Source organism: Stegostoma tigrinum, chromosome 2 (assembly GCF_030684315.1).
Source record: "Stegostoma tigrinum isolate sSteTig4 chromosome 2, sSteTig4.hap1, whole genome shotgun sequence".
Classification (NCBI taxonomy): Eukaryota; Metazoa; Chordata; class Chondrichthyes; order Orectolobiformes; family Stegostomatidae; genus Stegostoma; species Stegostoma tigrinum.
The window spans coordinates 141478869-141550957 of record NC_081355.1 but is presented as its reverse complement, the minus strand read 5'-3'; the positions used below and the strand labels follow the sequence as shown (position 1 = coordinate 141550957).

At 42.8% G+C, this 72089-nt stretch overlaps 1 protein-coding gene across 1 annotated transcript; it reads right to left on the bottom strand.

Moving 5' to 3' along the window:
- Positions 1–25157: 25157 nt before the first annotated feature.
- On the bottom strand, positions 25158–42683 carry shha (sonic hedgehog signaling molecule a). The gene is made up of 3 exons (XM_048523829.2): positions 41937–42683; positions 37197–37458; positions 25158–27206 (listed from the first exon to the last, which is right to left on the bottom strand). The coding sequence occupies exons 1-3, from the start codon at positions 42231–42233 to the stop codon at positions 26509–26511; spliced, it is 1257 nt and encodes a 418-aa protein (XP_048379786.1). The 5' UTR covers positions 42234–42683; the 3' UTR covers positions 25158–26508.
- Between the last annotated feature and the right edge of the window lie 29406 nt (positions 42684–72089).

Below are 72089 nucleotides of genomic sequence, written 5' to 3'. Positions count from 1 at the left end.
AACTGAAAGCCTCACGATAACAAAGTGTGGAGCTGGATGAACACAGCAGGACAAGCAGCATCTCAGGAGCACAAAAGCTGATGTTTCGGGCCTAGACCCTTCATCAGAGAGGGGGATGGGGAGAGGGCTCTGGAATAAATAGGGAGAGAGGGGGAGGCGGACCGAAGATGGAGAGAAAAGAAGATAGGTGGAGAGGAGAGTATAGGTGGGGAGGTAGGGAGAGGATAGGTCAGTCCAGGGAAGATGGACAGCTCATGGAGGCAGGATGAGGTGGTAGGTAGGAAATGGAGGTGCGGCTTGAGGTGGGAGGAAGGTACGGGTGAAAGGAAGAACCGGTTAGGGAAGTAGAGACAGGCTGGGCTGGTTTTGGGATGCAGTGGGGGGAGGGGACGAGCTGGGCTGGTTAAGTGATGCGCTGGGGGGAGGGGACGAACTGGGCTGGTTTTGGGATGCGGTGGGGGAAGGGGAGATTTTGAAGCTTGTGATGTCCACATTGATACCATTGGGCTGCAGGGTTCCCAAGCGGAATATGAGTTGCTGTTCCTGCAACCTTTGGGTGGCATCATTGTGGCACTGCAGGAGGCCCATGATGGACATGTCATCTAACGAATGGGAGGGGGAGTGGAAATGGTTTGCGACTGGGAGGTGCAGTTGTTTGTTGTGAACTGAGCGGAGGTGTTCTGCAAAGTGGTCCCCAAGCCTCCGCTTGGTTTCCCCAATGTAGAGGAAGCCACACCGGGTACAGTGGATACAGTATACTACATTAGCATATGTGCAGGTGAACATCTGCTTGATATGGAAGGTCATTTTTGGTCCTGGGAAAGGGGTGAGGGAGGAGGTGTGGGGGCAAGCGTAGCACTTACTGCGGTTGCAGGGGAAGGTGCCAGGTGTGGTGGGGTTGGAGGGGAGTATGGAGCGGATAAGGGAGTCATGGAGAGAGTGGTCTCTCCGGAAGGCAGACAAGGGTGGGGATGGAAAAATGTCTTGGGTGGTGGGGTCGGATTGTAGATGGCGGAAGTATCGGAGGATGATACGTTGTATCCGGAGGTTGGTGGGGTGGTATGTGAGAACGAGGGGGATCCTCTTTGGGTGCTTGTGGCGGGGGCGGGGTGTGAGGGATGTGTTGCGGGAAATGCGGGAGACACGGTCAAGGGCGTTCTCGACCACTGTGGGGGGAAAGTTGCAGTCCTTGAAGAACATGGACATCTGGGATGTGTGGGAGTGGAATGCCTCATCCTGGGAGCAGATGCGGCAGAGGCGGAGGAATTGGGAATAGGGGATGGGATTTTTGCAGGAGGGTGGGTGGGAGGAGGTGTATTCTAGGTAGCTGTGGGAGTCAGTGGGCTTGAAATGGACATCAGTTTCTAGCTGGTTACCTGAGATGGAGACTGAGAGGTCCAGGAAGGTGAAGGAAGTGTTGGCGATGGCCCAGGTGAACTTGAGGCTGGAGTGGAAGGTGTTGGTGAAGTGGATGAACTGTTCGAGCTCCTCTGGGGAGCAAGAGGCGGCGCCGATACAGTCATCAATGTACAAGCTGCTTACTTAATGGACTTGGAACAGACTGTTCAGCACCTCCATCTCAAACATTTCACATGAAAAGGGACAAAATATACCCATAAAGCCAGAGCATTGTCAATCTGTTTCCTCCTTTTTTTCGATGTGGATGCTGATGCAGCTCTGGAATACTGATGGTAGAGACGGTGGATAGCTGGGCTACTGAAAAATGTCCTGTTCACATAGTTTGCATTGCCCTGGTTGGTGTCGAGCTTCTTAAATGGTACTGTTGTACTCATTCAGACAAGAGAAAAACTATCATAATCCTGACAGAAATCATAGAATCAATCACAGAATCCCTAGAGTGTGAAAACAGGTGCTTCAGCCAACAAGTCCCCACCGATCCTCAGAACCTCCCACCCAGACCCAGACCCATCCCCCTAATCTACACACCCCTGAACACTATGGGCAAGTTAACATGACTAATCCACCTAGCCTACAGATCTTTCGACTTTGGGAGGTAAGCCATGCAGACATGGGGAGAATGTGCAAACTCCACACATACAGTCACGTGAGGGTCGAATTGAACCAGGTCCCTGGTGCTGTGAGGCAGCACTGCTAACCACTTAGCCACTGCGCTGCCCTGGAATACCCAGCTTCTGACCTGTTCCAGGAAGTACAGCATTAATGCAACTGAATCAACTGAGTTCCTGATCAATAGTAACCCACAATGTTGATGATGGGAGCTTGGTCTTTATAATGCCATTGAATGGCAAAGGAGGGTGTTTTGACATTCTTATCAAAGATGATCATTGTCTAGCACTTGTTACTTCCATCTAGCAACCCAAATCTGGATGTTATCCAGCATTTAAGAGGGTGGACACTTCCTCATTATTTTAGGAGCTTGAATGGACATGAACACTTTGCAGCCATCAGTGACAGATGCACCTCTGACCTATGTTGGAGGAAAGGTGACTTGGAAATATAGTGCCAATCCTTCAATGATGCTTTGTTAAAATCCAGCATTGTGTGTCTATTATGGCACATGGACTGCAGTGGTCCAAGAAGGCAGCCCACTGCCACCTTCTCAAAGGCAACTAAGGATGGGCAATAAATTCTGGCCCAGCTAGCAACGTCCATGTCCTGTGATTGAATTTAAAAGAAAGGTCATTAAAACAGCAGCTAAATAGTTGCATCTGGGACACTACCCTTCAGAACTCCTACAGCCATCAATGAAACCAAACCTGAGAGGTAGTTTCTCAGCCCACTGCATTTGTACCAATTCATCCAAAAGCTATCACACTTTTTAGCCATAGGCAGACCAAAGTCCTTTTCATTCCTTGTTGGAAATTTTGACTCAATCTGTTTCCATTACTCTTTCAGCTATAATGTAATGCAGATGCTGGAGATCTAAAATATAAGGGGAAAGTGCTGAAGGAACACAACAGGTCAGGCAGCATCTGTGGAGACAAGCCAATCTGATTCTTTTTCAGAAAACTCACTGCAAAAAATAGGTCTCATTTCTTCACATTGTTATTTATTTGCCAATGATCTTCACAGAATCACAGAAATGTTACTGCATAGAAAGAGGTTTCTCAGTCGATTGGATTTCTAACAGATTTGTGAATGGGCATCATGACTATAATGCCATTCTGGTTTATCCCTTACCCTTGCATATTGTTTTATTAACACAATCATCTAATTCCCACTTGAGTGCCTCTATTGAGCCTGGCTTTAGCACACTTCCAGACAATTCATTCCAGACTGAAACTTTTTGTGAAAAAGTTTTTCTCACGTCACATTTGCTACATTTATGAATCACTTTAAATCTGTGCCCTCTTGTCCCTGATCATTCTACAAGTGGGAGCAGCTTCTTCCTATCTAGTTGAACCAGACCCCTTGAGTTTTTGGAAACTTCTATCAGATCTCCTCTGAGCTTTTTCTCCAAGGAGATTGGCCCCAACGCTGCCAAACTATCCTCATGACTGAAGTTTTTCATCCCTGGAACTCTTGTTGTGAATGTCTACTGCAGACACTCCAAAGTGTTCACATACTCCCGACAATGTGGCACACAGCACTGTGCACAATTCTGTAGCTGACAAGTTTCCTGTATAATTGTCTCTTTCAATAAAGCCTAGGATAACATATGCTTTATTAATTGCTGTCTCAACCTGTTTTCCCACCTTCAGCAATCTGTGCACATGTACACCAGGTTCCTCTGTGCTTGCATGCCCTTCAGTGTTTTATTCCTATTTTATACTGTTCATCTATGTTCTTCCTTCCAAAGTGCATCCCCTCACACTTCTCTACACTGAACTCCATCTGCCAACTTTATCTGACCACTCCTCTAGGTTTTCTAAGTCATTTTGGATTTCTGCACTATGCTCTTCACAATTTACAATGCTCCCAAATTTCATATCATCCGTGACATTGAAACTTTCCTCTCCACACCAATGTCTAGATAGATATATAGCAAAATATATGCATATATAAGACACATACATACATATAGCTACACATATGAAGAGGCAATGGACTAGTAGTATTAACCCTAAGCTATTAATCCAGACATTCAGCGAATGTTCTAGGGATCTAAATTCAAATTCTGCCACGGCAGATAGTAGAATTCAAACTCAATAAAGAGTCAGGAATTAAAGGTCTACTGACAACCACAAAATCATTGCCAATTGTAGGAAAACCCCATCTAGTTCACTAATGTCCTTTTGGAAGGAAATCTGTCATCCTTAGTTGGTCTAGCCTATATATGAATCCAGACACACAGTAATGTGATTGACTGTAAGGAATTAGGGATGGGCAATAAATGCTGGCCTAGACAGAGATACCCACATCCTGTGACTCAATAAAAAAAATGTGTATCAAGGAAAGCAAGGGACCCAGTATTGACCACTGGGGAAATCTACTGCCAACATTCCTTCAGTCCAAAAATTATCGGTTCACCACCACTCTCTGTTTTCTGTTAGCTAGCCAGTTGTGTATTCAACACTATCCTTTCTATACCATGAGCTATAACTTTATTTGCAAATCTGTCACATGGCACTATACTGAATGCCTTTTTAAGATCCATATACAACACATTAATGGCACTACCCTCATCAGCCCTTTCTGTTCCTTCTTCGAATAACATCAGCAAGTTAGTTAAACATGATTTCCTCTTTAGAAACCCATGATATATCTTCCTAAACCACCCACCTTTTTCCATGTGACTATTAATCCTATCCTGAAATGGAGTTTCCCCCACCACAGAAGTTAAATTGAAAGGTATCAAATTACCAGGCTTATCCTTTATTAAACAAGAGAGTGAAGTTTGTAATCTCCATTATTATGGCACCCTAAACCTCAGAAAGACTGAGAGACTATGTTTAGTGGCTTTTATAATTTCCACTCTCACTTCCTTCAATATCCTTGGCTGCATCTCCTCTTGTCCTGGTTTGTTGTCAACTTGAAGTATCAGCACTTCCTCCTTATCAATGTTGAGTCCCTCTGATAACAGAGTTTCCCCTGTCATCCTGGCCTGAGTAGAATCTTCCTCCTTGGTAAAGACAAATTTATTTAACAGCTCAGCCATGCCTCTTGTCTCCATGTATAATCTACCCTATCCTTCCTTTCACCACCCTTTTTGTAGTAATGTACCTACAGAAGACTTCAGGGTGCCCTCTATGATGGCCATTAGTCTTGTCTCTGAATTTTTCTTTGTTTCTATAATCTGCTTTTTGATTTTGCCCCTGAGCCTTTTGAATTCCTCTTGGTTCTCTGTCACATTTTCCACTTGATATGGGTCACATTCTTTCTTTTTCTTCATTTTCATCTCCTTTCCCCCTTCAAAGAGCTCTGGGTTTCTTTTATTGCCCCCCCTTTGTCTTTTGAGAGAAGGTACATTGACTGTACCTGAACTGTCTCCTCTTTAAATGGAGCCGATTGCTCAATGGCAGTGTTTCCTGCCAAATTTTTGTTGCAGTCTATCTGGCCCAGTTCTGTTCTTGTCCCATGGAAGTAGGCTGTCCCCACCTCTCCTCCCTAGTTACTCATTCTGATGCCAGATTGCCAGATTCTTTTCAACCTCATTTTTACAGTACAATGATCACTGTCTCCTAAATGTTCTCCCACTGGGACTTTAACTACTGCAGTGTGGTGCCCTGGACTCATCAATACAACTTTATTCTTGACAACTTTTGCTTTTGAAATTCATTCACAGGATGGGGCTGCCTAATATGACTCTTCTTCGGAAACCTCCCCAGCTGGTGTATTCCAGATAATGAGAACTCACAGCTTAAAAAAAAACTTACTTTTCCCCTGATTTCTTTCTTGCCAATCATCTTATCAGAATCACATGCTTCATTCTGCTATTTCTGAGCTCACTTATGTTCTTCGCTAGGAGTAAACAAAAGATTGTTATGTTTGAGGTCTTGCTGGCTAATTTAGTTCTTAGCTCCATAACTTCTGATACAAACACAAAAATCACTGGAAAATCTCAGCAGATTTGGCAGCATCTGTGGACAGAAATCAGAATTAATGTTTCAGGTCCAGTGACCCTTCTTCAATAACCTCTGATTGCAGGACCACATCCCTCTTCCAATCTAAACGGACCACAACCTCAGACTGTTCACCCTAGCCCAGAAGAATATCCTCTAGTGACTCTGTGGATCTGGTAATGGCAGGACAAGTTAAGAAGTACAGTAGAAATGATTCACCACTATCAGAAGCGATGGACATGGGTGCTTTGTGGCAAAATCACAGGAACAATCCCAGAGGTCATATGTCACATGGAAGCTAGAACTATCTCTACAGGCAGGATACCTTATGGGGAATAAGGATAATCATTTCACTACAGCTAAGGAAATGTGTGTTAAAATATCTGCTTAAAGGTAACTTGTGTTGTCAGAATTATTGCCTTAGCCAGAACTATTTTCGGTTTGATTCTGAAATTGAGAAAGAATATGTGCAGTTTGTGCAGGAGTTTGCAACCTACTTCCATTAACATCATTACACCCCAGGAAGTGGTCAGAAAGACCAAAAACACCAGTTGACTACACTGGACCTTTTGAAGGGCAGATGTTCTTGGGCATACTAAATGGCCTAAAATTTCCATCAAAAAAAATTCCAAAAAAACTATTGAACGACTAGGGGAGATCTTTGTGAGGTTTGGTTATTCAGGACAACTCATTAGTGTTAGTGGTCCCTGATTGATGCAGTAATTCAACATATCTGATCAGCTCTTTATCACCCTGGCACAAATAGAGTCATAGAGTAATACAGCATGGAAACAGGCTCTTTGGCCCAAACCTGTCCACGTTGACCATGGTGCCCACTCAGCTTAGTTCCAATTGCCCGCATTTGGTCCATATCCCTCTGAACCCTTCCAATCCATGTACCTATCCAAATGCTTTTTTATATGTTGCTATTGTACCTGCCTCAACCACTTTCTAACGCAGCCCATTCCACATACGCACCACTCTCTGCATGAAGTTGCCTCTCAGGTCCTTCTTAAATCTGTCCCTTCTCACCTTAAACCTATGTCCTCTAGTTTTCAATTCCCCATCCCTGGGAAAAAAGACTCTATGCATTCATCCTACCGATGCTCCTCATGACTTCATACACCTCAATATGGTAACTCCTCATTCTCCTACATTCCAAGGGCTAAAGATCTGTCCTCCCTGTAATGGCAGAAAGGGTTGGTCAAACAATGCAACTTTCCTTAACAGTAACTTGAGAACAAGGATCCCTATCCTAATAATTGAGCCAATTTTTGTTAGCTCACCGGAACACAACCCACTCAATGGCTCGAAGTTCTCCATTATTGCTCATGGTAAATGTGTCATTTGTACAGACATTTGATTTGCTGAAACTACCCCTGACAAAAGACATCAATTTCAGGAAACAACAGAATCAGGTCTTCCAACAAGAGAGCCAAGTCACATGTCATGTTTTTCAAAAAGGTCAAGATGTGTTGGCGAGTAATTACGCCACTGGGGCAAAGTGGGTAGGAGCTATCATTGTAGCATGGACTGGATTGGTCTGGTACACCATACAGGTGATAGTTGATGTAATAGAGAGAAGATATACAGATCAACTCTTGGCAACTAGAACAGGAGTGCCAGGGACAACACGAATTAAAGTTGCACAAATAACTGTGTCAAACACAGACCTGAATCTACCTGAGGGCAAAACAGTAGCTGAAGCATTTGAAGGAGCCAGTACCTCAGTGGACAATGCCACGAACTTGTGTGAAGCTCTGAACATTCAGCCTTCTCAGGAAAAGACGATGACTTGTTGTTTCTAGTACACCTAAAAGACCAGAGGTTAGAGCCGACAAGCGAACTAAACAGGCACATGAGGTGCACATACAAGAATTGATGTCCTCTGGAAACTCTGATCTTCTGGCTGGTGCACACATGATTGTAAATATTGTGAAATTTTTCACTGCAGGAATCATTGATGTAAAGGGGATGGATGTTGTGTATTTATGTGAGTATGGTGGACTGTCACTTTAACGGTTGTAATGTGGTGTCAATGGTCATTTTGGGTGGGAAACAGCTCGGTCTAATTTGGGGCCTGTTGAGTGAACACCGCCTTAATAGAGATCCTGCTATTTAAACCTTCATCCACACACGCCACCCCCTCACATCACCCACGCCCAAAACCAGGTCCCTTTGCCCCCAAGCTATTTGTACTCTTCAACGCCAGTCTCTCCTTTCACCCACAGATACCCTGCACCCCTCACCCCCAGTCTACCTGCTTCATTCACCCACAGATATCCTGCACCCCTCACCCGCAGTCTACCTGCCTCATTCACCCACAGATACCCTGCACCCCTCACCCCCAGTCTACCTGCCTCCTCCACCCACAGATACCCTGCACCCCTCACCCGCAGTCTACCTGCCTCCTCCACCCACAGATACCCTGCACCCCTCACCCCCAGTCTACCTGCCTCATTCACCCACAGATACCCTGCACCCCTCACCCCCAGTCTACCTGCCTCATTCACCCACAGATACCCTGCACCCCTCACCCCCAGTCTACCTGCCTCATTCACCCACAGATACCCTGCACCCCTCACCCCCAGTCTACCTGCCTCATTCACCCACAGATACCCTGCACTCCTCACCCCCAGTCTACCTGCCTCCTCCACCCACAGATACCCCACACCCTCCACATCCAGTCTGCCTGCCTCCTTTATCCCCAGATTCTCCACAGCCAGCACTCCATACGCTCCTTGCCCCCAGCCTCTCCTCAACCCTAGATTCCCTACACCCCTCGCCCCTGTTATGCCATCCCCAGTTTCCTTGAATCCTTCCCCCTCAATCTCTACCACAAGTCCTCCTCCTGCAGCGGCAACAGTGGGTATCAAATGCACAGTTGCTGATGTCTTTACACGCGCGGTGCAGTGACATCAGTGACACCCACTTCCTGTAGCCTGTTGAGTTTGGTTTCTCTGCATTTGCAGATGGCCATTTTGGTGTTCAGATTAACCATTCTGTTTGACATAAAGCTCTGAACTACATTTATCCCTCCATCTACATCACAAAATAAAACAGTTGACCTGATAATTATCACATTGCAACTTGGAGGAGTTTGCTATGCTTGTTTTAGGTGCTGCATTTCCTACATTGTAATGAGTGACTACATTCAAAAACAATGCTCTACTGATTCTATAACATTTTGAAATGCCCAGTCACAGAAAAAAGAGCTGGAGAGATGCAAGTCTTCCTTTTTGTTTAAACATGTACGCTTCAGTTTCCTATCACAGAACAAAGATGTTCAGGTTGGGTGGATTGGCCATGGGAAATGCAGGATTATGGGCTAGGGTCGGGGGTGGGGGGGGGGTGGTTGGGTGGGGTGGTGATGGGGTTTCTGGGTGGACGCTCTTTGGAGAGTCAGTGTGGACTCATTGGGCTGAATGTTCTGCTTCCACACTGTAGGGATTCTATAATTCTACGCACCTATAGAACAAGTAAATGTAAAAGCCGTAGAAATAATACTCAAACTCTGCCTAGAAGCAATTTGCTGCTGACAGCAAGTGGTTATATCCTACCTTATTATATGACAACAACTATTCATTTGGAAGCCATCTGCTGTGTTTGCTTATGTAACTAATACATTAATAAAAATTGGATGTGAAGCTAGCTCTTTGGCTCTCCTGCAGATGCAATGAAGTACGGAATGTATATAAATTCTGTATAACTTTCAAACTGAGGTGAATTTAGTTATCCCACCCAAACCCCTATTAAAGGTTGAAACCCATCATATTAAGAAAATATGAACCAGGAGCAGAAGTAGACCATCAGGCCCTTCGAGCCTGCTCCGCCCTTCAATAAGATTATGGCTGATCTTTGGATGGCCTCAGTTCCACTTACCCACCCTCTCACCATAACCTATTATTCAAAAAATTATCTGTCATAGCTTTAAAAACATCTAATGAGGAAGCCTCAACTACTTCACTGGGTGAGGAATTCCACAGACTCATAACCCTTTGGGTTCTTCCTTTAGGTTCTTCCTCAATTCAGCCCTAAATCTTGTCCCCCTAATTTTGAGGCTATGCCTTCTTGTTCTAGTTTCACCTGGCTGTGGAAACAACCTTTCTGCTTCTATCTTATCTGTTCCCTTCATCATTTTGTACTTTTCTATAAGACTTTACTCATTTCTTCTAAATTCCAATGAATATCATCCCAGTCTATGCAGCCTCTCCTCACAAAGCCAACCCGCTCAACTCTGGAATCAACCTAGCCAATCTCCTCTGTACCCCCTCCAGTGCCAGTACATCCTTTCTCAAGAAAGGACACCAAAACTGCACAGAGTACTCCAGGTGTGGCCTCACCAACACCCAATACAGCTGCGACATAACCTCTCTGCTTTTAAACTCAAGCCCTATAGCAACGAAGGACAAAATTCAATTTACTTTCTAAATTATCTGCAAACCAATCTTCTGTGATTCATGCACAAGGGTACCCAGGTCCTTCTGCACAGCAGCATGCTGCAATTATTTTACCATTCAAGTAATAGTTCCTTTTACAGTTATTCTTACCAAAATGGATGACTTTACATTTATCAACATGGAATTCCATGTGCTAGACCTTCACCCACTCACTGAAACTATCTGCAATTTTCAGAGTACTCTGCACGCTTTGCAGACTCTGAAAGGAACGAAAAGTTATTGGGGTAGGCAGGAATGTGGATTTTTAGTTACAATTGGATTAGTCTTGATCTTACTAAATGCCAAAGCTGGTTTGAAAGGCTGAGTGACTTACTCCTGCTCCTTGTTTGTATGTATGGTGCTCATATATCAGTAAGCCTTGCTTGATGCTTGGGTGTAGCGCTCTAATCTTCAATGGTCCGATAATAATGCGAATAGCCCAATCCAATAAGTATTGGATAACCACACTAGACAACAATGGGTTCTTGGTTATGACATCCGGGATCTTTAAAACTATGAATGCCTTGGAAATGTTGGGGTTAAAACTTTCGCAAAAGGAGTGAGCTGCAACTCCTACCTTGATCCCATTAGAATAATAACAGAAAATGGTGGAAAAACCCAACAGGTCTCACACATCTGGGGGCGAGAGAAGCAAAGTTACTGTTTTCAGTGTGTTATGATTCTTCATCAGAAGAGTCATATATTTACAAATGCTGACAGACATTCTGAGGTTCTTCAGCAACTTTCTGTTTTAATTTCAGATTACCAGCAATATTTTGCTTTTTTGTGATTCAATGAGGCTGTGCACTAGATGGCGCTGAGAGACTACTAAACTTTTTGGTTCAGTTACAACGGTGTCATTACATCCAAATTCATCTAAAACCCTCAACAAATGTGATTATTTGCCACAGCGTGTAATTCAAAGGTTAACAAAAACATGTAAAAACATATTTTTGTAGTTACCAGACAAAAGCCTTAAAAAGTGATGGTTACCTTCTTCTGTCTCTTATTTTGCTTACAGGAATTGGCCAGCACATGTGCAAAAGATAAGGCTGAAGCATTCACAACAATTTTCAGCCAGAAATGCTGATTGAATGATCCATCTCAGCCTTCTCCGGTGGTCCCCAGCATCACAGGCACCAGTCTTCAGCCAATTTGATTCAATTCATGTGATATCAAGAAACAGTTAGAGGAACTGGATAGTGTAAAGGCTATGGGCCGTGACAACATTCCAGCAATAGTGCTGATTTAGTTTGATTCATTTATTGTCATGGGTATCTCGTTAAAAATACAATCAAAATTGTTATAAACTATCATCACTCTCTGGTACCATCTAATAACACGGTAAAATAATCCAAAGCATAGAGTATAAAGGCAGAAAAATGGAAGAAATAAAGAAAGTATCCAACTTTGCAGTCGTTCTTGTTAAGTGCTCTGTCATGGGTGAAGGGCCTGATGGCCAGGCACAAGGTCCCTTCACCACACAAACACCAATGGAACAAAATTCACCACTCTTTGGCATCCTTGCCGCTATGAGCTCTCGATGGGCCTCGCCACTGATGCTGCCAGGTGCCAAATGGACCCAAATTCGACTCCGCTGCCACCTTCGTGGATCTGTGCTAGATGCAGACTCCGCCAAGAACCCAAACTCGCCTCCGCAGCAGCAGCTGTGAGGTGGAGGCACTAGGACCGCCTCATTGGTGCAGAATCTGCTGTCTATGATGCTACCACCACGAGTCCATACTGCCACCAATGCCATCGCAGGAACCGAGCCCTTCACCAAGAGATAAGTAAAACAAAATAGAATTGAAAAGAAAACCAAGAGAAGAGAAAGAAAAGAAATTGATGAAAAGCAGACACAGCAGATGAGCCCTAGGCTCAGTAGCCCTACTTCACCAGCATCTTACTGGAAGCCGGACCTGTGCTCCAGAACTTAGCACGCCCCTAGCCAAGTTACAATACCGGAAAACACCCTACATGGTGGAAAACTGCCCAGGTATGTCCTGTAGACAAAAAGCAGGATAAATATAACCTGTACGATCATTAGTAAAGTGATAGAAGGCATCATCAATAACGCCATCAAGCAGCACCTTCTCAGTAGTAACCTGCTCAGTGGTGTTCAGTTTGGGTTCTGCCAGGGCCACTCTCGGCTCCTGACCCCATTATAGCCTAGCTGGTTATAACCTCAAGCCAAATGGAGCCTGCGGAAATAATTTGTACCTATGAGGACTTGCCATGCTTCCTCAATCCTGGCTGGAAAGACAGCATCCTCACAAGTCTTTTGGCCAAGTGCTCAGTTATTGACACAGGCCCACAGTTTTCTGACTTTCTTCCTAATGAGGGAGGTGTATGGATCTGATCACTGTCAAATTACACCTCAGACTTTCTCCCAGTGACAGAATGGGATTTGGAAGTAGGGAGTTTTTACTGGATGGTTATCTTTGGTCACAGCCCTATGGTTCACCAGGTCACAATAACTAGTCATCATCACCTTTATTGAAAATCATCCTATACTTAAAGAAAGTGGAAACAAACTACTCCTTTAGTGTCCTTCAATGTACTATTACATAATAGTCATAATGAGTAAGAGTTGCATATAAAGAATGGTATTTTTAAGAAAAGAGGGCTATACTTAAACATTCCTTACATACAGATTGACCTGCATGATATCTCAATATTTCATGTGTTAGCCTGTTCTACGTGAGATAGCCAGCCCTCAATGCACTGTAATTTGGTGACTGCACCCTGCTCCCAGCTCCTGCACAGAACCCAGTACAAGCTGGCCATATTGGCTCCCATCAGGCCAGCACTCCTCAGGAAGCACCTCCATGAGATTTTGTTTACTTACTTGGCCATACTCAAAAGACCCCTCAGGCTACATTGACTCAAGTTTGAAAACTGCTGTTTTAGATGTGCATTTGGAAGCACTTTTGCGCATGATCTATCTGTTGCAAGTAGATCCACAATGCTTTTGGGACTTTTCTGGTGACCGGTATGCTTTAATTTCTTCATTGAGACTTTGTAGCAATGGAGACAACTAAATGACTTGCTCGGCCACTTCAGAGGGCAGTTGAGAGTTGCCCATGTTGCTGTGATTCTGGAATCACATGTCGGCCAGGAGGATGGCAGATTTCTTTCCCTGAAGGACATTCGTGAGCCAGGTGGGTTTCATGGATATCTATAGATTCTTAATTCCATTTCTTTTCATTGAATGCAAATTCCCCTGTCTGCCATGGTGGGACTCAAACCCGGGTCCCCAGAACAGTTCATGAGTTTCTGGATTAATGGTCTAGCAATAACATCACTAGACTATTGCCTCCTCAATTGCTGACTTGAATGGCGTTCTCATGCATAGCAACAACATTTTGAAGGTTATCATGGAATGTATGGTTAACTTAATGGTGTTTACCACTGAGTTCACTCTGAAGGAGTCTATGTTTCCAGTAAAATCTTAGACATGAGTTTGTGGGCTTTGTCTGGAAGGTTCAGAAACCAAATGGATCAGGGCTACTGTAAGATCATGAGTATCTTGTAGTGTGCTGTCTTACAGATCAGTGATGTTGCTGAGCCACAGCTCTATAGCACAAAACCTCAAGTAACAGGAATGAAAGGAGCATGCTGATTAGTTGGAAAATAGACTTTGATTGGTAACCTTGGAGAATAAACCAGCGAACAAAAACTGCCAAGTATTGATGAAATTTTAAACAAGGCAGGTTGACTAAGTCTGGTCAAAGCGTTGTTGGAGAGTGGCAGTCACCAATTTTGAACCAGACACAGTGTACGTAGAACATAGAACAATACAGCGCAGAACAGGCCCTCGATGTTGCGCCGACCTGTGAACTAATCTAAGCCCATCTCCCTACACTATCCCATCATCATCCATATGTGTATATCGATGTCCTTTCAGTCTGCAAAGAACAAGACCCTGTGCATTAATATATGTTGCATCCAGTACTTACAAATGAGTCACACTGCAAGCCAGACTGATGATTCTAATAATTCTCTACACATTCAGGATTATGGAACAAATGTTACCCAATCATGGAATCACATCTAATGTTAGACACTGTATTGTGAGTTTTGCAAGCAGAGGTTGGTTGGGTATGGACAGGAACCTGACTGTTCTGAATTGCCTAAGGGATATACTATTTGAGCTAATCTGCTATTCATGAGGATGTGAGGCCTATGCACCTAGCATCACATTAGCTCTGCAATTCATTTGCCACATTACTCATTAATGTGAAGGTCACCAACTTTTTAGCACCAACTTTGCAAACCTTTGAGAAATCTCACCCCTCTGGGGTAATCTGAGGCCGATGCACTTCAGGCTAAAAGTGATAGCCCGAGGCCCATTTGTGATTTTGTACAGTATACAGGAAAAATGATCTAACTGGGATTGTTATTGTCCTGTGGAATAGAATAGATGTGTTCTTTTCAGGATCAAGCTGGCACGTTGAACGTGTGGCCCTATTTATGAAGTTGCTGACAAAGCCAACTTTAAAGCACACGGAAGTGGAGGAATCCCAACGTGTAGACTGACCAGTGGAGGTAATTTTAGTTCATAAAATCATACAGTAAAGAAGAGACCATTGGGCCCATCCATACTGAACTGTTAAAAATACCCTACTACCTACACCAGTCCTAATTTCCAGCACTAGGCCCATAGTCTGGAATGTTATGACACTTCAAGTGCTCATCCAATTACATTTTAAAGTTTGTGAGGTTTCCTGTATCAACTACCCTTCTAGGCTCTGCATTCCAGGTTCCCACCACCCTCTGAATGAAACAGTTTTTCCTCAAAATCCTCTAACCTTCTTGTCTTTCACTTTAAAATTATGTCCCTAGTTATTAGCCCCCTCAACTAAAGGGAACAGCTGCTTTCTATCCCCCCTGTCCGTGCCCGTCGCAATCTTCTACACCTGTATCAGGTCACCCCTCAGCCTTCTCTGCTCCAAAGTAAACAACTGAGCTTATTCAGCTTCTCCTCATAGCTGAAATTCACAGTCTGAGAGAACATCCTAGTGAATCTCCTTTGCACCCTCTCCAGTGCAACTGCATCCTTCCTATAGCATTATGACCAGAACTTCAAGTAGTACCACAGCTGTGGCCTAACCAAAGTGATGTACATTTCCAAAGTGACCTTCATCTCTTACAATCTATGCCACGACTGATAAAGGCAAGTGCCCCATATGCCTTCTTAACTACTCTACTTACCTGTCCTGCCACCTTCAGGGATCAAGCACTCCAAGAACTGTTCCTCTGACCTTCCTAGGGTCCTTCCTTTCTTTCAGTACCCCATTGTCTTTTTCCTTCTTCCAAAGTGCATCACTTCACATTTATCAGGGTTAAATTCTATCTGCCACTGATCTGTCCATCTGACATGTCATTTTATAACTTCCTGTAACCTAATACCTTCTACCTCACTGTCAATCTTTGCATCATCTGCACATTTACATATCATTCTCCTCTCATTCTCATCTACATCATTTGTGAATATCACAAACAATAAGGAATCAAGCACTGATCCCTGTCTGTGCCACTGCACCAGGAGTTGAAGTCACAAATCAGCTTTCTACCAGCACCCTCTGTCTCCTGTCACTAAGCCAGTCTTCAATCCAACTTGCCAGGTTACCATGGATCAAATTAACTTTTACCTTCTCTGTCAGTTTCCCATGTGGTACCTTGTCAAAGGCCTTGTTAAAATCCATATAAACAGCATCAACTATCCCACCCTCATCCAAACATTTAGTCACCTCCTTGACAAATTCACCAGATTTGTTAGGCATGACCTGCCTCTGACAAAGCCATGTTGATTATTCCTAATTAAACTTTGCCTCTCAAAATAGAGATTAATTCTTTGATATTTTCTCCAATGGTTTCTCTCCCAGTAATGTTTGAGTCACTGGTTTTAGTTCCCTGGTTTATCTCTACCCATTGTTCATTTCAAATGCCTCTGAAGCAGGAAACTCTTTAGATTTTAACTGTGTAAGTCACCATCACACATCTGCTGGAGATTCTTAAATATATTGGATGCGACAAATATAAAACCTCAAAGGATAATTGACACTTTCTTAATAAGTTGCAGTGTTAGGATTAGACATCACAATGAACATGTTAGTCTAAGGTATGTGCTGTACTTTCAGCATTCATTTGTTTAAAATTCTACCTTGAAACTTGAATGGCAACTTCTAATAGTCCCAGTCAAAGAACTGCATTCTATCAGAATCCTTTATTGACAACAAAAATTGACCCTCCTTGCATCATTGTGGTACAGCTGAGACCTAACTATTGAGAAGGGAAATATATTTTATGGACAAAAAAAATCTTGCCAGTAAAGTTTGAAAAAATTTGTCAGAAGCCAAACTACAGGTGTCAGAATGTTGGCATATACAGTCCACCATCCTGGAAGCTACTGTCTAAATGCTTGGTTTTCTCTTAAATGTGTAATTCATTCTCTGGAATCCGGTGCACACCTTTGACTGAGTACAATCAGCTGGTTGGTTAGGAGTCAGAATCTTAATAAATTTAATTGTGTTTGTAGTTAGCTTTTAACTGAAAACCAAATTAAAAATTAAAACTTCTGAAGCTCTGAGACTGAAGCAGGGTTTTACTAATTTCTCCTGTTGGGCTTTATTAATTCAAGAGACTACTGAAACTGTGTCAGATGGGTGGCACGGTGGCTCAGTGGTTAGCACTGCAGCCTCACAGCACCAAGAACCCGAGTTCGATTCCAGCCTTGGGTAACTGTGTGGAGTTTGCACATTCTCCATGTGTCTGCATGGGTTTCCTCCAGGTGCTCTGGTTTCCTCGCACAGTCCAAAGATATACAGGCTAGGTGGATTGGCCATGATAAATTTCCCATAGTGTTCAGGGGTGTGTGGCTTCTAAGGGTATGCGTCTGGGTGGGATGCTCCAAGGGGCGGCATGGACTTGTTGGGCCGAAGGGCCTGTTTCCACACTGTAGGGAATCTAATCTAATCTAAAAAACTGTGCTGGAGCATATAAACCTAATAATTTAGTATGACTCTGCACTTAATTACAGCTTACAACCAAGTGTTGGGAGCTGGGTGATTAATGGAAAAAAAGGAAGACGTGTTTCTTCGCTTTTTTCTAAGTTTTTCAGCTTGCATGACTTGGTACCTACTCCATTACAGGAGAAGAAAATAGTTATTTGGTCAATATCTAGTACAACATAAATGTTATTCTACTTCAAAGGGTGCAAATAGCATGGCAACTGGTAGTCAGGTTAACAAAATTTACGAAAATAAAAGTAGACATATAATTGAATAAAATAATCATGTAGTTAATTAGAACTCACACAGTGAGGATAGCAAGATGAACGATGTGTCACAGCTGAAGCATATAGGAGCTCTGGATTCCAGGCAGCTCCATAGCAAACAGATCTGCACTAAATATTTGTAGTTTGAGAGCAGTTTGGCTCAGAGTTTATGAGCTGGAGGCTGAACAACAGACACTGCAATACTTCAGGGAGGGAAATTAACCTGAATTCTTTATCCCAGACCAATCACTCGCCATAGAATAGTGCCTTCTGATTTGGTTAGGAAACGAGTGGTTTAACTGTGAGTGAGACAGGTAAGAGACCCATACGGGAGCAGCACAAGAGCCTCAGGTTTGAGGATCTTTCAGCTTGTTTGGATGAGGGCTACTGGATTGATTGATTAACAAACCATGGAACAGTGGTATAGGGAGGCATTCTGAGCAGCAGAAGGGAATATCATAAAAGGGGAATGTAGAGTCAGAGGGATTGACATTGTTCTCTTCAGCAAGCAGTGTGAGTCTAGATTGCTATGTTGCCATATGATCATGACTAAAAAAGAACTGGCAATGAGAGGAGGAGGATCCCATCACCGTGAATACCAGCAGCATTGACAGGACGAAGAAAGAGACATTGCATAGCCAATATGCAAAGAGCGGGCATCACATAAAAAAGCAGAATTTCAAACACCTGAAATTTGACATAGGACAAAGCAGTTTAGAGAGATGAATGCACGGCTCAAGCAGTGATGTCTAAGAATTGAGTTCTGACTCATAGAACACTGGCCCCTGTACTTGGGAAATGGGATCTTTACCGATGGACTGTGCCTGAACCATACTGGGGTTAGTGCTCCTGTAAGCTATTTAATTAGGGAAGTAGAGAGGACTTTAAACCAAATAGCAAGGGCAACAGATCAAAGTTGTGAAAATGCTATAAATAAAGGGTAGAGACAAGGCAAAAGACAGGAGTACGAAGATTGGAAATGATACACAGATTGTGTAGCAGGAAGGGACAGAGTACAATTCTAAAGGTAAATCGGCAGATAAGTCTAAAAGTTACATGAACGGATAAAGCTCATAAATCAATAGCTGAAGACATGTAGCACTCAAAACAAAGATGAATTGAGAACATTAATTAAAGTACACAAGTTTGGTAGCCATTACAAAAACCTGGCTGCAGGATGACATTAATTGGTGTCTGAACATTGAAGGATACAGGGCATTTAGGATAGACAGGAGGCTAGGAATAGGTGGAGGAGTGGCTCTGTTGGTTAATTGTGATATTGCAATAATAGAGATGGATGACTCTTAATTCAGGAAAGCAGGAGGCGGAAGTGGTTTGCAGAAATGATAATTCATATAGTCACTTGTGAATGTGGCGGAGATGCTCCCTAACAATAACCACACAATAGAGTACAATGTAAAGGAAGAAATAGTGGGAGCTTGTCAGAAAGGCATGATGATAATCATGGTAGATTTTAGTCTACATATAGGCCAGAAAATCTTTTTCAGAGGAAAGTAGTCTGGATTAAGAGGTCATACTATGTTTCGAGATCATTTCTTAGGACAGCAAGAACTGGAACCAACCAAAGAACAAGCTCTATTAGACCTATCATTCTACAATGAGACCACACTAATGAAGTATCTCATAGTGAATTCAGAATAGCAGCAAACTTGATAAGATTGACTTTTATATTTGGTTCAAAGGAGAGAACAGTGGGTCTGTGACTATTTTAACTTAAATAAAAATGCAAGTATAAAAGCAAGAAAGTAGAGCTGGCAAAGAGAAATTGGCAAGTTAAGTTCAAGTACATGTCAATAGAGATACAGTGGATGACACATTTAAGGGCTATTTCAGAATACACAGAATAATTACAGATCCAACAAATAAATAAAGTTCTGTGGTTTACTAGAAAAGCTAAAGATTATATCAATTTTCAAGAAAAGCATGACGAATACAATTATGCAAAGACAGGTGGCAGATCAGAGTATTGGACAGAATTTAAAAATAAGCAAAGATGGTTTTAAAAATTACTAAAGTTTGAAAAATTAGGCTATGAAAGAAATATAGCCAGTAATATTAAAAAAAGAAGTTTTAATTCCATTCGTGGGATGTGGGCATCAATGCTTTTTATGTCCACTCCTAACTTCCCTGTAGAAGGAGGTAATGAGTTGTATTCATGAACCACAGCAGTCTTTGAGATATAGAGACACTTGGTGTGCTCCTAGGAAAAGAGTTCCGAGTTTTAACTAACCCTGTGGAATTCCTGAATTACGTCTAACAATATTTATCACTTGTGCTGGCTGTGGCTCCAAGCCAGTCAGAATTTGTCCCTATGACTCCCGAGACTTCAATTTTATGAGGGATCTAGGTGCTGCTTCTAAACATTGGTCAAGAATCTGCAGCTCACTGGAATGCGTTTCCCTTTGAATTTGCAGTTCATTCACCTTGAAACTAAAACACATTCCCCAAAAATCTGAAGCTCGTTGTCCTTAAGTTAGGATTTCATGCCCTATGGGGAGGTGATAGCCTAATGGTTTTGTCCCTGGCCTATGAATCCAGACACCCAGGTCTGAATCCAGCCACCATAGATGGTGGAATTTGAATTGAGTCTCTTGGAATATCCATGAAACCATTGTTGATTGTTGAGGGAAAACTCATCTGTTTCACTAATATCTTTTAGGGAAGGAAACTGCCATCCTTACCTGGTCTGAGCCAGATGTGACTCCAGACCACAGCAATGTGGTTGACTCTGAACTGCCCTCTGGGTGGGCAATAAATGCTGGGCTAGCCAGCGACACTGTCAGACTGGATTGACTCCGTGGCAGGCTCAGAGCCAAAGCTTTTCAGCAGCTCACTGCCTAAGAAGTTTGAATCATCATAGACTAATAATGCATTCTGTGGAAGGTGGGATCTTTATCCTTCCTTGTGTCGATATCTCTGGAGACTATTAACCCTTAAAAAGACACTTGAACTGCCAGTTAATAGCTAGAAGAATGCCACATCAATGATTCCTGTTTTAAAATGTTCACACTAACAAATATTTCAAAACGCTATCGAGTAAACGCTGTTGTGTTTTTGTAAGAAACCTATATTTTAAAGTACAAAAAGGAACGTATCCCCATCTATAATTAGCACACTTCAAATAAGTTCCCACATCCACATTTCACCAAGTAATAACTTCAGGTGATTGCCTTCTAGCACTTTCCTCAATTTCTTAGCAGTTCCCTTAATCTACCATCAGCTGTAAGGCCTGATATGACAATTCTTCTCATCCCCAAGGCCATGCCAGAATGACTTCTGTGGAAATTTTAGAAATCAACTGGACTAAGTTCTTCAATAAGTGACTACCTCCCTCCCGCATCCCGATTTACAAAGTCAGTCAATCCTTTCTCTCTGCTATCCATGCACAACCTCAGCAGCCAGTCTGTGTTAGGCATTGATTTGTAGGGAAGCTTGTAACCTGATCTCAAAATCAACTTCATCTGTCCTCTTCCCCATGGCATCATGAAACACATTAACCTCACAGCCAGGTAAAAATGCATTATTAGTGATTTTTGATCCAACTTCATTTCACCTCAGCAGTAAATGGATAGTGCACAGTACAACTGTTTGCAACCTGATACCAACACTGGCTTTTCGGGACTTTGGGAGACACAGTGTCTACACATGATTGTCTCTGTCTCCAAGTATAATGGCTTGCATTTACTTCTTGCTGAAACAATGCAGACCGGCCTTTGATCTTTAACAATCAAACCACCCAGGCTTACTGTCAGGCAGATGGTATAACAGGTGACATAACCACTTCCATTTATCCTAAATTTTAAGCTTCAGTCCAACTATGACACATTTCATAAACCTCGTAATTGTAACACTTCTTCAACATCAAACATTATATTAATCCCAAGGATATTGCTTTATTTTGAGAAAGTGAAATTATGGAAATTGGCATCATATTTTTAAAATAAAATCCAAACTACATGATAAACAGTGCATTCTCACTCTTTTCAATGGTGTTAAACTGTTATGAAGCAAAATTTTGAATGTGAAACTTTGCACTAACTCCCACAAAAAAAATTGATGGAGATTCCTATCTGCAGGGTGTCTAAGTGTTCCAGTATTAAGGGGGCATCGAGACATTATTTCACTTTCTTGGACCCAATCCTACAATAAATGAAGCAATGCAATTTGAAATGAAAAACAATTCCAGAATATTAGCCTTTGCATTTAGCTTAATGCAGAGGATGCCTTCTACTCCATGATGCAAAAAATGATACATGAATAGGGTTGGTGCCATATTGAATCCAACCTCAGCTCACAATAGTTTGACATTCAATCTTAGGATGGCGCACCAACTCTTCTCCGATCTGGGTTACAAAGGACATAATAGAATGGGACATGTTGAAAAACATCTTTTTAAAAAAATGTTGACCATAAAACACCAGAACAGATGTAAGTCATTTGGTCCATTGAGTATGCTCTGCCATTCAGTGAAATTATGGCTGGTCTGATAATCTTCAGCTTTTTCTTAAGCAAACACAGAGAATGATGGAGAAATGGAACAGATCTGGCAGCATCTATGAAAAGAGAAACAGACTTAACATTTTGAATCTGGTATGAATTTTCTTCAGAACTGCAGCCTTAACAGACTTGAAAAACTGTTTCTCTCTGCAAAAGTAATGATAGACCTACTCAGCTTCTCTAGTTTTCTCTGTGTTTATTTCTGATTTCTGGAATCTGTAGTATTTTGCTTTTCCCCGACTTTCTCTTTCCTGCCTTTTCCCTATAACCCTTGACTGCCTTACCAATTAAAAATCTGTTAGTTTTAGCCTTGAATGTCCTTAATGATGCAACTTCTACAGCCCACAGACTGGATATCCTCTGAGAGAAGAAATGTTCCCTCATCTCTGCCTTACCTGGGTACTCCTTATCCTGATAGTACGCCTCTTGTGGCAGGCTCTCACATAAATGGAAACAGCCACTTCACAAGTTTCAATAATGTTGCCTCTCAATCTTCTAAACTTTAATGAGTAGAGGACTAACTTAATCAATCTCTCCTTAGAAGACATCTCTCCATAATTGGATTCAACGCAATGAATCTTCTCTGGACTATCTCCAGCTTCCTGGATAGACTCACTTTGATGTTTTAATTTTATGCACTTCTATTGCAATATCGTACTCTTGCTATGCAGTAACATTATGAGTTTATGCCTGGCAATTAGAATTGAGTTTAGCAGGGTCAGAGTTGCATAGATTTGTCATCCCAAAAGCGACCTCTTGCTTGTTGCTTTTGGAAAAAGTTGTGGTTTCCATTTATGAATCTATGAACTCTTAAAAAAATCACAATTTGAGGTTATTATATTTAAGCCACAGGTCAGTCTTAAAAGATTTCTGTCTCCATAATAACAGTGAGAGTCTTTCTGGCTACCTTTGCGTTTAGTAGATTAGTTCAACTTTCAACATGTAAACGTTACAAAGACCAGTTCAGTTAAGAATGTACATGATGTGAGTGCTGTGACAGAGTTGTTACACTCCAAATAGTTAGTGCATCCCTGGGACTTCTTTGTGTAGTTTTTTTTTTAACAGTCACGGTTGACAAGAGCACCATCCAGCCCACGTTATTCCAGAAAAAGCAGACTCCAACAGTTATTTCTTCACACGGGGAATGTACCATTTGCTTGTGATCTTTACATGAGCCAGACATGAGTATTGAAAGGGCCGCTGAGCTGGAATGTACTGCCTGAAGGATGTTGGAAACATTCAACAGTGACGGCAAGAAGGAATTTTAAAGATAATTGAAAGTGAAGAAATTTGCAGAGTGATGGTGAAAGAGCAAGAAGATGTAACTGGATGGCTCTTTCAAAGAGACCACTGTAAGCATGATGGGCTGAATGGTCTTCTTTGGTGCTGTAGATGCTATGATTCTCTGAATTCAGCTGTTCAGGTATCTCTGCTTCAGACATTATGGCCAATGAAATGATATATCATAATGGACAAAACAATGGCTGGGTGATAGTGGCACTGTGTTAAGTGTCACTGGATCATAATCACATTGTTTCAGAACTGTTCATTGGTTCAAATCCACTACAGCAACTGGTGGAATTTATTCCAATAATAAAATCTGTTATTGAAAAGGCTGGGCTCTATAATGCTGGTCCTGAAACTAACAGTGACAGTCTTAATCCATGAGAAATAGGAACTGAAGTAGGACATTCAGCCCTTCAAGCGTGCTCTAACGTTTAATTGGATCATGGCTGATCTGACATTTTGCACATCCACTTTCCTGAATTTTGCTTCCAACCCCTAATTCCTCTACTGCTTAAACATCCAGCTATCTCAGCCTTAAATATAGACAAGGATTCTGTCCCCACAGCTCTATGTTCTAAGGAGTTCCAAGGACTCACAACCCTTGTAGAGAAGAAATTCCACTTCATCGCACTCTTAAATTGGCATCCCTTAATTCTGAGGCTATCCCCTCTAGTTTAGACTATTGCCATGAGGGGAATATCGCCTCAGTATTGACGCAGTCATGCCCCATGAGAATTCCACATCTTTCAATGAGATCACCCCTCACTCTTCTAAACTCCAGTAAGTGGAATCTCATACTGTTTAAATTATGCTCATAATACAATTCCTCTATGCCAGGGATGACACTGTAAAGTTTCAAGAATCACCTCCAATGAAAGTGTATTTTAAATAGCTTAAACAAGGGGACCAAAATTGCTCACAGTCATCTAGATGTGACCTCACCAGTATCTTGTATAATTGCAGTAAGACCTCCCCACTCTTGTATTCTGACCCACTGAAATAAAGGCCAACATTCCATTATCCTTCCTGATGCCTGTTGCACCTGCGTTCCAGCTTTGTGTATTTTGTGCACAAGTACCCCTAAGTCCCTTTACGTTGGTTTTGCGCAGTTTTTTGTCTCAATTTTAATAATGTTCTTTTGTTCTCTCTTTCTAGATGAACATTTTCACACGTACACACGTTAAATTCTATTTGCCAACCTTTTTGTCCACTTACTGAACCCATCAGTATCTCTCTCTAAACTGTTTACATCCCCCGGCAACTTGCTCTTGGTTTTCTTACCTACAGTAACTTTCATGTGACGACCACCGGAACTGGGCTGCCACTTTACCGTGCCCTGCAATGGTGCAAGCCACTCGGCTAAGGGGCACACTGAGGGAAAGGAAAACCTGTCCATGCCGACGATACCGGTGAAAGAAAAAGGTGGGGTGGTGTGGGGGGTGGTGGGGGAGGACATGCTACCGGCATTACATCACCGTCATTTAGGAATATCACGCACAAATCTTTGTTACATTTCTCAGCAATCCACGTGTGTATCCAAGGAAGGAGGTGCATCCGTAAACTATATGAAAAAAGAATTTTGCCGTTAATATATTCAAACAAGCCTCCTTCTCCAATGTAGTAGTTACATCAGGTTTCTGAGAATTTTTATTTTTATAAAAATGTTGTTCAAAAACAAAAGCAGCGCTGAGGAAATAAAATGTTTGTTGTTCGCAAGCGTTACCTCTGCCACAGCCAATGTTTCAGTCATAGCTTTTCTTTTAAAGTCTCAGAATGATTGAACGAAATTGTCCAACTGTTGTATTACAACCATTCCGCCTCAGAATATGGTAGACTTACAGTGGGTGACACAAGAACATAAATATCTCTTCTAACTTTGCAAAATATTTTAAGGTATCTGTACACAAAGTCATTCACTTCCTCTTTTGAATCAAAAATTCAGTGTACTTGAAATGCTGTATATTTTAATAATATTCAAAGAGAGCATTTTGGCACATTTCTATATTATAAAACTACTGTATTAAACTATTACAAAATATGCAAATAATACGGTTTAGTAAATTTACAGCTGTTTTGTCGAATTTTAATTCGTATGCAAAAAACTTTGTACAAACTACTATTTTCATTAGAATGTTAATATTCTTTCTCAAGTTTCCTCGCTTTTAAAAAATAATTTCTTCCCATAGAATTCAGTCCCAGATGGAAGTGATAAAGGCGCCATTATGTATTAAATGGACAACAGTCTTTCTTTTTCTGGCGCCCAAACATTAATCGCAACACATCTGGGCTTACAAAATAGCACGTTTAACAAGAAACAAACAAAAAAAAAGTAACTGGGATGGTCAAAACGTTATATTTTTTGCACCTAGATTTTAAATTAAAATAATATATTCTCGTATTTTACACTATTTCAAATAACGAATTGTGATTCAGTTAAGTAATGATCTCTCCAAAATCTAATTTACAATTCTGTGTATAAAAATATAATTTATGGACCCCCAACGTAGCGTAACTTTGTCCAGAAAGAGAAAACAAGAGCAAGAAAATGTGAGAGCGGAACACAAGATTAGATGCGTCGATGGTCCAAAGGGAACTCGTTGCTGACGACTCTGAAATGTTTCACGATATCAGACTTTGTAGAAAAATATATTCTGCGCTCCTTGTTCGACCACACAAAATTATTTTCTTTCTGCTGGGGTCAAAGAGAGGTTCATGTGGGAATAAATTATCAAAGGAGTTTCTTTTTAAGGCCCTCGAAGTTCCAGGTTTGTTTTGGATAAAGGATTAACAAACAAACAAAAAAGCAGAAACAAACAGACAATGAGAGAAAATACAAATGCAAACGAAATAAATATTCCCCCAAATCCCCAACAACAACAACACGGGTCTCAACTGAAATTGTACTTGATTTCTTTGTGTGTGTGTGTGTGTGTGTGTGTGTGTGTGGTTCATTGTAAAAGTTTCATCTAGGGTGAGTTTCCCCCTTGCTGTAAAAAAGATTTCAGCTGGAGTCCAATGTCATTCCCAGTGGGTGAATGGATGCCTCGTCCAAAACCCATCTGCCTATTTGATACAAAGCGTTGGAGTACCAGTGGACGCCGTCTTCCTGGACAGTACTGTTGGCTGCGAATGGGTCACTGAGTGAAAATAAGGACTTGGCCGCGTAACTCATTCTAACAGGCAAGAACGCCCAGTGGGCCAGTGCGTGATCCTCTATCACGGCATAGCAAGAGGCCAGGACCTGGTTGACCACGAGGGTGCCCTGGTCAGTCAGTGGAGCGTAAGCCCCTTCCATCTCCTCCAAATAAACCTTCTGGACGGTGGCAGCCCGCAGCCGCTGGCCGTTTCCGTCCGGCACGTAGACCAGATGCCCGGGCTTCACGTTGCTGGCGAAAATGGCTCGGAACTGGGGCTGTCCCGGGTTCCGCCGCCGCGGCCCGGCGAACAGCAAGTGAGCCGCAGTGAGGGGCAGCTTCCTCCGGGGCTGCCGAGTCTCGATCACGTGGAAAACCTTGGTGGCCTCCCGGGATCTGTCCAGGAACATGATAAAGTCGGTGTAGAACAGCCTGCCTTCACTGTCCGCCGCCAGCACACGGTCTCCCGCTCTCAGATCCTTCACCGCTTTCGTGGAACCGTTCTCCAGGCTCACTCGAGCTGAAGCTGGAAAGCAGCCTCCAGACTTGGCAGCAACTGAGTTTTCTATAGGAGAAGAAAGGGAAAGGGCCGGGAGGAGAGTGGGGAGAGAAAACATTGTTGAGAATGATGCGGGGGAACTGTGTTAACGGAGGCATCAAGCAAGCTGTTCATAGTCAGACAACGCAGAAGACAATGGACATCATGGCTAACAGCAGGATGGCCATTTTCTGGCTTAGCCCCCAAACACACCCACACCCCCACCCCAGGTGCCAATAGCCAATCCAGCCTACCATTGGCGAGGGGGCAAATCCCTCACTTTAACAGAGGTCTTAGTGTTATAGATTTGCACAGCGCTGAAACAGACCCTTCGGTCCAACTCATCCATGCCGACCAGATTTCCTAAATTAATCTAGTTCCATTCGTCAGCATTTGGCCCAGATCCCTCTAAACGCTTGCTATTCACGTACCCATCCAGGTGCCTTGCTAATGTTGCTAATGTACAATGCCTTGGTAACCCTGCGCGATGCCAATTTGCCTTGACACAGTGCCCAGTAACTCCCCAACATGGACCAGGCTACATAAGGTCACCGAGAAATTTCTCTGCCCATAGAAACTGCCAGACCTGCCGAGTTCCTCCATCATTGTCTGTTTGCTTCAGATTTCCAGCATCCCCTATTTAGTTTAACGTTTTTCTATTTTTCTAAACGACCTGTTCAGAGGTATTATACACCTCTGAAACAGGTAGGATTTGACAAGGACAGTGACAATAACACTGCCCCACAAAAGGGCCTCTTATTCCGGTGTTCAGTCGATCTTTGGACGCGGTAAAACGTTTTGTGCCCGCCCTACCACTTAATCGTAACATCAAAACAGCGTCAAACATTGAACTTTTTGTTGGGAGACGAGCGCTTGCTTCCCTCGGCGTATTAACTCACTGCGCTCGGGAGATGGCGGTACAGTTCCGATCCACGCATTCCTCTTCCGTAAGACATTAGAAGTTTTAACAGCTGCAGCGCAATCGGAACCTGAAATCGACTCTAACATTATTCTAGGTGTGCCCGCCCGCTCTCTGTCACAAACTAAGTAGACAGGGTTGAGTCTGGCCAAAGGGCAGCTTCTAGGCGTACAGGAATTCCTATCATCCTGTGAACACAACCCGGGGATAACCTTTGTCGGTCTCCTCTCCCCCCTATCTTCTCTTCCATCCATCTTCTATCCACCTCCCCCCCTCCCTATTTATTTCAGAACCCCCTTCCCCTCTCCCATTTCTGATGAAGGGTCTAGACCAGAAACGTCAGCTTTCCAGCTCCGAAGGTGCTAGTGTGTCCACCCAGCTCCACACTTCGTTATCTCGGATTCTCCAACATCTGCAGTTCCCATTATCCCCGGGGATAACCTTTGTTCTAAAATTATCCCCCCCCCCCCATACCGGGGAACAACCTGGTGAACCTTCTCTGAACGGCCCTTAAAGTGCTCTTGTAATCTACATGTGCACTCTCTGAGGGTCATGAGTCTTTGGAACTCCTTGCTGCAGAGAGCTGTGGGGGCAGACTCCCGTGTGTATTTGAGGCTAAAATAGGTTATTGATCAGTAGGTGAATCAAGGATTACAGGGTCTTGGGTTGTACTATGGGCTTAACCGGGATGTGGTGCGCGGAGTTGTGAATCAATCCTCTGTCTTTTTAAGCTGGTCTCCCAGCCTTCACATCCAGGGATGCTCCTAGTTGAGTCCGTTCATTTTAAGTTGTAGGCTCGCAGTCTTAAAGTTCACATTGAATCATTGCCTCACGCTCGACACCAGCGTCTTTGGACACTCGCGTAGGCCACGCTTCTAAACACTACAGCTACCAACCAGCAAGAATACCTCGTCATGCATTAAATGCTAGAAATACCAGGCAGCAGCGCCGGCGACAGAAACAGAGCTCGTGGCTCGATTGTAACGCTGGTTTTTGAATGGGTTAAAATCGAGCCCAAATGGGCTAACGCTTCTGGTCAATAAGCAGTTTTCAGAATTCATCGAAAGTTTGCTCTCTGTTCTACCCTTTATCGGTGTTGCCCGATCTGCTGACTATTTATCAACATGTCTTACTCATTTCAGAAACCCAGCATCCGCAGTATTTTGCTTGTGCGGTTGATTTTTTATGTCTGTTTGCTGTTTGTCCCAGTACTTATAGCATTAAAGAGGGCGGCATTTTGAGGTAATAAAATGTGAGGCTGGATGAACACAGCAGGCCAAGGAGCATCTCAGGAGCACAAAAGCTGACGTTTCGGGCCTAGACCCTTCATCAGAGAGGGGGATGGGGAGAGGGAACTGGAATAAATAGGGAGAGAGGGGGAGGCGGACCGAAGATGGAGAGAAAAGAAGATAGGTGGAGAGAGTATAGGTGGGGAGGTAAGGAGGGGATAGGTCAGTCCAGGGAAAACGGACAGGTCAAGGAGGTGGGATGAGGTTAGTAGGTAGGAGATGGGGGTGCGGCTTGGGGTGGGAGGAAGGGATGGGTGAGAGGAAGAACCGGTTAGGGAGGCAGAGACAGGTTGGACTGGTTTTGGGATGCAGTGGGTGGAGGGGAAGAGCTGGGCTGGTTGTGTGGTGCAGTGGGGAGGGGACGAACTGGGCTGGTTTAGGGATGCAGTAGGGGAAGGGGAGATTTTGAAACTGGTGAAGTCCACATTGATACCATTAGGCTGCAGGGTTCCCAGGCGGAATATGAGTTGCTGTTCCTGCAACCTTCGGGTGGCATCATTGTGGCACTGCAGGAGGCCCATGATGGACATGTCATCCAGAGAATGGGAGGAGGAGTGGAAATGGTTTGCGACTGGGAGGTGCAGTTGTTTGTTGCGAACTAAGCGGAGGTGTTCTGCAAAGCGGTCTCCAAGCCTCCGCTTGGTTTCCCCAATGTAGAAAAGGCGCACGGGTACAATGGATGCAGTATACCACATTGGCAGATGTGCAGGTGAACCTCTGCTTAATGTGGAATGTCATCTTGGGGCCTGGGATAGGGGTGAGGGAGGAGGTGTGGGGGCAAGTGTAGCATTTCCAGCGGTTGCAGGGGAAGGTGCCGGGTGTGGTGGGGTTGGAGGGCAGTGTGGAGCGAACAAGGGAGACACGGAGAGAGTGGTCTCTCCGGAAAGCAGACAGGGGTGGGGATGGAAAAATGTCTTGGGTGGTGGGGTCGGATTGTAAATGGCGAAAGTGTCGGAAGATGATGCGTTGTATCCGGAGGTTGGTAGGGTGGTGTGTGAGAACGAGGGGGATCCTCTTAGGGCGGTTGTGGCGGGGGCGGGGTGTGAGGAATGTGCCCACTGCATCCCTAAACCAGCCCAGTTCGTCCCCTCCCCCCACTGCACCACACAACCAGCCCAGCTCTTCCCCCCCACCCACTGCATCCCAAAACCAGTCCAAACTGTCTCTGCCTCCCTAACCGGTTCTTCCTCTCACCCATCCCTTCCTCCCACCCCAAGCCGCACCTCCATCTACCTACTAACCTCATCCCACCTCCTTGACCTGTCCGTCTTCCCTGGACTGACCTATCCCCTCCCTACCTCCCCACCCATACTCTCCTCTCCACCTATCTTCTTTTCTCTCCATCTTCGGTCCGCCTCCCCCTCTCTCCCTGTTTATTCCAGTTCCCTCTCCCCATCCCCCTCTCTGATGAAGGGTCTAGGCCCGAAACGTCAGCTTTTGTGCTCCTGAGATGTTGCTGGGCCTGCTGTGTTCATCCAGCCTCACATTTTATTATCTTGGAATTCCCCAGCATCTGCAGTTCCCATTATCTCTGGCATTTTGAGGTAACTGGCTGGAAGTGGGTGGCAAGACCCTCCAAACTGTCAAAGAGAGAGAGAGAGAGAGACTAAGAACCCTGGGTATAAACCACTACTTCATAGCCAACAGCAAGTGACCTTCTCTCAGATTTCAATTCCCATTGATCAATCACATCAATGTACAGCAATAAACAGAAAGACAACTGTAGGTAATGTCTTTCTCTGCATCACACTGACGGCATCGTTTTCGGATGGGTACAGCTGGCAGACCGCTTTAAGTTCACTTCAGTTGTTGCACGCAGCAGCAGTTCAGGAACTAAGAGTTTTGGTTTACGTTCAGTGCCCTGCCGAACCGCCCCTGCAGACTTCCGTCTATTTAGCATGAATCCAACCGATTTGGGGCAGTTTATTCTGTTAGTATCTGACCAAATGGAGTTTTGCCTGAACTCTGAAAAAAACCTAGTGACCCCTGAATACTTTGCTCACGAGTTTCACAAAAATACTTTCCTCAGGTAAAACCTCCTCCAACAGACACTTTCCCCCGCTTCTCCCTACATCTTCCTGCTTTTCCGTGAGAATAAGCCAAATAGGCTGCCTTCTTCAAACCTCCGAATTCTGCATCCTCTGGGACTGGACAACCTCCAGTCATTTTATCTCCTAAAACAAGAGATCAAATTGCATCCGGCTCTGCAGGTAGGCCTTCCGTGCTCATGCAACAATCACACGCTAGCTGCGTTTTGCTTTTAAATTTGCTTTCAATTTTAAACATACCCCGTGGTATGTGAGTGTGGGTGTCACCGACTCGGCCAGTATTTGACGTCCACCTTGCTATGGACCTGCAGTCACACTTACGGGGTAAAATTTCCTTTTCTAAAGGACATGAATGAACGAGATGGGGTTTAAACGATAATCACTTGGCCCTATTAGCATTTTATTCCAGGTCTTAAATGAGCTTAAATGTCATCATCTGCTGTGATTGGATTCAGCTCTTGATCCTAGAACATTAGTCTGTGGGCACAAAAACAAAGTTGCTGGAAAAGCTCAGCAGATCTGGGGAAGGGTCACTAGACCCGAAACGTTAACTCTGTTTTCTCCTTCACAGATGCTGCCAGACCTATTGAGCTTTTCCAGCAACTTTGTTTTTGTTCCTGATTTACAGCATCGGCAGTTCTTTTGGTTTTCATTAGTCTGCGGGGTTCTTGCCCAGTGACACCAGCACCACATCCTTGACTCATTGAGGGAAAAATGAAAGGGACAGTTTTAACTAGCTATCGACCCGGATCCCATATCTCTTGCTCACCGTGTTATCTCAAGCAGGTACAATGTAGCACAAGAACATAAAGGAAAAGGAGGCCATTTCGGCCCCTCAAGCCTGTTCGTCCATCCAATGGGATTAGAGCCCATCTTTACCAGGATTACATTGGCCTGCTTTCCCTCCATCACCATTTCCGTGCTAGTACCACCACCCGCAGAGGAAATGGTTTCTCTCTGTTTATCCGATCACTCCTTTGAGCATCACAACCCTAGCGCTACGCCATTCGCGCTGGAGGCAATACAAAACCGCATCCGCGTAGAATTGATATCTAGCAGACCCGCTTTCTAATGAATCCATGCTTCCACCCTTGGAAGGCCAATATATCCATCCTGAATTTGATCATCAAAACTGAACATAATTCCTAGATTCTTGAGTGAGAGGGTCTGTGGATAGTAGCAGCCCTTCCTGCACCTCCCCCTCCTTCTTTTAAGCCATCTCATCTAGAGAGCAAAATCGGCGCTTTACCTTCGCTTTAGCTCGGGCTCACTTAGCGTTTCCTCATTTCTGCATATACATCCCTAACTCTCGAGTGGTCTCACCCGTTTATTGAATACATTATTAACTGTGTGAGAGAGTTTTTGTGTTAAATTGTAGGGGTTCGGGGTAAGCCTGGGAAATGGGAACATGACACGGACAATGAGATATTGGGGAAGTCACGACAGGGTCAGACAGGGCAGGGTTCACTAAATAACCCATCCGAGTATACCACTTTAACTTAGTCTGTATTTATAAAAGAAAGCTCTAATTTTCAGCAGGCGGTTATGAATCACAGCCCCAAGACCGACCAGGCATGCAATGACATTAGGTTCCTACTAAAGCAAAATACCGCAGCAGCTGGAAATGCCACCTTAAAATAAAAAGACAAATCAAACAAAAGCTGGCAATATTCAGCAGCTCAGGCAACGTCTATGGGGTGAAACAAATGTTGGCATTTCGGGTCGGCATGGTACTGGTTAAAAGGAAAGGGCTCAGCCTGAGTTTAGACTCAACGCCAATCAGCAGTTACATCAGCGTTCACTGAATGTCAAAACCAAAGAAAACGTTTTGATGTCGAGAATTATGTTTGCACTTTTGACGTTACACATTGTATTGCCGTGCTGTGTATTTGCATAAGGTAGGAAGATAAATACATTGCTCTATATATACGCATGTACGTCTGAGTCTAGATAAATAAATGATAGGTAGATTGATAGATAGATAGATACACAGATAGATAAATAGATAGGTAAGAAGATGGATGTAAATAAGTAGATAGTTAGAGATCGATAGAGAGCTAGAGTTGGAGAGATAGAAATAGATAGATAGATAGATAGATAGATAGATAGATAGATAGATAGATAAGGTTTTGGAGTAGATTTGTGGCTGGGGTTGTGGGTGTTGAGGCTGGTTGGCTCGCCGGAACAACAAACCAGCTTGGCGAGGCAACCAGCCTCAACAAGACAGATAGATAGACAGACATTTCCATACAATAAGTGGTAAGAAAATGGATTGACAGAAACGAACAAATCAGTTGCGGAATTGTTTGGTGATATTTCCAGTTTCTATAATCCATGTACTGATTAAACCGCAATGACAGGTTATTCCTCTTTAGCAGAGTCGACTTTCTTTATTGCTCGGGGCTCATCTACTTATCTATTCCTTTCAGTGCCTTTTTCTGAAGAAGATCACCGTTGAATCTTCAGAAAGACATCTATTACCGGACGAGTCGCAGTCAATTCATCTCCTTTTAATATGAAGCTCTAAGCATACCACTCAAAAGCAACTCTCAAGCCGTTGCATGTGAATATCTCGTATTTTAGGTGGATATTCAAGGACGCGGGCATGTAGAGCAGGAATGGAAATAAAGGAGTAAAGCAGGCCTGCGAAAACTGGACTGCTAATTATGGGAGGGAAAATGGATCGCTGGATTAACCAGAAACCAAGGGGCAATTTGCCTTCGTTCTGAAGAAAGGAAGGAACCATCTCATAGCCCTAGCCCTCGCACTGATTCTGTTTCTCGGGAAGTCACTGATTAATGAGGGAGGAGAGAGAGAAAAGGAAATAACATTTTATGGATTTGTTAACGAGTTTCTCTGCCTCTGTTTCAAGCAACTGATTTGCAAGGCTTGCCACAGGTTAAATGCAAGAGAGAGAGAAAAAAAATGTTGTTTTCTAGACGGGGATTTGTTTGGAAATAAGGCTTGGGGACGGACTAGTGTCGGAGGTGTGGGATAACACTGAGAGGCAGCTGCAAGCAGGGTAGAAGTGCTGGCGAATTTTGTGTGTGAGTTTGCTGCCGGCGACAATTATAGCGGCAGAAACTCATCTGAAAAGCTGCTCTGTGTAGTGTGTGGGAGTCGAGGTGGGGAGAGTGAAAGAGGGGGGTGAGGCTGGGTCCATTGCAGTCTAATTAAAATCCGCTAAAGGGGCCGTATTGTCAATCTGATTCTGCTAATGGAGGAGACACTCTTTGGAGAGAGAAAAAAAGTGGGACGTCTCCACTTTCTTTCCCAGCTCTTGGGCTGTTTGCTCAGGTGCACAAGCTCCTGTTGTGTTAATTCACACACACACACTACACGCCAGAATGCAGGCTCTTGCGAAAGAGAGAGAGAGAGAGAGAAAACAGCCCGGTATTTGCACAACAGGAACAGCACTGTTCCGTCTTGCCTGGCCACTCGAGATGTGTATTTGAATTTTAAATAACCAATAACCTTTAGATGCAACCCATCATCAATGCCCTCTTCTCTCATTCGGCCCGTCTGACAATGATTCAGGGGCTTGAGACAATTCTTCTTTGCATTCCTATCTCTGGGATCATACTTTTAGCAAATACAGATGTAGAAAGCGAATCTTCCTCGCCGGAACGCTTTTTTTTCTCTCTCCTTCTCTCCTCAGCAGACAGCATATAATCTTCTCATCTGATTCCCCGTCATGAAATGGTGGCGGAACAAACGGATAGGGGACTGAGCTAACAGTCTTTTCCAATAGTCCGCCTGGTTTCCGTCACACGCCCCACATGACACAGACTGCAATGAGCCGGTGTGTTTAGAATTTTAAGTTATAGATTTGACACTCTCCAATTTAAAGTGAGGCCCGGGATTACACTCGCTTTTAGATGAATCTTCACGGAACTCTTATCTCTAATTCAAGATCTCCTTTACTGTCGCCTGCCCCGGGCCCGGTAAATCCTTTATTAAGACAATGTGTGGCGTTACAAGTACGGTGAATGAGCTTTATGTACGCTTGTGTCTGTGTGTATGTGTGTGAGAGAAAGAGACAGAGAGAGACTGAGTTCCTAAAACAACATCTCAGAGAGCAAGATTGCATCGACACACAGAGCTGGAAATCATAGAGCACTTAAAACACAGACGGAAGCCAATCGGCCTATCACTCTCCCCCTCTCGCTATGCAGCAAATTCCAATTCACTGGATGCTCTCGTCTACTAAAGAAAGGCTCAGGGACTGTTCATCTGAGCTACATCGTTTACCGACTGGAAGCCCTTTGTAGTGGTGTGTGAGAAATAGACAGGCAGATAGCTATAAAAGAGTTCGGTAAATATTCGCAGGCAGATTGGAGCTGGGCACCTTTTGGCTCGAACTCAAACAAGTCAACCAAACGGGAAAAAAAATCGTCAAAAGATCTGCAAAGCCATAAAGCAACGATGAAGGACTCAGCAAAGTCTGTGTCGAAAGTTTGTCTCAGTTCTCTCTCTAATTTCCGGTAAAGAGTCCATCACTCACGATATCATCGTGGAATCCTTTCCCCGATTGCAACGTTCGTATGTAAAATAACGTATCTACGGAGTTACATCCAGCTACCTAAAACACACCGCGCTCAGAAAGTTATACCTTGTAGCAGAAGTGCGCTGGGGTTACCTTGGGAACATCATTAATTAGCACACCTCGAGAGTGCATTGGAATGGTGCTTACATTCAGATTTTGATTTTAAGCTATTGTTCATATTTTGAAGGGCTCTTGGAACTACATTCATAAAGGGTTGGCCGCGCTCATTGACACTTCGTTCCAAAGTCGTGTCTGCCAAGACACTTGTTTAGAACGGCTAGTGCAGTCTTTTGGTGCTATAGAGATCTGGTTATCTTGTCTGTGCAAGGAGAGTTTCCATTCCTTGTACATCAATCAGTCACAACTGAGTGCAGATGCGACTGTTAACAGCGACCTCTTTGGCTTGTTCGATCCAACATGACACCCCTGATAAACTCGGCGTGAATACACTGTAATTTTCGCAGTCAGTCAGCTCTCCACTCTTTCAGTACTCTGTTGATCAGTGACCAACCGGGCTTGGCTTTTTGGTAAACATTGGGGACGTTTATTTGCTCACGTAGATTTGCCATTTCAACATCGCCCCCCTCCCCCAGTCCCCGCCAATTCCACTCTCCCAGTGTCCAGTGCTCTAACAGGGAGGCTGGTCCTAACAGGGCAGAGAAGCGGGGAGCCTGTCAGTGCTTCCAGCTAGGTAAAGTCCGACACCCACAAACTATGTCCACACTCTGGCAGTGGGATGTACCTCTGCAGGACACCCTCTGAAAGTTCCGCCCTTACACTGGGCACCTCTTATTACTTTGGTTCGGGGACCTGGAGATTAATCAAAACTAAACAAATTAAATGGTTGGATTATGAACCGGGACAGTGATTATCGCCTCTTTAAGAGTGCATCCTCATTTATTGCATCCTTCCTACCACTCACCATGAATTAATGACCCACATTATTTATTACTACATCAGTGGGACTCCTCTGTAATGTTTCAGCGCCCCCACCCCTGCAGGGAGTGCCAGGAAGCGATGGCTGGCGCCTGGGGTGCCTCGAGATTAAAAAGTGTGCAAACGCAGGTATGAAATATGGCCATGTTCATCAGGAGCAGTCCAGCCGACCTTTCGCTTCTTTTAGAGTGTGTGTGTGTGTGTGTGTGTGTGTGTGGGAGGGGGGAGGCGTGGGTTTCAGGGGGAAAGGCGGACACTTGCTTTACAGCGCTCCCTCACCTGCTTTGACCGAACAGTGAATGTGGGCCTTGGATTCGTAGTAGACCCAGTCGAAGCCCGCCTCCACCGCCAGCCTGGCCAACATGCCGTACTTGCTCCTGTCTCGGTCCGAGGTGGTAATGTCCACTGCTCTGCCCTCGTAATGCAGCGACTCCTCCGAGTGATGGCCGTCTTCGTCCCAGCCCTCTGTCACCCTGAGCTTCACACCGGGCCATTGGTTCATCACTGAGATCGCCAGGGAATTCAATTTGTCTTTACACCTCTGCCATGAATGCCAAAGAAAAGATAGATAGATAGATATATAGATAGATAGAGAGAGAGAGAGAGGCAGAGGTAAAATCATTGAGCATACCGGGCCAACATCATTGCGTTTTGGTTACGAAACAGACTGTAGCATTTATTGACGGGAACACTCGATATTTACTTCAATATCGGCCAAATAGGGACATAGAAACAGAAGCAGGATTCGACCATTCGGCCCTTCGAGCATGCTAAGCCATTCACTGTGATCGCAGTTGATCATGCAATTTAATCAGCTTTTCCCGATTTTCTCGTATATCCTCTGATCCCTTCATAATATATTGTCACTGGACGGATACACCAGAATCCCAGGTCAATATTCCGAGGATATTGGTTCAACTCCACCTCTGCAACATACAGACACATACATACACATCTATGGGCATACACACACATATATACAGAAGCTCACATATACATACACACAGACACACATACGTACACACATACACATATACGTGTCCACACAAACACACGCAAACACACATGTGCATACATCCACACACACATGCACACACTCATACACACATTCGCGCACATGCACACATTGCCAAACATACACACACTTACGCACACATACACACTTACACACCCATACACACCTACACACCCATACGCACACCAACAAACACACAGACACATACATACATACGCAGTTACACACCCACACACACATACAAACATGCACACATATACACACGTGCCCTTACATACACACTTAAATTCAATGAAACATAAATTTGATCCTTTTATAGGACACGGGCGCACAGGGGCTAAAGAACCAGTTTCATAGTGATGTGAATATCGGGATCTCCACCCTCAAAGTACTGTACACGAGAGGGCCTACAGCCTGATCAATAACCTACTCAAACCCTCGTGTTCCTCCTCAGACCCGGCGCTTTCGTCAATTTCTCTAAGCTCGATCGTTCGCTGGTGGAATTGAAAAAGGTAAAGGAGAACCAGACCTCTGTGTCCACCACCACACCACCAACTCTGACAAACCCTGATAATTGCTGGTCTTAGGAAGCCAGCTCCCCTACTCAAGAAGCCTCAAAGGTTTACGAGAAAATAGGGCGCTAGGGCGAGTCGTCTCAAGAGCCCCCGGTTAATTGATTCTGGTAGCTGTGGGTTCCCCCCTTCAAGCCTCAAATACATAGACACCGAAAACTTTCACTCGAGTTCTGGGCCAAATCTGCACTGATCTCGTACGGACAGACAAGGGGAAGTAGGAAGATAGGAGGATATAGTTTTACAGCTCCTAGCTTTAATCTCGGCGTGGATTCGGTGCTGGGATGTTTGGTCTTCTCCAGGGCAACTATACACGGCCCCAGACCAATGTGTAAAACCAATCCGGGTCCACAAAAGCCCTTTGAGAGCACAGATTGTGTGTGTGCGTGTGTTTGGGGGGTGGGGGGGGGGGAAGATGATGAAATAAAGACAGAGTTAGTTTATATATGAGAGGGAGAGGTGGGTGTCTTGCCGCCTGTCTCCCTAGCCCTTTGCCAGCGCTGATGGCATCGCGCTGAAGAAGCCAGTACTGTGTCACATCGCTGAGGGCAGTCCAGATACTGCAGTGAACGTTTCTGCCTGGGCGTCATTGTTTATCACTCCACCCCCATTAGGATCCGAGGCAAAACGAGCCAAAAAAAGGTGGTGAGCGGACATCAACAAATCAAGTCTGTCTCGTCTTGGCCGAGGACAGCACCGAGATTGGAAGGAGGAATGAGATTGAGATGGATGCATCACGAGAATAGAACAGGGTCAGAGAGAAAGAGCGTCCTCAAATGCCCCCTTCTCCGTGGTCACTTTCTGCTCATACTCATACACAATACAGCCCTCCCACACATACACATACCAACACACACTTACACACATACACATACATATTCGGACAAATACACACACACGCACATTCCAGCCAGCACCGAGTCAGATCCCACACTTCATTCGCATGATCTGCAAGTTGCCCTTTGCAAGTGGTCCCAGCCTCGTTGAGAGCTCAATCAGGTCACTAACGCGCAAAGATCCGCGGCAGACTGGGAACCGGGCAGGGAATGTAGGTTCAAAGAGATGTCGAGCACCGCGACTCCTTTTACAAAGTAAATTCTGTGCAGAAGCAGCGGATCGGGGGAGTTCGTAATCTCGGGGCCCTGAACCAGAGACAAGGTCGGTGAAAAGCGGCGGGGTGGGGGGGGGGGGGGGGCAGCTCCTGTTCAGGGCCTTTCTGGGCCGGGGACTGGAGGCGGGTTATGAGCAGCCAGCAGCCCAGTGCAGAGTGACAGCCCTGGCGGACGCTCTGTACAGCCAGGACGCTGTTTGAGCGTGTGTCCAGCCAATCTCACTGACATCGGGAAATGAACTGAGAGACAGAGACAGACAGACCAAGTCACTCTACAGATACATGCCCACAGCTCGCCGCCGCTGTGAAATGTAGAAACTATGGGCTCAGTTGGTACATCCCTCAGCCCTTACCCCCGGTCTAACCAATCCCAAGTTCCACAGGGAAAGAACCAAATCGGGGGCAGCAATGGTGTGAATTCACGCCACACCTAGCAGTTCCTCATTCACACAGCACCCTCCATCCCCATTCACCTGTCCCTACATCAACCCCATTACTGCGCCCCCCTTCCCCAGCGGCCCCCCCCCCCCCCCCCACCCAAACCATTGCTCGATCCTCTGCCTCAAACATCCATTCCCCGGCCTGGGCTGGGGCTTCTCACTCCGGGGAAGGGCTGGCTTCGGGTCGGTGGGCGGAGGGGTTCGGTCGGGGGGCAAGATTGGGGGAGGGAGGAGAAGGGGTGCTGCTACTTGCCAATGAGAGCTGAACTTGACCTTCGAGATTAAAAAAAGCTGAGGGAGTGGGGGTGGGGGAAACCCAGGCACGACACGGGCGTGTGTGTGTGTTGCTGACGGCTTCAGAGTCGGAGACAGCGACAGAAGGTCATAAGTTCAAACGCTGGCAGCTAATGCAGGATCCGTGTAGAGATGCAGCCTATTCCCAGAACATATCCTCCCCTGCTCTGTTCACTCGGCTCCGTAGCCACACAGCGACGGTACCGGGGGAATTCAAACCACATTCAGCGATTTCTGAACCAAGCTGGAGGCGAAGGGCAATTTTATTTCGCATTCCTCCCTCCCACCCCTCTGTTCATGACAGAAAGAGATTGAGTTGCAATAACTCCTGGTCATGGACAGAGAGAGGGAGAGGCGAAGATAAAACCGTAATCAGTACGTGATCGATAATGGAAGAGGAAGTGGAGCTGAAAATTCGAGACGTGTGTGCATGTGGATGTGAGAGAGAATGAGAGAGCGACCGAGCGAGAGAGAGAGACTTTGCGATCGCTGCCGGAGCATGAAGCAAGGGCGGTCAGACGCTGTCGTGAATCCCGGCAAAGGTTGAGTGCAGACGGGCGCCCCTTCTCAAGGCGATTGGGGAAGGGTGGGGCGTGGTGCTGGGGAGCTCGGTTGTAGCGCAGGAAAGCTCCACGCGTTTGCTTGTAAACATTAATCCACTCCAATCGCTTAAAGGGGTAATATCGGCGCGTCTGTGTGCGGAAATTTGCAAGCCCCCACTTATTTTTTGTTGTCACTCTATGTGTGGTTTAAATACACAGCGGAGTTTTAGACGCGGAGATATACATTAAAATCCCACTAACGAATGTCTGTGGGCCCCACCAACACGGTACCCAGCGCCTAATCCTGGCCCTAGAGACTAGCTCTGACTCTGTCATTACCTTGAATCGTGCCCTTCCTTAAAAAGATGTTGCCAGTTTGCCCGTTGCCGTTTTAAATGCGGATCGGGGCAAAGCGAGCAGACCCGAACACTCTCACTCGTCCCTCTTAAAGGGAATGTCAATATATTCGGCAGACACAACAGCGCAGGATAAAAATGTTGATGTGAACCGCCAGGTCAATACACAGCCAGCGAGAAGGGAGGAAGGACGGATCGATTCTCCCTTCCCCTCTCTCTCTCTCTTTGCTATATTTAGAAAAGGCAGCCTCATTAAGTCATCCCGGCTCAGATCTGCGAGGTCCAGGAGCTATTTTAATTGGAGAGACACGGCAAGATGTTGAGAGAAAGAGATTAAAAAAAAAGTCAAAGGGACGGTCCGGTGTGGCTATTGACTTGAAAGTATCTCTGTCGTACACTGTGATAGATCAAAGTCCAGTGGCACAGACAAGTGTAAACACATTCACAGACCCAGTTTCAAGATGCGTTGCTTGCCAACAGAATGATAATAGGAAAGCAAGAGGCTAAATAAAAAACCCCGAGAAGATTCAATCCATAAAGTTTCCTCCAATTTTGGCCCCCCCGCCCCTCGGGCTTTCTCGGTAACCTGCGGGACGTAACCGTCCAAATAATTACTCCCAAAAGGAGGGAAATGAGGTAGGCGAGAGGGAGAAACGTAGCAATTTGCACCCGCACCCCCACCCCCATACCTGTGTCATCAGCCTGTCGGCTCCCGTGTTCTCTTCGTCCTTAAAAATAATGTCCGGGTTGTAATTAGGTGTCAATTCTTTGAACCTCTCCGAGTTCCTGGTAATCTTGCCTTCGTATCTGCCACTTGCCCCCAGCGTCTTCTCTGCCACGTTGGGGATGTATTGCTTGTAGCCGAGTGGGGTTAGTTTTCGGGGGTGTCTCCTCCGCCCGTAGCCCCGGCCAGGTCCACAAGCTTTCACAGGCGAGACGAGACAACAGCAAATCAATCCCACGAACACAATTCTCGTCAACATCATGCCCACAGAATCCAATCACTCGGGGGTTCCTTTTTCTCTCTCTGCGTGCGTCTCTCTCTCTCTCTCTCTCCCTTTCTAGCCTCGAATTCCCAACAAGGCAGGTGCTGAAATGGCACGTTTCAGATCCACGATAACGGTTACACATCGGCAGCCTCCACTGCGTTTTTCTCTTGATTGTGCATCTGTGTGTGTGGAGGTGGGGGGGGGGGGGAATGGAAAAAAAAATGGACTAAATGCTGTTTAAAGGATACGAGACCTGGAGACGCTTCAGAGAGACTGGCTGTACAGCAATGTAATATAGCTTCAGAAGGCACAACGGTGAGATCTGATTGGCCAGCCGGCAGCTACAAGCTTCTGATGTCTCTCACCAAAACCAACAATTTCCGAAAATTCACCTGAGGTCTAGCGTATCAGGAGCGGGAGGAGGACTGCTTCTCGTTATGAAAACATCAATTACAACTTGTTTTTATTGCCACGTCTGCCCCGCCTTGGAAATGCAAATCAATTCGCCGCCGCTGATTGACTTGAGCGTAAAGTCTCCGCGACTTGACATACGGAACGGCGGAGCGAATCGCCGATCGAAGTTCCCGAAATTGTCCGCATTTGTAAGGACGGTCTTGTTAACAGCTGCCATCGGGCGCAACATATCCCTTAGCTAAAGATGTTTTTGTTTAGAGAAACTCCGCCGCATGCAACAATGGCAAATGCATAAATGGCAACAAATAAAGTGTTTATTTCTGCACCTTTTCCTTGTTGATATTTCAGATAAACTTAATTTTCCATTGAAATCAGAATTTTGTCCTCTTATGTAAAGTTAAATGAGCAGCCGCTAAGACCAAAGTTTTTCTCCCCCCCCCCCCTCAAACTGCACAATCTGTCTATTTGACATCTCTTCAGCCTGGGGAGCCCACGGATGTTAATTTCTGATGGAAAGTTGAACTATGAACCGTTAGATAAAGTGGACACGTTATTATTTTCGAATTCGGTGGGTGTAACATGCTGGTAGGCGAAGAAAACACTTCCAATAGTCTCTTGGTCAGTATTCTACCATCCAGACATTTGCTGCAAATAAAAACACCAAGATGGGAAATGCATCATTTAATGTCCCATCTCAAAATACCCCGGTAAATCAGACTAGAAATTACTAACTGAAAACGAGTTGACCACCTCCTCCTCTTGGATTAAGCAAAAGAACAAGTTGGCTGCCTGGGTACTGAAGTATACGACCGAAAACTTACTTCGCTCGGCCCTTTTCTCTTTTCCCTTTACTGTGTCTGCAATTCGCCTTTTTATAGGTGACCGCAGGGGACTAGTGCATTCGGAATGGGGTGAGGAGAGCAGAATGACATTTGCGAATGCAGTTTGACAGCGATTGAACAGCGCGGAAAGGATGATTTTAAATTCATTCCCATCTCATGCGACGTACCAACGACGACACAAGATACTTTTTTTTATCCCACTCCAAGTATACGGAAAGGCTACATGCTATAGCGAGTGTGTCCCAGGATTTGTGTGGCCTTGGCAATGTAGCACGTAAGGTGAAGTCAGGACAACATTATGCCTGACCTGCAGTGAAGCTATTCAATGGGATCTTTTAGCACGTCTTGCCACCATGTGTTAGATATTTCACCTGAAGGTTAGAGCGTTCCTCCCCACCCAAGTGATTAAAAAAAACAACGTTCACATACAGCTAAGTTTATTCAACAAAAATAAAAAAAATCCAAGATTTTGCATCCTTTTCCTATGGCACACACTGTATGGCACCAAGGAACTCCATGACAGATGAAGTGAGCACAACCTAATTCAGAGGATTCCGATGTCACAACCAAAGTGTGACTTCCTTTTAACTATACCCTTCCCAGGCACAGCTAAAATAGGTAGAATGAGCGTCGTTGACGGAAGTTGCTTTGCTGAATTTTGATCGCACGCACTCTTAAGTTTTATTACGGGAAGGTAGAGCAAGTGACTATTGTAGGAGATGTACATCATTGGATTTATTTCATGCATTTCTTTATATTCATGCATTTAAAATAACCTCCCGAAATAACATGGAACACAAATTCAGAAAGTACCAAACTCAGGAACACGTTTCAAAGAAACCTGCACACGCATCAGAGACATTTCGTCTGAGATCCTCGAGGCGATTTGCGTTTTTCTGCATTTTTTCTGCATTCGTTCCCCAAATTGCCCCCGGTCCCCTTTTATGGAATTGTAACCTTCCTTCTTAGGGTCTTACAAACACCCCCACCCCACCACCGCCTAACCCCTCCGAAATTTGGAAAGGAATGAAATTATTGCTTCTCACTCCGAGAGGACATCAAGCATCTATTCTCCCTATCGTTCTGGATCTCACTGGGGAAAAGTCTGATTTTGAATTCTTCCTGGGTTCATTTGCACTGAATAGCGAATGATTTGGAATCGCCCTGGGTTGTCTTTGCACCGAGCATGTTTTGCTGCCAGACCGCGTGCGTGTGGCGAGCGAAACAAAAACTTTGGAAATCTTTGATGTGGGACGTGTCACCTGTCGATTTTCCCGATTAAAACCGAGTATCAGCAGCGCATTCCAGTTTGTCCATTTTCTTTATGAATCCCTTAAAACACACACACACACACACACACACACACACAAGCATATACAAACACCCCGTTGCTTTCATCTTAGTGGCAAAACTTCCTTTAAAGCGAAAGAAACAATCGCTGGATAGTATCAAAACAAGGCAACTACTGCGGCGTTGAGAGTAGAAACTTTATCACAAGTTGTGACCAATCTGGGGCATCCGCGCCCGCCTTTTTTTGCGGGGGGGGGGAACAAAAAAATGCTCGAAGCTTGTCCGAGGAAGCGATCGCACAAGCCTTTTATTTTAACAACCTCAATAATAACAAAAACAATAATAAAATAGGAACGACTTGTTTATATTACTGCATGCTCTACTGGCTGATTTAACAGTGGGGAACTTTCCCCGTAAAAGAAAGACCTGGTAATTAGAGGCTTTATATATCGACTCCACGGGTTGTAATCCTGAGGGATATTACAAATAAGAGCCAGTTAAACTGTCCTGCCCTGCAAGTCCCCTCCCCTCCCGAAAAAAATCCTGAAAAACCTTTCTGGGAATCGCTTTATTTGTTAAAGAAACAGCGACCCAAGTGGAATTCCAATGGCTAAATGTATGATCGTGTTGCTATGGGTTACTGTAAACAATGCAAAAAAACTTACGGCAAAGAAATACTTTGCAACTCTCATCATATGTAGAATCGGGTGCATTTCATTCGGATCTTTGACAGACTATGTTCAGCAGGTGACATGGCAGCATCAGGTATCTCGGCCAGACTGTACCCCGCAGGGATGTTCAGTGGTCCTTCCTCAGATCACTTATTCCCAATGATACAAACCCGAGCCTTTCATTCAAAAGCAACACCCCTGATACCAGAAGGGATATCTCCAGATGAGGCAGAGTCACTCAAACACATTCATCGCAGTGACTGGGGAACCACACGAGTCTCTGTCATTGCCGAAAGCTGGTTTGAAAATGTTAAACCTGTAAAGGCACCGCAAGCCCAAAACTACCCAATCACCCAGGTTTTAAGAAATTTATTCAGGATGTGAGTGCATATTTCGCTGCCTGGGCCAGCATTTATCACTCTGCCCTAACTGTTGTCAAGAAAGTGACTGTTGCCTTCCTGAACCGCTAGTCTATTGGAGTCCACAACTTGACTTAAAGCATTCATGTTTTATTGAATCTTTAACCTATCTGCTATCTCTGAATCGCTTCAGTACGTCCTGCGGATGTGAAAAGCTCTACATAGAATTGCTTTTTGCACGTTTTACATAGTTCATATAGCACAAAACAGACACTTCAGTTTAACACGTCCATGCCGGCCAGATATCCTAAAGTTAACTAGACCCCTTTACATGCTTTTGGTCCATATCCCTCCAAACCTTGCTCATTCATTTAAATTCATTTAAATGCCTTTTAAATATTGTAATTGTGTCCGCCTCTACCATTTCCTCTGGCAGCTACTGGCCGTTCAGCCCTGCAGGTACATGCTGGTCTTTACGTTGCACACAGTCACACAGGGGCAGGTACATAGACGGATATCGATAAACAGGTAGATAGTGATGGGCAGACAGACTAATAAGTGGTGACAGACCTGGGCAGGAATAGACACAAACGGGCAACAAGAGACACAAAGAGATAGCAACAAGCATACGGCTAGTGACATTCACCCACAAGGACAGGCATATTGACAGAGACGAAGACAGCCAGAGACAGACGTAGTAAAACAACGACAGTCAGGCATAGGGAATGGCAGCATCAAATGTAGTCAGCGAGGGACAGTAACATACAGGCAGGGACACACGACGGATAACTAACTGAATATGGAGATTGCCAGATCGATTAATTTATCTGATGTTCACCTTAAAGGTCTCCGAAAATTATTTGACGCTGCACTATAAAGAACTAAATCAGAAATGAAGACAACAGTTACAATTTTCAGACCGAGACAAGATTGCAAAGTTTAAACGATATTGGAACACACATATTAGATTCAAAATAACATCAATTTTTGTAAATTGTACGAGTGGGCAGTTCCTAAAATTGGAATTTATTTCCCAATTGGGAACCCAGTGAGCCGACCTCTGAGTTATTGTCCAAGGTCTAATCTTGTATGAGCGTGTGAACTACAAAAAACAACAAAAAAAGTTTAGAGTTAACTCAGAATACATCCATCGTCGTGGACAAATGAGCTGGCAGTCTCCTGAAGGAGGATGTCAAGAGAAACTCAATGGCATGATGCTAACTGAAGGGAGCCTGTGCTCTCTGGCGGAGGCAGGAGGGGCCTGGTCTGCCCAAAGTACACAGACATGCGGCCGAGGGTTGGAGCTCTGTGTTTGGGTAAAGCTTGGAGACAATACCTAGCCCCCAAAGTCCACCTCGAAGCCAACCCTAGCCATGGCAACCACTGTATTCAGTGGTCCATGGCAGCGTCCGAGGTATGTGAATAATTGTGCCGGCTCCTTTTCTCGCACTGGCAAACTATTTTTAAACACGGTATAGATGTTGCTTTTTTTTGTGTGTGACATATTTACACCTCAGTCCTTGTTTGTCCCACTTGTTTATGACTGTCCAGCTCAAACAATGGGGGTTGCGTGCATCCTCCCCAGACACACACACACAGACCTTTTCCCCTCTGCATACTGAGAAGAAACGAAGAAAGATAGGCAAATTTTGAAGGGAACAAACGTGTCACGAAGCCATTAATTTTCACTTAAATCACCCCACCGCGATTAAAGGAAATGACAGTCCAAGTTATTTTTTTGAGCTCTGATATGCTTGATTTTGATATGTTTGGTGCATGAATTTTAGCCAAAACTTTGCCTTTCTAAATCTGCCCCACTGATGTTGACCCAATGGTACAATCTGAGTTTTATCATACTTTGCAGAATGATTAACTGCGAAAACATTTAATTCTTTTCAGTAAACACACGCAGGAACAAAATAGACTATGCGTGTTACACGCTGACTTAAATACATCATTATTTGAATATGTTATGTCAATTAAATCTAAATTAACACGCTCAACCTATTTTTTAAGAAAGAAAACTTTAGCATCTGGGGAGTAAAGCTGACAAAGTCAACATCTTTGCAAACTTATGTTTTTTGGGGGGAATAAATTGCGAGATGGGATAACGAATTTTAATTCGAATATTTGCCATTTTTAAATTACAACTTATATATTTTCATTGCAGATAGTTGACAGCAATGTCCAACTTTGGCAAATGCAACATCGTATCTTCACCTCATCTTCCGGTATAAAATGTTTCTTTTTTAAATAAACCTATTCTAATGAGATTAATCAAAGTGGAATGAGCCCTCTTGCGCATAAATGTAAAATCTGTACTAGTATTTGGGGAGCTGGTAACGAAGGCGGAATACTAGGTTCCAGACACACTAATCCATTCGAGAGCTTAGCTTTTAGTATTTATGTCTCCGCGGAAGTTCTGCACCGAATTTTATATCAATCTGTCAAAACAGGGCAATTATCACGAATTAACACTGGGAGGACATTTTTATGCCACTTTAAGGAAGCCAATCAATTCCTTAAAAGCTTGTAGAATCATAAACAGCATTACAGCATTACAGCAAAGGAAGGCGACCATTTAATCAGTGAGCTTTTGCAGGTGCTCTTTTTCTAACTGAAGCTATTCAATCGAGCCCCAGCTCTCTAACCAGTCACCATAACCTTTGATATTGTTCTTCTATAAATACTGCGCCAATTCCATTTTAAATGGTGTCATAGTCTCTGCTTCCATAGGCCACTTGTGATAAAGCATTCCATGTGTTCCTGATGTTCACTGTGGAAACATTTCTCCCGACTTCCTCATTCATTGTTTCAGTGATAAGATTAGGGCTAGCGTCCATTGTTTCTGATTGGCTCCACCGGTCGGCCAATCGTTTGCTATTTGCCCACTCAAACCCTTTCATAATTTTGGAAACCTCCATTAGACGATTCGCCTTTACTCCAGTGAAAATTCCCCAAAAAGTTCAAATTAGTTTCCAATACTATAACCTCTCAACCGTGGCACCATTTAACAGAATGTTTCTATAGCTCTGATATCTAACTGCGGGGAGAACAAAATTGCATACAACATTCTAAACGCTGTCTAATCGGCACCTATACAAATTCCAAATCATCTCATTGGCTTTGTATTCAAATCCCAGGGATCCCAATTGCCTTTGCAACGACCTTTCCTAAGCAATGCACGCTTTTAAAAAAAATAGCGATTTATCGCCATTCCCAACTCTCATACAAAAACAGGATTCTGCAGACGGTGGGAATCTGAAACAACGGTAGACCATGTTGGAAATACACAACTAGCTAAGGCATGAAAATTAGTAGAATGGTAAATAGTAAGGATAATGGTTGTAAACTGAACAGGATATCAGCTGAATGCTCAGTAGGCAGAGATGGAATTCAATCCGGAAAGCTGTTAGGTAATGCACTTGGCGGGGGGGTTAGCAAACCCCAAACTTGTTTGTCTGTTTGGTAAACAACACAAGGGATTAAATTATAAATGATAGGACTTGGAAAGTACTGAAGATTAGAGATACCTTGTTGTGCATATCCATAGATCATTGAAGGTGATAGGACAGGTAAGTAAGAAGTTTAGGAGGTAAGTGGGATGCTTGCCATTATTTAATGAGGCATGTGGAAAAGCAGCTCCCAGAATAACTCCATGTTTGCCTGATATGCTTCGTTCTTTGTAGTTTATAGTGTCAGAGAGATGCTGCCATGCAATTACAATATAGGATGCAAGTATTTAGAATGACTTCAAAGTTGGAAGTGTTATTAACCTTGTTAGAATTGGGAAATAATGGAATTATTTCACTTCTGCATTTTCAGCCGTGATATAACTGCATTGCTTTGAGAGAAATGTAGAATATGTTATGTTGTAAAATTGATATTTTATGATTGTTTTATCATTTCTAAAAATGATTTCATTTCTTTTAACACATTGCTTATCTCGCACCCATTTGAAAAGAACTAACCAAAAAGTGAGAGGGTTTTCAATAACATTCCTAATGCAGTCATAATGGAATGCTTTCCTTTTGTAGCCACTCAATATATTAATGGCTAAATGCAGAATAAAGCTGTGCTTCAATTTGCCTCAGGTCCAACTTCAGAAAACTAAATCCTACACTATTACCCAGTCATTTTTCTATTTTCAGAATCTTTCCATGAGCTCTCTGAATGAGATACACAAATTGAAACATAATTAGACATGGTTTTGGATTGCTGAATTTAAAATTCTGAGGAATGGCACAGTCCAAACTTACTTCAGGAAAGATCACTCATTGCATTGATATTGTCTTGATCTGAAACAGTATGCAGCTTAATTCATGAGGGAGCATCCCAATATCTAGCCTTTGAATGCAAGAGGGATTAATGTTGATTCTGATAACATATGGTAAAGATTCTTTAGTTCTTTAAACTGACAGTTCATTTGTAGAAGGTACAAAAGCATTCTGTCTAATGTTGCAATTAAGGACAGGTATTATAATGCAGTAAGATTATTATCACTGTTACACAATTGAGAAATATCTTTTGAAGCTTTGAAAAACAACAGTAACTTCATAATGTAAGACTAATTTTGACAGGAAATTTGCAAATCTAATGTAAAAACAGAATTATTATCTCTTAAACCCAATTGAACTTGACATCAATGTTTGAATCAATGCTGATGTACTTAGCCACTGAGGATGCATAAAAAAACTGGCAAATTATGCTACGCTGAAAGTGTATCGCTTCATCTTCTTAGTCTTAAGTGAAAAAAATCTATTGAGTATCAAAGTAATTCCTTTGATTTAAAGGCAAAGTAATACCATGATTAAGTAAAATACTGTCACTGTATTAGTAAAAAATTACTGATGAATTAATGAGAAAAGAAACACAGCTGTCTTCCTAGAGTTGTCTACACTTAACCCAGTGATGTCTATTGGAAGTAATGGTCTTGTGCCGTGACTGATGCTCCTCAATTTTTCGTGTTGAGAATATGGAACTGGTACCATAATGGTGTGGTAGAGGTGAGTAACACAAATGTAATCGAGAAGGATTTAAATAAGTACAAGACTGACCGAAAGGAACACTGAAAGATATGTTGATAGGGTAGGATAAAGTCAATAGAATAGAAGTTCAAGTGCAAATTCAAGGGCAGCTAGGGATCTGCCTTGCTGGGGAATCTGTCTTGCTGGTGGCATGCACATCTCATACATGAATAAAAAGTACAAAGTTCCAAAGTGCAGTATAAGCTACCAAAAGAAAGAAAATTATCATTACAGACCACATTTTTCATTATTATGCAACATCAGAGCTAATAAGTCAACAAAGGATTCTGGGTAATCCAAGTTGGAGGATGGGAAAAATATTGTGGCTGTAAAAGCAGCTCTTTTTTGAGATATTTTCAGTGTTGGAGCTGATTTTCTCAAATTCTACGAATAGTAATTACTGTTTTATAAGCTGTTGCATCATTTTGGCACTTTGGGAAAAAAATTCAAGACAATAGCACTTTAAAAAGGAGAAAGACAGGCAAAGGCAGTGACTATGTGGGTAGTGAATCAAATGCGAAAATAAACCTACACTGCTGTCTGACCCAGCAGTGAATCTGCACAGCCAACTGTTCTGCTGTTTGATTTCAAATATCTCTGGACATTGGAGTCTTCTAAGAAAAATTAACAAACAGCAAAATTCACAGCTGACTTTGGAGAAACCTATGTGGGAGAGCTTACAGCAGGGGATCAGCTAAGTGGCTTTTTAAAGTGTAACCTTACTTTTTTTTTCGTGAATAGAGTGGATTCTTTTTTGATTATATATTTTGTCAAGATCCGACTCTTGATTAAACTTTAAAAATATAAAACATTGCCATTACGCTGGCCTGGAGCAATGTTTTTTAGAGTATAAGACTGTACTATTTTCTAGGTCTGTAGATTCTTAAAGTGCAAAGATGGCCTTTAGTAGAGTGATGTGTTCTTCCTGTTAGATATGGGAGAGTATAGAGAGTTTCCATGTTACTGATGTGTTTGATTGTGAATCCTATTGGATTGCATGGGTTGGTTGGAGCCGCAGTTAGAGGCAATGAGGAATTTACAGGAGTTAGGGGATGATATAGATAGCAGTTGCAGGAATGGAGAAAATCCCAAGATAGTGTCAGGTAGATCGGTTACCTCCAGGAAAGGTAGGAGAGGGTGGCAGGTCATACAGGAGTTTCTTGTTGCTATCCCAATCTCAAGCAGGATGCTGTTTCAGAAAAAGTAGGGGGTGATGGACTCTCTGGGGACTGGCTGCTGACAGCCAGCTTTCTGGTACTGAGACTCTCTCCAATGTAATGAGGTATACATCAGGTTCCAAAGAATCAATTGTGATAGGGAACTTGCCAGACAGAGGCACAGATAAATGTATCTGTGGATGACAGTGAGATGTTGGAATGGTGTGAGGCCTCCCTGGTTCCAGGATCAAGGATATCCCAGAGAGGGTACAGAATATTCTCAAAGGGAGATGAACCAACGGGAGGTCATTGTACACATTGGAACTAATGGCATAGGAAGAGAAAAGAATGAGATTCTGAGGAGAGAATATAGGAAATTGGGCAAGAATTTAAAAGGGAGGTCCTCAAGGGTAGTAATATCTCAATTACTTCTGGTGCTACAAGCTAGTGAGGGTGGGAATAGGAGAATAGAGCAGATGAATACATGGCTGAGAAGCTGGTGCAGGGGAGAAAGATTCACATTTTTGATCATTCGATCCTCTCTGGTCCAGAAGTGATTTGTATAAGAAGGATGAATTACACCTGAATTGAAAGCAGACTAATGTACCGGTGGGGAGATTTACTAGAGCTGCTTGGGTGATGAGGTTGGGGTTTGTGTTGGGACCTATGGAGATAGTGAAAAAAGAGATGAGTCTGAGATTGGTATAGTTGGGAAAAAGACCAAGTCAAACAGTCAGGGCAGGCAGGAACAAAGCAGAGAATGAGGTAGGACTGAAAAATTAAACTGTGTTTATTTCAATGCAAGAGTCCTGGAAGCAGGTAGATGGGGCTAGTTTAGATTGGGATTATGTTTGGCATGTACTGTTTGGACCAAAGGGTCTGTTTTCATGCTGTATGACTCTATCGCTATGACTAGGTAAGGCAAATGAATTCGGGGCATGGTTGGGACTTGGGATTGGCATATCATAGCAATTACAGTTATGTGGCTCAATGATGGACTGGCAGCTTGACTTTCTAGCGTATAGATATTCTAGGAAGGATAGAAAAGGGGACAAGAAAGGAGGGGGAGTGGTGGTTTGATTATGGATAACATTACAACTTTACTCAGGGAGGATTGTTGGGATTGTAGTATAGAGTGCCCAATTGTCAGTGGGAAATTGAAAAACAAAGTTGTAAGGAGATCTCACTTACCTGTAAGTACAATAGGGCAATTATGGTAGGGGATTTTGACTTTTCAAACATTATCTGGGGATGCCATCATGTTAAGGGCTTGAATGGAGACGAATTTGTTAAATGTGTGCAAGAAAATCTTTTGATTCAGTAGGTGGATGTACCTACTGGAGAAGGTACAAAACTTGATCTACTCTTGGGAAATAAGGTAGAGAAGGTGATTGAGGTGTCAGTGCGGAAGCTCTTTTGGGCCAGTGACCATTATCCAGTAGTTTTAAAGTGGACATTGAAAGAGATAGACCGGATCTAAAAGTTAAGGTTCTAAATTAGAAATAGGCCAATTTTGACAGTATTAGGCAAGAACTTCCAAAAATTGACTGGGGATGGATATTTGTAGGCAAAGGGATGGCTGGAAAATGGGAACCCTTCAAAAATGAGACAACAAGAGTCCAGAGACAATATGTCCCTGTTAGGATGAAGAGCAAGGCTGGTAGTTTTGGGAATGCTGGGTGGCCTGAGAAATTGAGGTTTTGGTCAAGAGTATGTCAGGTATAAACAGTAAGGATCGAGTCAATCCCTATAAGAGTATAAAGACAGTAGCAACATGCTTAAGAGGGAAATCAGGAGGGCAAAATGGGCACATGAGATAGTTTTGACAAATAGAGTTAGGGAGAATCCAAATAGATTCTAGAAATACATTGAGGACAAAAGGGTTAACTAGGGAGAGAATAGGGCACCTTAAAGATCATCAAGGCCACCTGTGTGTGGAACCACAGGAGATTGAGGAGATACTATTTTGCACTAGTGTTTACTGTGGAGAAGGACATGGAAAATATAAAACATGAGAAATAAATAGCAACATCTTGAAAAATGTCCATTTTACAGAGGAGGAGGAACTGGACGGCTTAAAACATGTAAAGGTGGATAACTCCCTGGGGCTTGATCATGCGTACCTTCAAACTCTGTGGGGCGCTAGAGAAGTGATTTCTGGGCCCCCTGCTGGGATATTTGTATCATCAATAGCCACAGGTGAGGTACCGGGTACCTGGAGATTGGCTAATGTGGTGCCACTATGTAGAAAGGTGGCTAGGAAAAGCCCAGGATCTGCTTTTCGTCATTTTTTGAATGACTTGGATGTGAACATAGGAAGTATGGTTAGTGAGTTTGCAGATGACACCAAAATTACTGGTGTAGTGGACAGCGAAGAAGGTTACCTAGATTACAATGGGATCTTGATCAGATGGGCCAATGGGCCGAGGAGTGGCAGACAGAGTTTAACTTAGATAATTGTGAGGTGTTGCATTTTCAAAAGGCAAATCAGAACAGGACTTATATACTTAATGGTAAGGTCTTGGGGAGTGTTACTGAACAAAGAAACCTTAGAGTACAGGTTCATTGCTCCTTGAAAGTGGAGTCACAAGTAGAGAGGATAGTGAAGAATGCTCGAGATAATGGGAACTGCAGATGCTACAGAATCCGAGATATCAAAGTGTGGAGCTGGATGAACACAGCAGGCCAAGCAGCATCTTAGGAGCACAAAAGCTGATGTTTCGGGCCTAGACCCCTTACCTTTATTGATCAATGCATTGAGTATGAAGGGTGGGAGGTCATGTTGCGGCTGTACAAGACATTGGTTAGGCCTCTTTTGCAATACTGTGTGCAATTCTGTCTCCCTGCTATAGGAAGGATATTGTGAAACCTGAAATTGTTCAGAAATGATTTACAAGGATGTTGTCACGGTTGGAGCGTTTGAGCTATCGGGAGAAGCTGAATAGTCTAGCACTATTTTTCCTGGAGTGTCGGAGGCTGAGGGGTGATTTTATAGAGGTTGGTAAATTGATGAGGAACATGGATAGGCTGAATAGCCAAAGTCTTTTCCCCGGGGTGGTTGAGTCCAAAACTAGGTGACACAGGTTTAAGTGACATGGGAAAGATTTAAAAGGGACCCAAGGAGAAACTTTTTCATGCAGTCGTTGGTGCATGTATGGAATTAGCTGCCAGAGGAAGTTGTGGAGGCTGGTACAATTATGACATTTAACAGGCATCTGGATAGATATATAAAAAGGAAGGGTTCAGAGGGATATGGGTCAAATGCTGGCAAATGGGACTATTCAGGATTCCTGGTTGACATGGATGAATTGGACCAAAGGATCTGTTTCTGTGCTGCACATCTCTATCACTCTAAATGCAGAAAATGTTGAAACCTGATGACTTGCTGTAATTTTCTAATCTCCAAACAAGCCTGTTAGATATGAAGATAGTTTGAAATTCTTGCAAAACACAGGAATTCTGAAAAATAAAGAAGGATTGAAAAATAAAAGAAGAGCCAGAAGTTACCCTTTAGTATTAATTGCCTACACTGTAAAACATTAATATCAGATTTCAGTTCGAAGATTCATTAAGTATGAATGTCTGTTATGTGTATTTTATACAATGGTGCATTTTCTGAATTTATCTTTATTTCTTCCTTGTGTGCTCCTGCTGTGCAATTGTTCAAAGAAAATATTTTTAAATCACAATATAGGAATCAATTTCAGGTCAAGGAAGTTGGGAAGGATTCCCTTCCTCTAGCTAACCCACATCAACAGCCACCAGTGGAGCAGTTAAGAATCAAATCACCTTAAGCTCTAAGCTCAAGGTACTGCTGTGAAAAGTCATAATTAAATCAACATTGATACTGAAGTAACAACCCAAGTAAAAATAGTCTAATGAGAAATTATGCAAATTAGATAAAGCTAGGCCAAGAGGTGCCTTAGTGCTTTAAGCACTGTGCTAAATATAATTTCTAAAAGAAGCACTAACTGAGTTCAGATATGTGCTACCCTAATCTCCAGAATATATGATTTTTCAGTACCACTACATCTAAACTCCTGGCTCGGTAGAAGTTACATATTGCTGTTGCACTGCAAAGATTGCTTTCCTTTTACTCAACTTACTGGCTATTTTGTCATAGTGCAACGGCCATAAATAAAATGTTGAAGGTAAAAAGTTGCAACAGTTAGTGGCGTTTACAGACTGGAATATTACCTTTTGAAAATAATGTATTACATCTAATTCAATTACTTGGATTTCTTCTTAATATTTCACTTTATGTTAAGGTATAACATAAGCAGGCCACATCATAAAAATCAGGCTATGTATTAAATCTGAATAAAACACACAAGGGGAGAAAAATGTTCATGTCGTCAATTCTGACCTTTTCATCCACTCTCCCATGAAAGATATTCCATCAGCTTAGTTTCTCAAGGGAAGATATTAAGTAAAAACTCACCAAACATAAAGGCATTTAAGGATAATCTAAGGATGCCTTCATCCACTATTCAGTCCTGGATGGCTATCCTTTGCATTTACCTCCCATTTTTCCAAACACTTATCATATGGATGCTGATGATTTCAATGCATATGTGGGTTGCTTGCCCTTGAAAGCAAATTTGTACATGTACGTGTTGTCGGTGTTATAACTTCCCACTTTTGACTGGCCTCCTAATGTATCATATAGAACACTGCATGACTGCCCCAAATTATTTAAGGTTTTATAGAGATAGTTCTTTCCTACAGATACCACTAGGAATCCATTCATTCCTGTTAAGCTCCTCAATGAAAACAATGTGACAGTTGAACTAATTTCTGATCAAACTCACCTTTTCCTGTTATTGTACTTAGAATTAATGCTCATTTCAGTTAACAAAGAAGAAGTGAGATAGTTGGGTTCTAAATAGACCCATCATATGACATGTCTCAGTTGATATCTTTACAGTGTGCTGATTGCTTTTGCTGATTGTATCAGTCATTCTGTCAAATGGAAATCTTATCTTTTCACATTGTCAAATATACAGAAGATTAAGCTTTCCATTGGACAAGTGTTAGCATCTACCTGCACTCTGATAATATTCTATGAGCTATATTTACTTGCATAAATTGAACGTTGGAGGTCTTCAAATTAGGTCATTGGCCTTTAGCCTCTGAGGATGAAGTAAGAAATAAGCTAACAACCCCTTGAGATGCTGAAGCACCTTGATATTCTCATGCACCATTTAACAAAATGCCAAATGTTATTCTACGATAATGCTTTTTGCACATTTACCTTGAAAGATCACATCAAAATGTCCCTTGCTGAAATGCTAGCTTTACTTTTTCTTTTACCTAATGGATAACTTCCTGTGCACCCATGCTAATAACACCAGCTGCAGAAAGCTTATGTTTCATCTAGATGTTCAGTGGTGGATTTTCAGAGAGGGCTTTCTCATAAGTCTGACATTCTTAAAATTATACTATAGGTACAGTCTTATATTCTTTAATTCCAGTTAGATGCCACAGCATGGGTTCAAATCAAATACATTGGAAAAAGATTATAGATGTCAATAAATGTCTGCCTCGTTATAAGCTGTTTTGCCTAAATTCACTGCTGCTTCCTCATATGTGTCATTACTGTTGATCTCACTATTCCCACATTCTTGATCATAGACAAGGAAGGTAAAGTCACCATAGTCCCAGAGAATCATAGGGTTGCTCTGTCATTAATGTTAGGTGACTGGTGGTGAATTTAACCTGAGGTTCACCACAGCTCAGGGAAAGAGTGAGGTTGAGAAGGCAGGATTCTCACAATGACCTTAGTTAGTACAGAAATTAAACACACGCTGCTGGCTTCATTCTACATTGCAAGCCAGCTGTCTAGCCAATTAAGAGAACTGACGCCTGGTCAGCGATTAGACCATCTCTAGCTGCTTTGTGTCTCTCACCACCTTCTTTTAGGTAGGCTTCCCACTGTGACAACCTCTGCACAAAATCTCCTCCACAAATCACTTAGAATTGTTGTGTCAAGCTGACAATTGTTCACTATGCAGTTCTTTATCAGCTGATATTTTGGCAATTCAACCACTCACTCCCTTCCACCTTCATACTCTCGACAATTCTATTTGATGGCCTGTGTCATCATTCATTTCACAAGGAATAGTCCTTGTAACCTAGCTACTGCATAGATTTTCCACTTCACTTCCATACTGTTCTGTCACTATGTCAGATCAACAGATGCCTGTTGGACTATAAACTCGTGTCGTGTGATTTCTGACTTTGTCCAACCCAGTCCAGCATTGGCACCTACCTCATATCATCAGATTCTAATATGCACATCTATGTCTCTGCCATCTCCAAACCTGATCATACTAATGGTCTTCTGGTTGATCTCCTGTTTACTAAATACTGAGAAAGTTAGCTCAAAGTGATGTTCTTCATCTCCCTCTTGTCCTTCAGTGTTGTTCTTTAAAGCCTACCTATTTGAAGAAGTTTGTGTCCACCTTTTCCAATATCTCCTTTGGCTGAACATCCATTTTTGGCTGAATATCTTTCTATGTGAAAAATGCTATATAAATGCAAGCATTTTTCCCTAGGCTACACTTCTATTGTTTGGCAAATGGAGTAGTGTCACTGTCACATTGAGCAAATTCCACTTAAAGAGGTCATAAAGGCTACTAATGAAAACAACTATCACCATTATCCTAGACCAGAATATGAAGCTCATGTTGTTGAGACATGGATGTCGATGTGTGATCTTAACATCCGAGATCTCAAAGGTTGAAACAAGTTTGGTCAGTTTGTGACTGAGCCACCAGATGGAGTGCCTTACCATAGCAGGATGGTGGGGGAGTGGGGGAGGGGGAGAGAGGAAAGCTGACGCAGACAATTTCACAGGACAGCCACGTTTCTGACATTGGCCAATGATGATGCTGAGGAATAATTCATAGATTTGTACCATAGTTTCCTATTGTATCAAGTGGCTGATGGTGAAAATAAATGGAGGACCTCAAAACTGCATCAAATGAATAAAAAACTATTACATCATTTCATCAATTCACTTTGAAAGTTGCCAAATTCTTTTCCAAGATCCCATGAACAACAATGGCATCCCATTACTGCTATGCAGCATAATATAGATTATTCTTATAGATTGTTGCATGATTTTCGACATTGGAAATTACAGGAATGAATGTTTTACAATTCAGATAATCCTTGTTGGTTCTCAATGATAAGACATTTCAATTTAAAAGCTTTTAATATTGGTAATGTTGCAAAAGTTTGGGAGTAGTACCTATGGTGAAGTGGTTGTATATTGGATCTCAAAGCTGATAATCTTCATTATATTGTGGTCCTTACATGGCATCACATGTCACAAAGACAGCTGGAGGCCTTCATTGTGTAAATTTTGAAATTATGCTTTTTAGTATGGCAATGCATACACATTTGCATGAAGGTTCTTGGTCTGATATTTGAGAAAGACTTCAAAATATTTAAAGTGTCAGATTCTCTGCTAAAAGAATAATTTTTATTATCATTTAATGTGTTAAGTGTATAATTAGAAAATCACAGTGTTCTAGCATTGTCTGTGAGCACTCTACTTAGAATAATTCTTAGGGGGTTATGCCTACTCCAATATCAGTCTGGATTTTCTCCTAATTAGTAGCTATCCTTCATGTTTCTCTTCCTTTTTGCTAAATCTGATATACTAAGGAACTGAAATTTGTAACTTTCAAAAAGATCCAGTGCAAATAAAATAACTCCTAAAAAATATAGTTTACAGAAGTATATTAAGTATTCTGAAATATTTCACTCATTTTCGTTGTGGTAAGATGTTAGATTCCATTTTGCAGTCCCCATCTTAAGAACTAATGTTGAATTATATTGATGTGTGTCATAGACTTACAGTCATCGGGCTTTTACAGCAAGAAAAGATGCCCTTCAGCCCATCATGCCCATGATGGTCATCAACTATTCACCTATCCTAATCCTATTTTCTAGCACCGGGCCCTTGTATGTTACAGCATTTCTAATGCTCATCTAAATAGTTCCTAAATATTTTGATAGTTCATTCTTCTCAGGTAGTAATTTCCAGATATCCACAATCCTCTGGATGAAAAAAAACATTTCTCAAATTTCCTGTAAACCTCCCACACCTTCTCCTAAAACTGTGCCCTTGGTTATTGACCTCTTTAATCAAGAGAAATGTTTCTTCCTATCTATGTTGTCTATAACCCCAAGCACTTTGAATAGCTCAATCAGATCCCCTCTCAGCCTTCTTTGTTCAAAGGAAAACAACCTCAGCCTTTCTAGTCTCTGTTCCTAGCTGAATCACTCCAGCACAGCAACATCCTGACAAATTCCATCTGCACCTTTTCTAGTGTAATCACAACCTTCCTATTGCATGGTGAACAGAACTACACACAGTGCTTCAACATCATATACAGCTCCATTATAGCCTCCTTGGTCTTGTACTTAATGCCGTGATTAATAAAGGCAAGTTTCCAATATGCCTTCTTAACCACCTTTATCTGCCTGTTGTGCTGCCTTCAAGGATCTTGAAATAATAGTCAAAATAGTCTGAACCTTTGTACTTCCAAGCAGGCTACCATTCAATCTGTGCATGCTTGCCGTGTTAGTGCTTCCAAATGCATCACCTCACATATTTCAGGATTAAATTCCATTTGCAGCTTTCCTGCCATCTGAGCAACCCATCTACATTACCCTGTAGTCTAAGGCTTTCCCCATCTCCACTAACCACAGCATCAGTTTTTATGTCATCTGAGAACTTACTGATTGTATTCCTGCATTCATTAGTGTTCATAACAGTATGGTCCCAGTATCAAAACCTGTGGTACACCACTGGATGCAGGCTTCCAGTCACAAAAACAGCCTTTGACTATCACTCACTGCTTCCTGCCACAAAGCCAATTTTACGTCTAAATTTCCAAATTGCTCTGGATTCTATGGGCTCTTAGCTTCTAAACTAGTCTCCCAAGCAAGACCTTGTCAAAAAGTTCACTGAAGTTAATGTAGATTACATCAGTTGATGTCAACTGTACAATCCCCATCTACACACCAAGGCATTTCCTGAAAAAAATCATCCAATTATTAGCCATGAACTTTCCATTAGAAAGCCATGCTGACTATCCTTGATTAATCCTTCTCTCTCCAAATGGATTAGTAGATTAATGCTGTCCTTCAGAGCATTTTCCAATAATTTCCCTACATCAGATGTCAAATGTCACTGACTTGAATGCACAGAGATTCCCTGTTTGTTGTTTTACTCAAGATGCTTTTCTTTCGGTGGTTGCATTCATATTTCTCTGCCTTTGCAGCATTGATTCCTCTTTTGGTTATTTGACCCTAACAGCTACGTGTCTTCAGCATGTCAAGCTCATTGCCATTTTATGTAGAACACTGTGTCTGAATGATATATGCACCATAGCATTTCAATTACAGCTGACTAAACAAGTGTTCAGATTAGAAGAGTTCAGAATATATACTGTTTGGACTGCTGTTGCACAATTTTGTCCATCAAAAATCAATATTTTAATGATGGAGCAAGGGCTTTGAATATAATGCACAATGGAAATATTATATTGACGAATGTTCTACTGCATAAAGTACATGGGTTGACCAGCATTGGCCAGCAGTACATTTAAAGAAATCTTATAATTGGTTCCTCATTGTTTCTGATGAATAGTTAGCTATATTTCAATGGAATGAGGTGCTAGAAAGATCATTAAATCTTTACTGGGGCAAACCAAGGAAGCTGAAAAAAAGAGATCCCAATCACCTCTCCTCACCTGGTTGTCGCAACATTATCGACAAGCTTGTTGAAAGCATATGATTTTTACTTTCAAATCATCCTTTAATTAAAGTTTGATGCTCTTACATATAAAAACATTGACAAGTTCTAATAATGGATTTGTGGCTAATAGTTCTGTGTACTCCCAAATCCCTTCTGTCACCAGCTGAGGGTAGAGACTAGGATTTATGAATAACATGTCCTTGCATGCTGCATGATTCAAAGTAATAACGCCAGTTGTAAAATCTTTTGTATCTCATTGGACTTGGCAGGGAGTGGCAGGTACCTTGTGAAGAGCAAGGCCGGCTAATTTTAGATGTTGCAATCGATACTTGCTGACCTTATACATTTGCATTAAAGTCAGGTATGTTATGTATGATGTAAGTATGTTCTGTATTGTCAATAAAAGGACATGTCCAAGGCTATGTGGTCTTAAAAGTATATTTCACAAGATTCTGGGCACTAGGAGAAATTGAATGGAAATCCCACAATCTGTAGGCACAGTATTCTGTACATTGATAATACTGGGAAGAGTGTCCAGAAGTATAGATGAGTGTGGGAGTGGACAGGCATTTGGAGAGTAACTCCTCGTCTCTGGCCCAGGTGAGGGCAGGAGATTGAGGAAAAGAAAAGTATCTTTATTGATCAAAGTGCATACAGTCCTTTGAAGGCGCTAATATTTTCTCCGTAAAGTTACCTTTTAAAACATGATCTAATACGAGTTTTGTTTCAAATTGTTTCTTCTACTGAGCAAATTCTAATAACGGATTTGTGGCTAATAGTTCTACATTTCTGATTGGGAGAAAAGTTTCTGTAGATCAATGATACCATACGGATGGGAAAAATTCACTTGCAATGATAAACAGACCAAAAGGAGGAAGTGAATTCAGATTTGGACTCAAATTTCTATTCTTTTCTTTGAAATACGCAATAATTTTGAATTGTGTCTATCTCAACAATAAAATTACACGTTCCATGGTTAATAATGACCAACATTGATAGAATTATAGAGCCATACAGCACAGAAACAGACCCTTTGGTCCAACTCATCCATGCCAATCAGGTTTCCCGCATGGCTGCATTTGGCATGCACCCCTCTAAACATTTCCGATTACTGTACCTCTGCAAATATTTTTTAGTTGTTGTAACTGTACCTGCATCTACCACTTCCTCTGGCAGTTCATTCCACATACTCTCTGTGTGAAAACATTGCCCCTCAGGTCCTTTTTAAATCTTTTGTCTCTCATCTTAAAAATATGCTCCCTAGTTTTGAATTCACCCACCCCAGAGAAAAATCCTTTGCTGTTCACCTTATGCATGCCCCTCACAATTTTGTAAGCCTCCATCAGATCACTCCTCAACCTCCAACTTTCTCATTATTCAAACTCTCCAGTCCCAGCAACATCCTGGTAAATATTTTCTGAACCCTCTCCAATTTAATAATATCCTTCCTACAACAGGGGAACAGAATTGTACATAGTACTCCAAAAATGGCCCCACAACATCCTGTACAACCTCAACATGACATCCCAACTCTGATACTCATTGGTCTGAACAATGAAAGCAAGTGTGCTAAATATCTTCTTAACCACATGATCTACCTATGATGAAACTTTCAAAGAGCTATGTACCTGAACCATTGAGTCGTTCTATTTGATAACAGTACCCAGAACCCTACCATTAACTGTATAAGTCCTGCTCTTGTTTGTTTTACTAAAATGCAATGCCTCGCATTAATCCAAATTAAACTCCATCTGCTACTCCTCACTTCAATTGACCCAATTGACCAAGATCCCATTGTAATCTTAGATAACCTCGTTCACTGTCCACCATAGTCACGAGCTGGGATGCAAGATACACTTGGGAGATAGAATAGGTGTGTAAGAAAAGGCAAAGTCACAGTGATCATGGGGGATTTCTGTATGCAGGTGGACTGGGAAAATCATGTTGGTACTGGATTGCAAGAAAGGGAGTTTGTGGAATGTCTACGAGATGGCTTTTTGGAGCAGCTTGTGGTGGAGCCCACAAAGGAACAGGCAATGCTGGATTTAGTGATGGTAGGAACTGCAGATGCTGGAGAATCTGAGATTACAAGGTGTAGAGCTGAATGAACACAGGAGGCCAAGAAGCATCTGAGGAGCAAGAAAGCTGACGTTTCGGGCCTAGGCCCTTCTTCAGAAAAGATTTAGTGTTGTGCAATGAGGCAGACTTGATAAGGGAGCTTACGGTGAAGGAACCCTGAAGAGACAGTGATCATAATATGATAGAATTTGCTCTGCAATTTGAGAGGGAGAAGATAGAATCAGAGGTGATGGAATTACAGCTAAATAAAGGCAACTACAGAGGTATGAGGGAGGAGCTTGGCAGAATCGGCAGGAAATACAGCGGAACAACAATGACAGGAGTTTTTCGGAGTAATTCGGGAGACACAGCAAAATATCATCCTTTCGAAAAAGAAGCATGGTACAGGGAGGATGAGGCAACCATGGCAGACTAAGGAAGTCAGGGAAAGTGCTAAAAACAAAAAAGAAAGCATATAATGTGGCGAAGGTCAGTGGGAAACCAAAGGTTTGAGAAGGTTACAAAGGCCGACAGAGGGCAACAAAAAAAGAAATAAGGAGAGAGGAAATTAAATATGAGGGTAAGCTAGCCAGTAATATAAATGAAGACTGTAAGAGTTTCTTTAGATATATAAAGGGCAAAAGAGAGGCAAAAGTGGACATTGGACCACTGGAAAATGATGCTGGAGAGATAGTACTAGGGAACAAGGGAGTGGCTGAGGAAGTGAATAATTACTTTGCATGAGTCTTCACAGTGGAAGACACGAATAATATCCCAAAAATTTAAGAGAGTCAGCAGGCAGAGCTGTGTGGTGGCCTTGGCCAAGGAGGAGGTGCTACTGATTGGCCTGAAGGTGGATAAATAAACTGAACCAGATGGACTACACCAAGAGTTCTAAAGGAGCTAGCTGAAGAGACAGTGGAAGCATTAATGGCAATCTTTCAGGAAGTGCTAGAGCCAGGGAGGGTCCCAGAGGACTGGAAAATTGTTAATGTGACACTCCTGTTTAAAAAGGGAGTAAGGCAAAAGACAGAAAATTACAGGCTGATTAGCCTGACCTGGGTCGTGGGTAAAATTTTGAAGTCCATTGTAAACATAGAACATAGAACATTACAGCGCAGTACAAGCCCTTCGGCCCTCGATGTTGCGCCAACCTGTGAAACCAATCTGACGGCCATCTAACCTACACTATTCCATTATCATCCATATGTTTATCCAATGACCCATTTAAATGCCTTTAAAGTTGGCGAGTCTACCACTGTTGCAGGCAGGGCATTCCACATCCTTACTACTCTGAGTAAAGAACCTACCTCTGACATCTGTCCTATATCTATCACCCCTCAATTTAAGGCTATGTCTCCTTGTGCTAGCCATCTCCATCCGAGGAAAAAGGTCTCACTGTCCACCCTATCTAATCCTCTGTTCATCTTCTCTCTAATGAAAATAGCCTCAAGTCCCTCCATAACGGGAAAGATCCTGGTAAATCTCCTCTGCACCCTTTCCAATACTTCCACATCCTTCCTATAAAGCAACAACCAGATCTGTACGCAATACTCCAAGTGCGGCTGCACCAGAGTTTTGTACAGCTGCAACATGACCTCACGGCTCTGAAATTCAAACACTCTAACAATAAAACCTAACACACTGTACGCCTTCCTAACAACCCTATCAAACTGGGTGGCAAATTTCAGGGATCTAGGTACATGGATGCTGAGGTCTCTCTGCTCATCCACACTACCAAGAATCTTACCATTAGCCCACTACTCTCTATTCCTGTTACTCCTTCCAAAGCAAATCACTTCACAATTTTCTGCATTAAACTCCATTTGCCACCTCTCAGCCCATCTCTGCTATGCCCCTCAGTAACCTGCAACATCCTTCCGCACTATCCACAACTCCACTGACTTCAGTGTCACCTGCAAATTTACTAACCCATCCTTCTACACCCTCATCCAGGTCATTTATAAAAATGACAGACAGCAGTGGCCCCAAAACAGATCCTTGTGGTACACCACTAGTAACTGAATTCCAGGATGAACATTTCCCATCAACCACTGTCTTCTTCCAACTGGTCAATTTTTGAATTTGAAAGTGTGTGGTAAAATTGGGCAAAGTCAGTATGATTTCATCAAGGGCAGGTATGCCTGACAAATCTGCTAGAATTCTTTGAGGAAGTAATGAGCAGGGTAGACCAAGGAGAGCCAATGGATGTTATCTGCCTGGACTTCAAAAAGGCCTTTGACAAGGTGCTATACAAGAGGCTGCAGAATAAGAAAAGGGCCCATGCTGTTAGAGGCAAAGCATGGATAGAAGATTGGCTGTCTGGCAGAAAGCAGAGAGTGGAGATAAAAGGGGCCTTTCTCATCTGGTGACAAGTAATGTTCCGCAAGTGTCAGTGTTGGGATCATAACTTTTCGCTTTATGCATTAATGATCTAGATGAAGGAACTGTGGGCATTCTAGCTAAGTTTGCAGATGATACAAAGACAGGTGGAGGGACAAGTAGGCCACAGAAGGATTTGGACAGGTTAGGAGAGTGGGCAAAGAAGTGGAAGATGCCATTTAATGTGGGAAAGTGTGAGGTCATGCACTTTGGTAAGAAGAATAAAAACATGGATTATTTTCTAAATGGGGATCAAATTCAGAAGTCTGCAGTGAAAGAGTAGTTAGGAAGGCAAATGCAATGTTGGCATTTATTTTGAGAGGACTGGAATATAAAAGCAGGAATGTACTGCTGAGGCTTTATGAGGCTCTGGTCAGGCCGCATTTGGAGTACTGTGTGCAGTTTTGGGTCCCATATTTCAGGAAGGATGTACTGGCCTTGGAGCAGGTTCAGAGGAGGTTCACAAGACTAGTCCCAGGAATGGAAAGCTTAACATACAAGGAAGGTTTGAGGACTCTGGGACTATGCCCACTGGAATTTAGAAGGATGAGGGGGGATCTAATTAAAACTTCCAGAATACAGAATGGCTTGGAGAGAGTGGATATTGGGAAGATGCTTCCATTGGTAGAAGCGATTAGGACCTGAGGGCACAGCCTTAAAGTAAAGAGAAGACCTTTTAGAACAGAGATAAGGAGAAACTTCTTTAGCCAGAGAGTGTCAAAGACTTGACTGAAATCCACGTAGACAATGTGTACTGCTCTTTTCGGTAATTTCCTCAAAAATCTCATTCAAGTTTGAAAGATGCAATTTACCATACACTTCCTCCTCTTTAATGTAGACTGTTTACAAGACATCAGCATTTATTTGCCTGAGTTCCCTCGCCTCCATTTCTTTCTTTACAATAAAAACTGATGCAAAGCATTTGTTTGGCATCAGTCTCATCTTCCGTGGTTCCAAACATAGATGACATTGTTGATTTTCAAGGGTCCCTAATATCTACATAGTAGCGCTTTTGTTCTTAATGTACTGGGATTATCCTTACCCATATCTGCCAACGCTATCTCATAATCCCCGCTTTGCCATCCTGATTTCCCTCTTAAAAACTGTCTCGACACCCCTTATACCCTTCAAGAGATTCACTTGCCCCAAATTGTCTCTAGTTAATATATGACTTCTCCTTATTCTTGACCGGAGCCTCAATATCATTGTCCATCCATTGTTTTCTATTCTTACCAGTATTACCCTTCACTCTAACAGGAACGTAATGGCTCTGAACTCTCGTTATCTCACTTTTGAAAGCTTCCCATTTGCAAGTCATCCCTTTACCTGTGAGCAGTCTACTCCAATTAACTCTTGCAAGTTCCTGACTCATACTGTCAAAATTTGCTTTACACCAATTAAGAACTTTAACGTTTACTCAAGAGCTATCCTTTTCCATAACTATTTAGAAACTAATAGAACTATGATCACTGGTCCCAACGTTCTAGCCCACTGGAACTTCAGTCACTTGCCCTGCCTTATTTCCCAAGTGACTGTCAAGATTTGCTCCATCTCTATGAGGTACATCTACAGACTGATAAAGAAAATTTTCTTGAACACATTGAATAAATTTCTCACCATCCGAGCCCTTAACACAATGACAGTCCCAATCTATGTTTGGAAATTTAACATCCCTACAATCACAATCCTAATGTCCTAAGGGTATCTTAAATAGATAGGTAGAGAAATACAGAAGGATGTTTTCCTTGATAATAAAATGTGAGGCTGGATGAACACAGCAGGCCAAGCAGATGCTGCTTGGCCTGCTGTGTTCATCCAGCCTCACATTTTATTATCTTGGAATTCTCCAGCATCTGCAGTTCCCATTATCTAGGATGTTTTCCTTGTTGTGTGGGGTTTATAACCAACAAACGCAGTTCCAGAAAGAAAGCAGGCTATTTACAATGGCAATGAGGGGGAATCTCTTCACATAAAGCATGGTGAAATTTTGGAATTCCCTATCCCAGAGGCCTGTGAAAGCTCAGTCATAGTGAGTTCAAGGTAGAGATTGATTGGTTGATAGTTACTAATAACATTAAGGGAAATGGGGGATAGTTTGGGGGTGTGGCACCGAAGTAGTTGATTAGCCATGTTCTAGAATGGCACAGCACGTTTGAAGGGCTGAATGGCCTACTACTGCTCCTATTTTCCTGAAGTGATGTGCTAAATGTAGTAGGGGACATTGGATATTACAAAAAAAAAACAGGGACCTGATTATATTATGTGGAAGGATTTCTGGTCTTCCGCAGCACACAGTACACAGTACCCTTTATTTTCATAGGTCTTGGATATCAAAATCAAAGCTCAGAGCTTGGGCCTAGGTCTCCACTCACCTTGAGTGTTTGGAATGGGGGTCAAACCTTTCACTTTCTGATTCCAAGACAGGAATATTGCTACTAATCCAAACAACAATAATGACCTGAATTTATGCAGCACAGTTAACATAACAAAATGTCCCAAAGTTCTTTGAAATGGACAAATTTTGACTGGGCTACATAAGATATAAGAGGAGGTGACCGAAGGGTTGTCTAAAGAGCTAAGCTTTGACGAGTACCTTACAGGAAAAGAGAGGTGGAGAAGTGGGGAATTCCAGAGTTCAGGTCATGGATAGCTGAAGGTATCGTGTAAGAGCCTGAAAGGACTGTGAAAGGGTTAATATCTGGATGAGTGTGAGTAACATCACCCACTGTGATGATATCAGAGATCACATGGGAAAGAAACTTTGCATGGACCTGAAAGGAGTACGACCTATCACGGTGACATGCGTATAGTTTACAAGTGCAATAAACCAGTTCGTATTAACTGGCAGTCAGCTGCCTAATCTCTACTGGCTAAACCCTCAGGATGAATAATTTCCATCCCAAGCCTTACAACAGAAGACACAGCAACTGTTATTGTTCTTATAAATAAAGTGAATTAGAAGTGAATTAGATTTGTCAATCACTATGGTGAAGAGTTCACAAGCTCTAACAGAAAATTTTATGCCCTATTTGCACACTGCTCAGTATTGATGTCAAATGAGGGATGGTGAGTGGGTATTGCTTTGTAAGAGATTTGAATGGATAGTGTGTACTAAATTATTTTATTGTTCATGTACTCAATCTGTAATGCAAAGGCTTGCTTCACTCATATCCTTTCATTTATATTTATGAAATATGCGTTAGATTTTGAAATGCACAGAGGCCATTATGCTGACTTAAAGTTCTTCAAACATCTTTCAACTTAGCTAATGTTGGATAGAAAATGTGACATAATTGCTTGGGGTGTTGAGCCGCAGAATCTGTATCCCTTGCCTATATGAATCATGATGAAAATGTTAATTGCTTCATTCCTTATGCCTTTGTAAGCCTCTTTCTGCAACTCCAATGCTCCTTTTGAAGGGTGCAATGGGCCTTAGTGGAACCTGATTGCTGTTGAATGAATACTGTGTGAATAATTAACAGAACAGAGTCGATATGGTCAGAAATCTTTTACAAGACCTTATTTCCCCGTTCGCCTTCACCTATGGATTTCCCTTGGCTATTTGCTCAGAAAATAATGATGACAAACATGCCTGTAATATTCTAAATAACAAGGTAGTTCAAATCACGTCAAATGAGAAAGGTTGGACATTTGAGAAGGGTATCATTAGGAGCAGGAGAATCTGATGGAAACATGGGCCAAAAATTTACATTCTAAATTTAATTTGCGTGTGTGTTTTTCTTTAATTAGGGCTGAACATATATGTATGCATTGGATGAGAACAGAGCCGCTGTGACTGTAGCAAGACAGCTTTTAGACCTCACTTTCTGGTGACTTGGAGGTCACTGGCATATTGCTGGGGGTCTTGAAATGCATGACTCACATGGCTAAGAAATATAGGGACAGCCATACACTTCCATGATGAAAATCAGGCTCATGTTTTGATGATTGTGTATTGTGATGCAATCTTGCTATATGAGTGGCCGAGGTACTCCTGGCATAACCTGTTCAGTGGCACTTTGTAGGAAGTTGGTGGCATAGTGATAATGTCACTGGATTAATAATCCAGTGAACCATAAAGTCATAGCATCACAGAGTTGCACAGCACAAAAACAGACCCTTCGGTCCAACTCGTCCATGCTGGCCAAATATCCTAAGTTAATCTAGTTCCATTTGTCAGTGTTCCTATTTGTGTACCTGTCTAGATGCCTTTAAATGTTGTAATTGGACCAGCCTTCACCACTTTCTCTGGCAGCTCATTTCCCACTCAAATATTTTGGTGGCAGGAGATCAAATCCAACACTCCAGTTGGTGGGGTTTAAATTCAATGAATTGATTAGCCTGGATTGAAAGCAGTTTCAGTGATAAACTATCTTCAGTTATCATTCAGTTCACTTATGTACTTCAGGGGATGCAATCTGCCATCCTTACCCAATCTGGCCTATGTGTATCTTCAGATAGACAGCAATCTGGCTGACTCTGAGTGGCTGTCTGAAATGGCCCAGCAAGCTACTCGGTTGAAGGGCAAGTCGACAAATAGTGGCAATTATCTTGTGAAAGAATAAAGAAGGGTCAAAAAGCCTGGATTCAGGTCCCACCAGCTCCAGAGGTGTGAAATAGCAGTAGGTTAATTAGAAAATATCTGAAAGAATAAAGAAAACCTTGGCACTGTGCACTCCATCCAATGGCAGTTGGTATTATGCCATTGGTACCAGCCTCCATGGTTTCTTCTCCATCTGGTACATGGCATTGCTCACTGTCTGTCCAAAGATGAATTGGTACTCCATGCATTTTACTCACCAGCAGTCAACTTAAAGTAATCCTATCAGTGATCTGTAAAAGCTTCTCAAACAGAATGATGAAAAAGCAACCAAATTATTTTGTGGATATTACTTCAGACTCCAAAAGAGTAGCATTTTGCTCCCCAGTCACTGAGATTGCTCTTTGTTTATCTTATGCACACAAGCTAGATTCCATGGAGGAATGTGATGAAATTTGTGCAATTTGTACATTCAATACTATCATCAATAGATTTCAAGCTAGTGTCATATTGATGTTGGAGTATGTTGTAATACATTCCAGAGAACAAGTAACAGCAATCCCACTGGTGTATTGATGGAGGATTGTTGATATTATAGAGTTTACAATGGGGAGTAAACATTGAAAAGCTTGGTTTTGGTTTAGATAGTCAAGGATTGATTTTAGTTTAGAGAACCCAGAGATTGAAAGCCTCAGGGCAGTTTTGGAGGTGACCTAACTTGGAACAGAAGAAATTATATTTTCTCTCCTCAAATGATGTATAGGACAGTTCAGGGAAAGCACATTTACTTTGGTTCAAAGTTTGGCTTGTGAAACTTCCAAACCAATAATGTTTCATTAGAAATCTGAGGATTATTAAAAAAGAAGTTCTTCCTCATCTCTGTCTTAAGTGGACAACCCCTTACTTTAAGATCATGCCCTCTGATCCTAGAGTCTCCAGCAAGGCAACAGCCTTTTATGTCACCCTGTCGTCACCTAAGAATCTTGTATGTTTCAGTAAGGTCTGCTTTCATTCTTCTAAACGCTAGTGTGTACTAGGCCAACCTACTAAACCTCTCCTCGTAAGACAGTCCCTCCATACCTGGGGTCAGCCTAGTGAACCTTCCCTGGACTACCTCCATTGTCAGTATATCGTTCCTTTGATAAGGACACAAAAATCATTCACCATATTCCAGTTGTGGTCTGACAACTGTCTTGAATAGTTTTAACCAGATTTGATGAAGGGTCTAGGCCCAAAATGTCAGCTTTTGTGCTTCTAAGATGCTGCTTGGCCTGCTGTGTTCAACCAGCCCCACACTTCATTATCTTTAACCAGATCTCCCTATTTTTACACTTCATT

Bases quoted from the DNA above. Each gene is read 5' to 3' on its own strand.
- shha (XM_048523829.2), bottom strand. From the start codon at position 42,233: ATGATGTTGACGAGAATTGTGTTCGTGGGATTGATTTGCTGTTGTCTC. The intron at 37,459-41,936 runs GTATGGGGGTGG...CATTCATGGCAG, and splicing joins CCGACAGGCTGATGACACAG to AGGTGTAAAGACAAATTGAA. The intron at 27,207-37,196 runs GTGAGGGAGCGC...CTTCTCCTATAG, and splicing joins TCACTGTTCGGTCAAAGCAG to AAAACTCAGTTGCTGCCAAG.